The 59,398-nt window shown below is 36.4% G+C and overlaps 4 protein-coding genes across 6 annotated transcripts; all 4 read right to left on the reverse strand.

Moving 5' to 3' along the window:
- Window positions 1-2,874: 2,874 nt before the first annotated feature.
- LOC139133322 (histamine N-methyltransferase-like) lies at window positions 2,875-12,783 on the reverse strand. Its single transcript, XM_070699860.1, has 4 exons — window positions 12,658-12,783; window positions 10,351-10,552; window positions 7,352-7,687; window positions 2,875-4,605 (listed from the first exon to the last, which is right to left on the reverse strand). Exons 2-4 carry the CDS (start codon window positions 10,544-10,546, stop codon window positions 4,256-4,258), a joined length of 882 nt encoding a protein of 293 aa, XP_070555961.1. The 5' UTR covers window positions 10,547-10,552; window positions 12,658-12,783; the 3' UTR covers window positions 2,875-4,255.
- A 3,300-nt stretch (window positions 12,784-16,083) lies between these two features.
- LOC139133323 (histamine N-methyltransferase-like) lies at window positions 16,084-25,342 on the reverse strand. Its single transcript, XM_070699861.1, has 4 exons — window positions 25,218-25,342; window positions 20,763-20,964; window positions 19,515-19,850; window positions 16,084-18,253 (listed from the first exon to the last, which is right to left on the reverse strand). Exons 2-4 carry the CDS (start codon window positions 20,956-20,958, stop codon window positions 17,904-17,906), a joined length of 882 nt encoding a protein of 293 aa, XP_070555962.1. The 5' UTR covers window positions 20,959-20,964; window positions 25,218-25,342; the 3' UTR covers window positions 16,084-17,903.
- A 1,626-nt stretch (window positions 25,343-26,968) lies between these two features.
- On the reverse strand, window positions 26,969-39,050 carry LOC139133325 (histamine N-methyltransferase-like). Its single transcript, XM_070699866.1, has 5 exons — window positions 38,880-39,050; window positions 33,177-33,378; window positions 31,953-32,288; window positions 29,522-31,214; window positions 26,969-28,019 (listed from the first exon to the last, which is right to left on the reverse strand). The coding sequence occupies exons 2-4, from the start codon at window positions 33,370-33,372 to the stop codon at window positions 30,865-30,867; spliced, it is 882 nt and encodes a 293-aa protein (XP_070555967.1). The 5' UTR covers window positions 33,373-33,378; window positions 38,880-39,050; the 3' UTR covers window positions 26,969-28,019; window positions 29,522-30,864.
- Window positions 39,051-44,092: 5,042 nt separating this feature from the next.
- Window positions 44,093-54,328, reverse strand: LOC139133324 (histamine N-methyltransferase-like). Of its 3 annotated transcripts, none has more exons than XM_070699864.1 (4): window positions 54,222-54,328; window positions 47,786-47,987; window positions 47,025-47,360; window positions 44,093-46,326 (listed from the first exon to the last, which is right to left on the reverse strand). In XM_070699864.1, exons 2-4 carry the CDS (start codon window positions 47,979-47,981, stop codon window positions 45,977-45,979), a joined length of 882 nt encoding a protein of 293 aa, XP_070555965.1. In that variant the 5' UTR covers window positions 47,982-47,987; window positions 54,222-54,328; the 3' UTR covers window positions 44,093-45,976. The 3 variants fall into 3 exon arrangements, with proteins under 3 accessions (XP_070555965.1, XP_070555964.1, XP_070555966.1); XM_070699863.1 differs by lacking the exon at window positions 54,222-54,328 and adding an exon at window positions 52,124-52,374; XM_070699865.1 differs by lacking the exon at window positions 54,222-54,328 and adding an exon at window positions 52,124-52,257 and having other exon boundaries at window positions 47,025-47,099.
- Window positions 54,329-59,398: the final 5,070 nt, after the last annotated feature.

The following is a 59,398-nucleotide window of genomic DNA, read 5'->3' on the forward strand; positions in this document are numbered from 1 at the left end:
AAGACGCTGCAGATCACCCTCCACATCCCATCGAGCGATACACTGCGCTAATGTCATCGTAAATCCTTTGCGGTATTTTAGAATGATGCGCCTTTGAAACAGAAACTCGAACTTTGATCTTGTTCAATAATTTTATGGTCTATTACTTGCTGGGGCTCATTTTGAAGTTCTTGGAGTGAGAAATGTTTTCACCATCTTAGTAGTTGTATGGAAATCGAAAGAGGGTGGCACACATTTTGAATTTATGGATAAATGAAAGGTCATTTGTTTCAAAAGTACCATACTTTGCATGGGGATCCTGGATTTTTATGTTGTTAACAGAATCATGGTTGAAAATTTCACTCAAGAAAATTTGAGGAAAAGGCGTGCATTCTGCTTTGACCTCATAATGTCACACACACGGTAGCTGTGAATATACGAAACATTTCATGGGTAGGGTATCGCTTCAGCAGGGGTCACGCCCGCCACTGACGTAGATGAATATGACTCAAGATTACTCGAGCCAATCTCAATTCATCCGGACACTCTTAATTTTTCCTTCACAGCTTTGCACAGGATTTTGTGACAATATGGTAGCTTGCCTTTGATGAAGCAAATACCTGGCTCAATTATGGTGTTCAACACAGTCACCTTTGGTTCGATACATGTCGAAGGCCTCAGTATACATTTAATGCCGATATTTCTAATGCTACAGAGACCTTCTCCGTGCCAAATCACAGGCCGCTATAAGGTAAGAGGTTTCTCAGACGTCGTTTCTTTCAACCTCACCCAGATCTTAACCAGTCGTATTCATATCCAAAAAAAAGATACTTTCTACATCGATGCACGTCGTAAGCCGGTCCTTTCTTGATACAGCAACTTGCCGAGCAATCATGACATACCTTGTAATATCGTACTTTGAATTCGGATTCGAATTTTTTAGTCACATGGGATAAGTGAAGTATTTATTCATTTGACATGTGTGAACACCGTTAATGATTATGTAGGAACAAATCGATACTACGATGTAAATATCTAATTTGGCAGTGTGCCACTCGGTAACAGGTCTGGTCATTGCTGTTCTTGACACACAGAATGTGCTCACGTGTTTTACAACAGGTTCACTAATAGTAGTATGCTTCACAGAACAATGAGATGTCTGCCATATCATTATGTAGCACGTTTCATCAACTTTCGCACAGTACTCTCTGAGTTAAATCACTAATTACAAACATTTATTTCATACGCAAATGAGCTGTTTGTTAACTTAACACTACTCAATGCTTCATGGGACAATTAGATATCTATAAGATCAACATATGTAGTAAGTTTAATCAAATTTAATGCTATACTTTTTCAATAATATCACAAATTACAAAGTTCATTAAATATGAAAATGAAACCTCAATTGACTTTGCACTGCTCAATGTTTCATAGCACAATTAGATATTTATCAAATCAATATCTGTAGCAGGTTTCACTAAATTTGGTACCGTAATTTTAGAGTTATATACATAATTACAAAGTTCATTAAATAGATAAATAGACCCTTAATTACCTTCAAACTACAAAATGCTTTACAACACAGTCAGATATCTGTGGTATCAGTATCTGCAGCTGATTTCATCAAATTTGGTGCATTTATTTTGGAGTTATATGACTAATTGGTAAACTTCATAAAATATGCAAATGAGCAATATGTTAATTGACACTGCCCAATGCTTCTAAGTACAATTAGATATATATCAGATCAATATTTGTTTCATGTATCATCAAATTTGGTGCATGAATTTCAAATAATATCACTAATTACAAAGGTTTATTTAATATGCAAATGAGCTGATAATTGATATGACACTCATAGTATCATCATAATGTTTTGAGATTGTCGTCTGTGAAATGTTTCATGAAATTTTGTGCAGTATTTGATATATCGACACTGTTATTACTGTCTCCATAGGGAAACCATTATATGAAAAAAATGATATTGCATAACTTCATTAATATGCAAGTCACACTAACCAAAATCTAATTGGTTCATGCAAGTAGCATATGGTACCTGTATGCAAAATCTGACTTGCATCTATTTAGCGTTTTTGAGTTCTCGTGTAAACAAACAGACAGACACATACACACACACACACATCGCTATAACTTTAGTTCATCTGTGTGAACACGTGAGCTAAAAATGATTATTACACCTCACTCATTCAGCGTGCATTTCCATTGGTTAAACACAACTCACGTGACATGTAAAAAGAATGTGATGATGCCCTCTGCATTTGATATTACATGGATGACGTCATTTTACTCACTGCGCGCCCATTCTGTGCATAACAAATTGTCGTTCGCTAAGCGCTTGTGCTTGCAGTCGGCAACTATGGCTGCAAAACGTCGTGCAGCTGTCACCGGCACAGATAGACGATATTTTGATGTAAGTTAACTGTAACCGAACGAAAATGGCAACAAGGAATGCAATTTCTGTGTTCAGCGACGATGCAAGCAACAAATTTGGATACGCCACCGAGGAGGGCGCACTTTCAGCGGCCTAGCGGCAACCCTAGACTGTGCACTGACAACATTTTACGCTGAGGTCCGGACTCAGAAAGGCGAACTATACTCGAAGAAGTCTTTAAGTTTTTTGTGTCTTTGCATGTTCGCTTGTTCGGTGTAATAAAAATAATAACACATGAGAGCTGGGGCAATATCATGATTTTTTTCCCTGCCCTCGGGCTGGTGGTCATGATCGAAATACTGATGATGCCCTCGCCTACGGCTCGGGCATCATCAATATTTCGATCATGACCACCAACTCTTGGGCACGCAATAAATCGTGATATTGCCCTCGCTCTCATGTGTTATTATTTAACTATTCACAATGTGGATTATGTCTTTGTGTGCGTTAACCAATTTATTCACGATGGCTTTTGAATACATTTATATTGAACATTGTATCTCGCGTTTTATGGTAAAGTGCGCTTAAATTATTACTAGATTCACTATCTGGAATCCATTGCGACCAATATAATACCCCTTTAAAATATGTTCACGCCTGATAACAAGTTTGAACTTTTTTACATAGTTAATGATCTTGTTCACACTGGTTGTATGAAAGGGACGCAGCTGATACAATTGAAGAGATGCTTTTTCTTGTCTCAAGCTAGTTTTATTTGGTGTATTATTAATTTTCCAGCCACATGATTTGAGAAGGCAATTTTTCATTGGGTAAAGTATCGGACTCTGCATTTAAGGAACACAAAATGCGGAATAACAACTCCAACAGTCGCAAATTTCTTCGAAAAAATGACCGGTGCACGTGATTTCAGAATTTCTCTTTAAAAGTGACCAATACAAATCCTAAGACTCTGTATTTTGCTCGATCATGTTTCTCTATAATTGATTTTTCTTTGTTTGCTATATCTTTGATCAACTCCTCTACTGCACACTTACCCTTTCCGAGGGCAAGGGACTCTTTTACAATTTGAAACTTTACAATCTAGTTTCTTTCTCTGAAGGTTTTCAACAAAGAATCAGTGGCATTCAAGAAAAAGGGGAAAGCTATAGAGAAATTCCAGTCGTTTTTAAAAGTGCATAAAGATGCAAAAAGGTGATATAAGATATACATGAAGCAGTAAGTTTATGCAACTGTAGTAGGGTGCATAACAATGATTAATTGTGGTGAGCCATTATACATATTTGCAGGCTTGCATAATGGTGTTTACAGGTGTAGCTTTATGCTGCATAAAGGTGGTTAATGAAGAACTTTAATCGCCTTATGTTACCTTTATGCAATGCATAAATCTTGGTTTTCGTCTTGTGGTGATTAGGTAATATCAGAACCCTGTAGACAACTTGATTGAACTATCAACACAGGGCGGTACAATCTACAACTGTCCGACTTAGGGATTTTAACTCTAGTTTCTACTTCGAAACTCTCTCTGTACATTTCAATGGATTTCTTGTTCTTTGAAAAGTGATACAGTGTTACGAGGAAGTTCAAGCGAGCCTTTAGCCAGTAAGGGACTCCTTTCTCACATGACTGTGTTTGTGTACCCAATACCCTGAAGATTGTTTTAAGGCGTTTTATACAGTCCAAACTATTAGCTATGAGCTACAATTTTTCGTACCATTTTGTAACTGCTTGTTATTTTCCACTACATTTAGACATTAGTTTTAATGACATTATTTATAAAGAAAATAGCCTTCTTCACGGCTTTTTGTCTTGTAACATTGTAGTATGTGAAATATCAAAAAGTGCTGCATCAATAATGTGCTTCTATACTTTTATAATCGTAATAATTTCGTCATCTGCGGGTAAATACAACTCGCTGTCCTCCTCATAGCAAAGTTCTTTGAAGAACTTCATGAAATCAACAACTACTTCCGGGGGAGCAGTCTTTCTGAAGTCAAGTAGTTGCATTATAAAGTTCAGCATCATATTTCCGTCTTCAGAGTTTTCTTTGAAACACTCGTCAGCTTTGACACTTATCTTTCTATGCTGAGTTTGCATCTTAACATCCGGGATACGGTGTTGTAACCTTTCGAGCAGAGTCAGTGACTCAACCTGTGATGACATGGAGTCTGGCATGATATTACCAAAGTGAAGCGCTAGCTCCATCCAGGCACCTGCCAAGAGGTACAAACAATAATATTACCAAGAAAAAGAGAATCAAACAAAAACACAGGCTTTAAATTCCACTTCGTTTACTGTGAACCTTCTATCGTCGCACTGCACTAAACACCAGATATGAACTGAAAATGCTCACGTGTTTCAGTATATATTGCACTTGTCTGTGAATATAAAACTTTTGCCACATGGTTGCAACTTCATTGAAAGTGTTATGATCAACATCAGATTAATTGTCAAGGTAATTAAAGTATATTTAATTATATAATTAGCTGAAATAGAAACACTAAATTTCTTTGATTGTTGTCATTGTATCACAAATTTATATAGCAAGTGTAATTGACTTCAGTCAAGTCCTTTTAGCTTTATATGTCCAACTGTGAAAGCTCAATAGATATACAAAGAATAAATTAGCTGACATGTACATGCAAATATACTTATACAACATAATTGTCTCATCAATATAGATAGAAAGTTTATATACTTTTTTAGAGTCCTTCCAATCTTATATCCCTAATCCGGAAAGTTAGTTAAATATGCAAATAAATAAGTTGCCGATGTTAAAATGCTAAGCAACTTTCATTAATATGTTATCATGTTTCTTCAATGTACATATAAGGTTTCATCAACTTTGATGAAGTCAATCATGATATATCCCAAATGCAAATGCAAATTAGTAATTGGAGTTTCTACAAAGTCAAAACTGACTGTTGGTAATATTATGTTATAGTATCTGCAATATACATAGCAAGATTCGTCAAAGTCCAAGTCAATCCAGATATACATCCCTAATTAGATAGATCGTTAAATACGCTAATTTTGGTCATTATAGTTTCTTCAATATACAGAGCAAGTTCGATCAATTTGATCAAGTCAATCTAGATGTATATCCCTAATTAGAGAAGTTCATTAATGATGCAAATTAGGAATTGGCTGCACTAAAAATGCTTCATAATATCCTAAATGCAAATAGCAAGTTTCATCAAATTTGGTCAAGTCAACAAATATAAAACCCTAATTAGGAAAGTTCATTCAATATGCAAATTATAAATTGGCTGAAGTAAAGATAATCAATAACTTTCAATGTCGACAGCATCTTGCAATCTGCATGAAACGTACGAATATAGATTTCATTACTTTGTACTTAAAGTAATCTGTTTATTTATTTATAACGCTCTGCTTTAGCATTGAGCACTGTTATTTCCCACGAGGACATCTGTATACTTCGATATATATATATATATATATATATATTATATATATATATATATATATATATATATATATATATATATATATACATACACACACACACACACATATATATATATATATATAATATATATATATTATATATATATATATATATATAATTTGCTGGAGTAAAAACACTTAATGACTTTCAGTTATGTTGAATCATGGTATCTTCCATATACATAACGAAATTCGTCAATTTAAGCAACTTTGTCAAGATAAATAACCCTAATTAGGAAAGTTCATGACATATGCAAACTAGGAATTGGCTTAAATAAAAGTACGTAATCGCTTTCAGTAATTTAGAATCATTATATCCTCAAAATACTAACCAAGTTTCGTCATTGAGTCGATTAAGATATATATCCCTACTTAGGAACGTTTATCAAACATGCAAATTAGCACTTAACTTTCATGTCAAACCTTTATATTTTTTTCATGGTAGATAAATCCTTGTGTAATCTACATTTGTTGCAAATCTCATCCAATTCTGTGCAGCTGTTCTCTTGTATGTCTGTTTTTATGATATCATTAATTATGCAAATGTACAACAAATATGCAAGCCACGCCCACTGAAACTTACAGAGTTCTTGCCATTAGCATATCAAATTTTGTACATGTAACCACCCTTAACTAATCAAGTACAATTATGTCAGTTATTTAGGGTCCATATATGCACAAATATTGTAAGTTATAACTTGGGAAAAATCATTCCCAGTTTTATCATAGACTCGCATGAATAATGGATCAACATTTTCGGCGAAATTCCAAAATCAAAGTTCTTGTACATACATGCACATGTAAACACCCCATGCTAATCAATTACATTTATGTCTGCAATCAAACGTCTATAGATGAACAGATATTGCTAGTTTTATATTGGAAAATATGCGTTCATAGTTTTCTTGTAGACTACAATGTATAGCGAATCAACATATTGATCAAATCCAAAAAATCAATTTTTTGTACGTACAGGCAATTTTTACCTGTCAGTTAAAGCAAAGTACATTTACCTCACACATATGAATGCAGAGAAATAGCTTATTTTTATCGGACAAAAGTTAATAGTTTGCCCAATAGACTCCATGTATTATAAATTGATATTTTTGACGAAGCACTATATCGGCCACATTTTGCCTTCCTTTTTTTTTGGGGGGGGGGGACTTCAAAATTATAGCAATTCAGAAGGGGAAACATGAAGACATTACGAGTTTGTTAGGGGTATTCGAAAAAATCTGAGAATTTTTTTTGAATCTCCTGCGGCCCCCCCCCCCCTCTAGAGGTGTTTGTAAATGCAACCTAATGTGTATACTTCTTGACTTTGGCCAGTTAACTCAAAATACTTGGTTATTACTCGTGTACATGGGTCGTGAACTGCTAAATATGTAGTTATATACCAAACGCTAGTGCAGTTTACGTCATCTTTTTTACTTTTTAACTCTTTGAGCTTAGTACAAGTATCTGTAATGAAATTGATGCACTGAATCGTACCGATGACATGAAGAACACACAGCATTCCTCCCGTGTTAAGTCTTCCATATAGCTCTACTGTGGTGCCTTCAATATCTGCAAAGTGATACGCACAGTGTTGAAGATGGATAATATCAAAACCACCCGGCTCTTTTCCGCTTTTCGTCTTCCCTAGATACTCTTCAATGGTGATAGGATGGAAATCAAACTTAACATTCTTCCAAAGACCGTCTTCCTGTTTCGATTGCACCAAAGTTTGAAACTTTTGTACTTGACTGTCAGCTGGTTCGACGACTACGTATAAAATACTGCTGTATTTGCTGTCCAGTGTGTCAATTATTTGAATATCCGAGGTCCCTGTCAAAGTATAAAGAGAACTTTAATTCTAAGTTATGTTGAAGCAGCTTTGAGAGCCTAAAAATTTTGCTTAAGCAAGGGAGAAGTTAATAATGCTAATCCAACACCTTCCATGCTGCCGTCACATCAGTAGCGAGAGACGTGTTTATGGTTATTTTTAGCTCATGTGTTCACACACATGAGTTATATCTTAGCGATGTCTGTGAGTGTGTGTGTGTCTTTCTGTCTGTCTCTTTATACGATATCTCAAGAACGCCTAATCGGATTCATTTAAGATTTTGTAGCTAATGAGTACCACATAATAATGGCAAGAAGTGTTTAGAGTTTGGTCAATGTGGCATGGTCATTTGCATAATTTATAATTTTCGAAAAAAGACAGACATACAATGGGAACGACTGCACTGAATTTGATGACAATTGCTACAAATGTAGGGATTTATCCGCTATGAAAGACATAAAGGTGTGACATGAAAGTTAATTGCTAATATGTAGATTTGATGAACTTTCCGAATAGAGAGTATACATCTGCATCTACTCAATCAAAATGGACGAACTTGGTATGTATACTGAGGATACTACGAATAACATTACAGAAAGTCATTACGCATTTTTACTGCAGACAATTCCTAATTTACACATTAATGAACTTTTCTAAATAGGATTACATATCTTTATGGCCAAATTGGACACAATTCGTTCTGTACATGGAAGATACTGTGATACGACATTATTGAAATCATTTGGCATTTTTACTTCAGCCATTTCCTAATGTGCATATTTAGTGTACTTTTCTAATTAGGGATATATATTCCTCACATTCCTGACCACTGGGAGTGTGGGATCGACGGTGTGGGAAACATCGATCCCACACTCTCAGAAATCGTGCAACACTCTGTAGTATATATTACACGAGTTCTGATCAGATGATAAACAGCCTTTCGTTCCACGCGCAAAATATTATCCAATGGCACGATGAGTAACACAAGGACTCGAACTACAAAGTAAGCAGGTCAACGTTCGCGGGAAGACGACTGTGAGCGTTGTCGATTTTGGATAATGTTGTACATCGTTGGTGCCAGTCTCACAGAAAACGGCCTAATTTTCAAACTAACTGGTGAACATACGCCACTTGGAACATATAGTCATTTTTGGTAGAACACCTCAACCATAGCAGAAGTTGAAGCATCGGCAGTAGAACATAGTTCGCGTTAGTGACACGGAATACTAGATGGCCATGCAGTACGAAAGTCGCTGATACAGTTAAAAATTCAATGTCTCCAGTGTGAATTTAACGCATTTTGTTGTCATGTGAGAAAAAGAATCTCACACACCTGCGGCTCGTGTGAGACAAAATATCCCCAACTTGTGAGTGAGAAATCCCAGGTCCTTCGGGTGTGAGATTCTATAAATCTGGATTTGCTTCATTACAGATGGCAAAACTTGATATGAACATTGAAGATACTACGATATAACATTATTGAAATCGTTTAGTGTTTTTATTTTAACTAATTACTAATTTGTGCATTTAACGAACTTTCCTGATTAGGAATGTATACAAGGATTGACTTGACCATAGTTTACAAAACCTGCCAGGTATATTGTAATATTACCAAAGAAAGTTTTGATTTTGTAAAATATCTTATACTAATTGCATATTAACGAACTTTTGTATTTCGGGATATGCCTTGATTGATTTCTTCGAAATAGATGAAACCTTATATATACATTGAAGAAGTGTTACAAAATGTTAATGAAAGTTGGTTAGAATTGTACATCAGCAAATTACTAATATTCATATTTAACTTACTTTCCCAATTAGGGATATAAGACTGGAGGACTTTAAAATGTATATGAAACTTGCAGTGTTTATTGATGAGACAATTATGTTGTATAAGGTGCCATGACAGTAGTCAAAGAAATTTAGTATTTTTTTCAACTAATTCCATATTTATATAAATAACGACCTTTGGAATTAATCTATTGTGAATATTGTTTATGATGTTGAAACTAACACTTTAAATACAGTTTTAAACATGTGGCAAAAGTTTAAATTAAGAGAAAATTGAAATATATACTAAAACACGTGAGCATTTTCAGGTAATATGTGGTTGTTAGTCCGTGTGTTTATGGTTGCTTTTTAATTTCGTTGTACTTTACTTTGCTAACCAGCAGTATCTTTTTCAAGTTAAATGCTTATCAACCTTCACCATATAAGAACAAATAGCGAATATTGTTTGCAAAAAATGAGTCAGAATGAAATGGAATAAAAAGAGCACCGCGCCATGCTGGCTGCAAACATCATCAATATTGCTTTGTGTGCTTGTATTTGCGACTGATTTTGCGACATTTTCGACAGTTCAAGCGACGGTAGGAACAAAGGAAGAAACAAACGTTTGATTGATTATGTACATAACCGCTCTTACGGCAGCATCAATAATCGACGTTACGGTGTTCATTTTAAGAAGAAAAACGAATGCTTTGTGATTAATACGAATTCTAAGACTTCTGAGAGAGAGAGACAGAGAGAGAGAGAGAGAGAGAGAGAGAGAGAGAGAGAGAGAGAGAAAGAGAGGTGAGAGTGTGTCTGCTGTGTGTGTGGGCATTTGCCTGTGCGTGTTATTAAATAGACAAACATTGTGTTGTTACAATTCAATTACCCTTACCATCAGCCGTTCCCACGGCGAGTACTCGAAGCGTATAATCTGTCTTTCCACAGAACACAAAGTTGTCAAACGTATCCATTAGTGTCTTCTGGTGTTGAGGGAGGAAACGTTCATCAAATCCACAACGTTGAAGAACTGCAAACCCTTCAAAATACTCTTTGGGAAAGCAAACTAAGGGCTTCAAGTCGTGAGTCATTGTGAGCTTAAAAGGAAAGAAAAGAGGCAAGACATAAGCACTACACTTACGATTAATAGGAGGTCAAGCTCTGTACATATTATATTATTTTTGTCATCGCGACATGAAAGCTTTTAATTGTTTTGACTTGTAAATGATTATACTAATTATTTTACTTTATTTCTTTGTTCAAGAAGTTTTGATGAGAACATGTGATAATGTTTGTTGGCTACAAGGACCATATGTGATATTTAACCTTCTTAATTTGCTTTACGCAATTGTTAGGCATGTTCTTTGACAAGAAATATACGCATCAGCAATGCCACACAAAGTTTTCTGGAGTTCTTTCTGTGTACGCAACCATCAGACTGATTCTTCGCAGCCCATTGTTTCTAAGTTGCGACATATCATATCATATCATATTATATCATATCATATCATATCATATCACATCACATCACATCATATCATATCATCATATCATATCATATCATATATCACATCACATCATATCATATCAGATCACATCACATCATATCGTATCATATCACATCACATCACATCATATGATATGATATGCCTTATCATATCATATCATATCAAACAATATAACATCAAATTACATCACATCACAGTACCCCATATCATATCATATTACATTAGCATATCACATCACATGACATCACATTATATCCCATTACATCATATGATATGATACGGTTTCATATCATATCATATCATATCTGAAGTTCAGTATGGTAGCAATATTTTACCCCAAGGATGAAGGTTGTGTGCATTTGTGGCACAAAAAAACTTCAATTTTAGTATTAATTAGAAAAATTAATCTTAGTCAAAAACTTGATACTTTTTCTGAAATTCAATGTTTCACTTGAAACAAGAGTGTATGTAGAAAAAATGACGATTTTATTTTGAAATGAATATCCTCATTCCAAAGTGGCATGAGTTGAAAGACCGGCACTTAAGAAAGTGATTAAAAACATGATTAGCAAAATTAAAATGCCTCTTATACATAATGTAAGAACTTCATTGCCAAACAAAACAGACGTTTTTGTATGTTATATAGCTTTTAAATGACATAATGTGAAAAATTCAGCAACTTTGACCCTGCCAGAGTGGAGGTAAATTCTTTGGAAATCCTGAAATAGGGAAAAAAGAGAAGCCAGGAAATCGGATGTTTTAAATATAAATTAATGTATCACCTGCTTGACAAGTAAAAGGTGAACCCGACGAAAATTTAACAAGTTAACAAAATAATTAAAATTGAATTATTCTTTGCGATAAAAAGTGATTTTTAGTTAAATACACTGTGTTGTGTGCAGCTACCCCTTAGGGAGCTTGTCCAAAATTTATTTAGCTCTTAAGATAACATGTGTACATTGTGCTACTTTTCCTCGCTGTATTGTTTTGTATGTGATTTACCGTCCTTTTTCCGTAATCCTTTGTCCAAACTTGACAGCAGATGTCAAGATGTTCGTGTGCTAATAACGCTTTGTAGCAACTGTTTGTTTAACGACGACGGCGGAAGTTAACCAAAGACGTGACCTCCGTGTCATTGATAATGAAGTGCCAATTTCTTGACCTTTTGCCCTGACCCAGAAAATCCAGAATAGGCGACTCCGTGCCAACGTTTAATGGCCTAATTTCCATTCCACAAGACAGAGATGTATAAACTCATGTGCTTCTCTTCTACATACAAGGGAAAATATCTCATTGCACACATGGCGATTTTTTGCAAAACTATATTTTGACATACGCTTTGACATTCTGAAGATACAAACCTGTGAAAATAAACGACCTACAAGAGTATAAATAAATATACAACCCAAATACGACAGCCGCCATAGAAATAAATGTCTCGGACAAGATTGGCATGTAATTTGAACTTTGTCCAACCATCATTCTTAATCCAGAAATCAAGCAATACAAACGGCACTTGAAAACTGACAGAAAAGCGATGGAATGAATTCTTGGTTAAGAAAATCGGATGACGTCTGTCGCGTTCCGACTGACAGGGCCTTCTCAGTTTTGCTTCGTTTAGCAAATAACTAAGGAAACACAATTTACATGTGTCACTATTATCACTCTGTTATTCAATTCATACTCGATCTTACCTTCTAGATGACGTGTGGAATGAACAGGAATTGCACCTTTGGCGGATTTTGTGTTTAGGTATGCGCAAGAACGGAACGAGCACAATTTACTGCAATAAAGTGGAACTATGGACGTCCGGTCACGACATGCGACCTTCGACCTCAAGACTGTGACCTGCAACTTTAAAACGGTCGCCCTCAAACTTCAACTGCTTAATAACCGTCCATGCTGATGTTGAGCAACTAACCTGCGAGTATTTATTTGTTAATTATGTTATTTATTTATTAAAGTAATGAATTATTTATTTATTGATTTAACTTGTTTGTTATTTTGATAATTAATATAAGTATTATATAGAAATAATAACGCGAACAATAATAGGTTCAATTTCCATGAAAAGTTCACCATTAGGGTATTTTGGTCGAAAAGACCAATATGATATCGATTTCACTGCCCCGTGTTTCCATGGTAGCCATTTTAGGGGTTGAAAATTTCCATTTTTCTAATAGCCCATCAAAAGAAACTTTGATTGATATGAAATTATCTAGTGGGGGAGTTCGGGTCAGAGAACACAAAAAACAGACTTATTTTAATGTCTCAAGTTGCCATGATAACGATTTTGGCATTGAAAATGTAACTTTTTCCCTAATTCCTATTAAAAATGTACTCGGACATAAATCCAGGTATTTTGGGAATAACCTCATTATTATGCTCCTTTTTTAATCCAATTTTACCGCGAAAAAATCAAAATTAAACCTTTTTGGGGGGATGCCCGTCCCCCACTGCACTGAGCGATCGCGAGCAAACTGAGAACGCGTTAAGCATGTTCGCTAAGCACACAGAACGAAATTTCAAACCACGCAGCGCAGTGTACGTGTGAGAAATTGTAGGTCGGCAGCATAATTTCACCCGAATTCACAGGCTTTTGATTCACCACTACTAATGTTGTGAATTACCGAATGTTTAGAAGTATTTCCCAACATTGACGTAATGGTGTTTTGAGGTAAAAGGTCAAATAGCGTCCAATAACACCAAAAGTTATTGTACTCCGCGTCAAAGTTATTGGACTCTGCGTCCTCTGATACCGAAATTTACTGTACGAAGAAACTCCATAGATTGCAGACGCAGGTGTATAATAATAAAGATAATGTATATTGGGGCCATTCTGGTCAAAATTATGTTTTCCGTTAATTTTAGTGTGTTAGAATTAATTTTATATAGACCAGAAATAATTTTTCAAGCATTTTTAATTTTGTTTCATGCAGTCATCCCAAATAAGTGTTATATAGTATATTACTAACTTATTATGCATTCATCGAATTAAGTTTATGCCTTCAAATTAATTTAATGTGCTAAAATTAATTCTACTAGTATCTCAAATTAATTTTATGAACCCAATTCCCCTTAGCACCCAATGTACCATTATTTATTACAAGTAGTAACAGTAGCGCACAGGTTTTTTTATTTAAAACATGATTCACTGGTACTTATTTATTTTATGGATTAACAATTAATGATTTCGTTACCTCATTCCAGGAAGAATAATGAAGACAAATTATTTCTGATTGTTTAACTATAGTAAAATTATGACCATGTAGTGGTACATTATTTTAGTGTGACCTGGCGTGACCCAAAAACTCTATGATTAGCTAGATCCCTTTCCATGGTAGCAACGGCTAAATTTGAACATGGTGCCTGTATACCTTTAAACACTTTTTTAAATCCAGCAGGCCAAGACAAGGGGGAAATATTACAAGATAAATGGTTTCACGTTTAATACTGGCCTACTTGACATAGAAGAGGGCTCTCACTTGTGCGAACGTCGTAGGAAACACTTATTGCAACAGTTTACCCTAAATATAAAAGAATCGGCTGTCAATTAAACTGCGGTTGCTAACCAACCGGAGGCAAACAGTGAGACTAAACGTGCCCAGAGACTAATCGTTTTGGCGTGTGCCAACTCACAGTTATAGAAAACCGCAAAGACTAGTCGTTTTGACGTGTGCCGGCTAATCGGCTAACAAAAAGCAGGAAACCGCAAAACCGCAAAAAGTGATAAAGAAATGTAAATAGCTATGGAATAGTTTCTATAAAAATCTCTACATATGTATATCAACCTGGGGAATAAGCTTTTGACCTGTTGCACAATGCTCAATGCAATTGCCAGTATTATATTGTAAAAGGCGATAGTCATATCAAACTATTGACATGCGACAAAAATAATTAATCTTTCCACCTTTGAGCTTGGTGAAAAACGCATTTATTGATTCGCCAAAGGCCTGTGGCTTCGCTTATTTTCGCACAAGTGCTACATAGACATAGGAAAAAGTTCGACTCACCCTCTGGATTGTTGAGAATATAACTGACTATTTCATTGAATCCGCCATGATGAGAGTTCTCGAATCCAAAACTGTAGCTGTGCTCGAATACAAATGTCTTCTCATTAAATTACGTCATGTATACAAGAGTTAGCATTCCAAAGTCTGTCACCCCGTTTTTTTTTCAAAGTTTGGAAAGGGCGGCATTTCCATCTGAATGATTGAACGACGTGAAACACAAATTCCATCGCATAAGCTTATGTTCCGGCAACATGTACAGTAGAAATATGCTGCAGTTACGTAAGCTTATAAGCTTATACTCCACAAAATGGCCACAGGCGGCGTGAACTATCTGAAAGGGTTCCCTAAACGTCCTACTTGGTACCTTAGACACTCACATGTGATATCCTGAAAAGTATTCTCTGCAGTAATTCCAGTTTCTATCAACATTCAACTGTTCAACGACACGATAGCACGAGCATTACTGACACGCGCACATAGACTCAATTGCGCATGCTCTCTGAAGGGCGTGCGCGTGAATTGCGCGTGTTACAACAGTGAAGAACGCGAATCTTAGGGTCTCTGCCAGACTACACAGGCAAGGCGAAACATGCGAGATGCAAAAAAAATGTTTAATCTGCAATGCCAATATGAAGCTTACGAGGTTCGGTGCTCGCAGAGAGAGAGAGAGAGAGAGAGAGAGAGAGAGAGAGAGAGAGAGAGATAGAGAGAGAGATTGTTAATTTATGTTCGAAATCTCTTTCATAGTCGTAAATTTTGAAGGAAGAAAACTAAAAACAAATTAAATTGAACTGATTGAACGTGTATCCATCAAGTTCGCACAAAAGTAAAAAACTGCTTAGTGTCACTTTTCCGACAAGCATTACCCCTTGGGTTATGATATCCCCCCTCTCTCCTAACAGTATGATGCATAATTCGGCGCTGCACGTACGACAATTGGAAGTCATCCATCGACAAAATTAAAATAAACAACACCTCTTTTTCAGAATTCCAACACAGTGTCAATGAACTGTTATTAGATCTCTATATAATACTTATAGCCCCTCAACTTATAATAATAATAATAATAATAATAATATAATATAATAATAATAGTTTATTGTGGTCAAAGGCCTGCGTTCATATACAAATTTCGGAAAAAAACATCCTATACACAATAATTTGAAGTCATACATCAATGTAGCGGTACACTCTTCAACATGTACTGTTTTTCCCTTGGAAAAGGCTTAAAAATAAATTTACAGAGATCGAGTAAAGTTTTCGGCTGTTTTGTCTGAACAAGTCCTGTAAATTTAAGAATATTCCCTTCTCTCTGAAAATAACTATTTCATAATACGAACATATTAAAGGAAAATGGAACCAATTCTAAACTTCCCCAAAATTACACAGTGTACAAAGCCTATCTCTTAAGTCAATATTCTGTCTTCTCCTCTCTTCAATAGCTGCTGGCATAGTTCCATAACGAAACGTGCAAAAGCTTGAATGTATTGAATATTGCAGTCCAGTGAAAAGTTTTTTTCTTACAGCAATTGCAAAGATTCAAACCTTAGTCATGTGACTATGTTATGAGAATCGCACCATGTTCGTCAAGTGCGTTCTGACTGACAGCCTGGGGCCTTCTTATCTTTGCTTCTTTTAGCAAATAACTCAGGAAGCACAATTTATAAGTGCCACTATATAATCACTGTATTTTTCAATGAATATCGATCTTATTCTCTTGGTGAAGTTGTCGGATGTGCAGTTATTGCGCGGGTAGCGGGTATTGTGTTAAGTTATGCACAGGAACGAGCACAATTTATGGCAAGACGCCTGGAACTGGAAATCCGGTCACGACATGAGACCTGCAACTTTAAGGCTGTGACGTGCGACATAGTGCCCTCGATCTGTAGATGCACAATAGCAGTTAGGGCTGATGTTGCAAAACTAACCTGCGAGTATTTATTTATTTATTTATTTATTTATTTAGTTAGTTAGTTAGTTAGTTAGTTAGTTAGTTAGTTAGTTAGTTAGTTAGTTAGTTAGTTAGTTTAGCTTAGTTCTCCTTGTATTTTAGATACCATCCTTACCAGAGACCATCAGTGCTTAGTCAGTCGCCAGCGTACAAAAGAAGTTTAAGGTTTACAGCAAAACGCATGTCATTTACATAAATAAAAAGAATGAGAGTCAATATCCGTGACATGTATGACATGCCTGAATAGAACCTGTCGCTGAAAGAAGATGTCTTAACATTAACGTTGGTATAAAAAAAGTGGTTACCTAAAAATAACTTACTTTAGACGTTATATAGACTGGGAGCTAAAATAAGTGCACTGTTAGTAAATTCACTCTACCTTTCAAACTTTCGTTACAAAAATGGTAAATTTTGACGACTTTGTCAACAATCTGGCAAGTCATGTTTACTAGAGGTGAATATATTTCAAATTTTACTTCATTAGTGAGTAGTCTAGTCTAAGGCTTCTAAGGTACTTACAGTGACTATTTAATATCAGAACCTTCTAGACAATTTGATTTAACTATAAATACAGGGCGGTACAATGGGTGTCTGATTTTGGGATTTTCACTCGTTTCGACTTCGAAACCTGTTTTGTACACTTCAATGTATCTCCGTTCTTTGAAAAGTGATACTGTGTTCTTCAGAACTTCAATCAAGCCTTTAGCCAGAGGGTGGGGTCATTTTTTCACACGACCGTGTCTTTCTGGACTCAATTCGCTTGAGATTGCTGCAGATGCCTTTGTGTGACGTCAAAACTAAGCTAAGTGGTCTAATCTATGCAGTTGTTTTGTAACTTCTTGTTGATTTCCCCTAGATTTAATTATTAGTTTGATAAATATATTTTGAAAGAAAATCTATGTCTTCACCGCCTTTATGTGTCGTAACAATGTAGTATATGTGAAATGTCAAAAACTGCTGAATCAGTACTTTGCTTCTACTCTTTTATAACCGTAATTATTTCATCATCTGCTGGTAAATACAACTCGCTGTTCTCCTCGTAGCAAAGTTCTTTGAAGAACTTCATGAAATCACCAAATACCTCAGGAGGAGCAGTCTTTCTGAAGTCGTGTAGTTGCACAACAAAATCCAGCATCATATTTCCGTCTTTGGAGTTTTCTTTGAAACACTCGTCAACTTTGAAACTCGCCTTTCTGTGCTGAGTTTGCATCTTTACATCCGGGATACCACGTTGTATCATTTCGCGCATAGTCGCTGACCCTATCTTTGGTGACATGGAGTCGGGAACGCTATTACCGATGTGAAGCAAAATCTGCTCCCAGGCACCTGCAGATAGATACAAACAATGAAATTACACAGGAGTGAAAAAGCACAGACTTTGAATGCCATTTTGTCTACTGCACACATTTTATAGCCAAATTTTAATAAAAATAATCAATTACTAATTGTTTTCTGCTCTCATGTGATTACAATAACAAGTGATAGTGAAACATACATAAACTGCAGCTTTTGGAAATTCGTAGTGCAACAGCCATAGACGATTATTCTAAATTATATCATGCCCGTATATTGCTGGCACAAATAGAGCGATCGGTCAAGACATGAAAATAACCGTGCTACATTCGCAATATAGCACGGTTGGAACAGCCACGAGCTCTCTACTAGAAAAGATTTCCGCCAGATTGTAAATTCCATGTAAGAAGCCACCAAACCAACACTTATTCCAGCCAGTTCTACGCTGTTCACTCCATAAATACACTCGATATCGAGCTCATATGTGGTGAACTCCTCAAAATCTCGCGGTATACCGTCGCTGGGTGTGGTTCATTGCTTAAGTATTTCAATGTATCAGACACTACGAGAAATAATTTAAGCGATCTTTTATACGTGACATCATTTTTCGTTGTCTGTCTACTCAGTGGATAAGAAAAGTTACTAACATAATGTTATTTTTACATACTGAAAGATATAGGAAACACAATATGAAATCCATAATTTGCATACGCTATATATATAGTCTCAGTTACCTTACTGCTTTAAAGAAGAAGAAGAAGCCAACCTTTCCAAAGTTAAATTTTGCAATACCTTTAGAAAAGCTCGGTAAGAAAGACCGGTGAACGCAATGCAATCAAAAAAGGTGTTTTTTCTAAGATGCAGTATTAGAAGTGCTATATGACAGCCATTCTGTAACCCCTATAATTTAATTCATATAAAGTATCTGTACGGTGATCTGATAGGTAGATAGGTGGAAATAATCATGTTATACTTCTGATTTTGCACAGTTGAAACACTAGCTAGCTCTCAATTATAGACAAAATCTCTTGATAACGCTTCACACCTAAAATTCAATATGCTGTTATGATATGATGGCGATAAACCACATCAGCAATAGGTATACTACTGGACTTTGACCAGTTAACTCAAAATTAATGGCTATTACTCGTACACATGCATGAATGTTGTGAAATGGTAAAAACACTGAGATATACCGAACCCTGGTGTAGTTTACTGCTAAATTGCGTCATAGTTTTTACGTTTTGATTATTTGAGCTTTACGCAAAGTACAAGTATCCGGACTGAATCATACCGACAACTAGAAGAATAAATAGCATCCCTCCTGTGTTAAGTCGTCCATAGAGCTCTACGGTGGTGTTCTCAGGATCTGTGAAGAAATACGCACAGTGTTGAAGATGGATAATATCAAAACCAGCCGGTTCTTTTCCAATCTTCGTCTTCCTTAAATGTTCTTCTATGGTGATGGGATAGAAGTCAAACTTTATATTCTTCCAAAGACCGGCTTCCTGTTTCGATTCCACCAAAGTTTGAAATTTTTGTACTTGACTCTCATCTGGTTCGACGACTGCGTATAAAATACGGCTGTATTTGCTGTTCAGTGTGTCAATTATTGGAATATCCGTGGTCCCTGTCAAAGTGTTAATAGAACTGCAAGTCAAAGATACGTTGTACGCAGCTCTTAGAGCTTCCAAAATTGTGCTTAAGCTAGTGAGAAGTAAACAATGCTTGCCCGCACCTTCCACGCGGCCGGGATATCAGCGGCGACTGACCTGTGAATGCTTAATTTTGTTTATGTCTCTGTTCTTCTGTTTTCAATTTTGTTGTGCATTTCTTTCGAACCTATAGTAGTTTTCATGTTGAATGCCTATCAATCTTAACCATATATGAACAAACAACGAATATGCAGTGAAATACGAAGAGCGCCATGGTGTTCGAAACATCAGCAATATGCATTGTGTGCACGTAGTTGCTTTATATTTCACATCTTCGCTTGCCAAGGTCTCCTGTGCGGCCGGCTGGCTGCTCCCCGATAACAGCAACTGTAGTCAAAGAAACTACCCATGAGTGCGGACGATGTTGATTTCGCGATATTTTCGACAATTCAATCGAGAGTAAAAGAACAGGAAGAAGCAAACGTTTGATTGATAATGCATATAGACGCTCCAACGGCTGGATCAGAGAGAGAGAGAGAGAGAGAGAGAGAGAGAGAGAGAGAGAGAGAGAGAGAGAGAGAGAGAGAGACAGAGAGAGAGACAGACAGAGACAGAGAAAGAGACACAGACAGTCAGACAGAGGCAAAGAGATATAGAGACAAGCAGAGGCAGAGAGACAGAGACAGACAGAGAGACAGACAGAGAGGCAGAGAGACAGAGACAGAGAGAAACAGACAGATAGAGGGAGAGGCAGACAGACAGGCAAGAAGATAGACAGAGACACTCAGAGGGAGGAGACAGAGATACCAGAGAGAGAAAATATGTGTATTTCCCTGTGTGTGTTATTAAGGTGGACACGCAAGGTGTTAAAATGAAATTCCCCTTACCGTCGGATGTTCCCACTGCGAGTACTCGAAGCGTAATATCTGCCTCTCCACAGAACTTAAAACTCTCAAATATATCCTTCACATCCTTCTCATGTTGAGAGAGGGAATATTTATCATATCCATAACGGCCTATCACTTCGTAACTTTCAAAGTACTCCTTGGGGAAGAGTACTAAAGCCTTCAAGTCTTGAGACATTGTGAGCTTTAAAAAAGAAAAGATGCAAGGCATGAACACTTCAAATAAGATTATTAGAGGGTTATATTCTAATATATTTTATTAGTTTTCCAATCGCAACTTGAAACGCATTTAAGTGTTTAACGTGTATGTTGTCATACTAATTATTTTCCTTATATTTCTTTGTTCTATACGTTTTAACGAGGGTGTGTGATATCATTCGTTGGATTTGAAGAGGAAACTGTATCGAAGTACGTTTTGTACAACATGTCAACTTTAAACTACCCGTATGCATTGTCACTGTTGCGTCATCATGGCAGACCAGAGAAGATATATAATTGGCAATGCTCACGTGTTTCAGTACATATTGCAGTTGTTATTTACAACTTCATTGAAAGTGTCATGATCAACACCTTGAACAATATTCACCAAAGATGAATTACAAATATCATTAAGTATACAAATATGCAATTGGCTGAAAAAATACTAAATTTCTTTTACTGCTGTCATTGTATTTGCACTTTATATAGCAAATGTAATTGCCTTGGTACTTTAAGCACTATATGCCAAACTGTATATAGAAATTATAAAGTAACTGACATGAAAATGCAAAATATCGCTCACTTATACAAGATAATTTTCTCATCAATACACATATCAAGTTTCATATAATTTTAGAGTTCTTCCAGCCTAAGATCCCTAATTCGGAAAGTTAGTTAAATATGCAAATGGTAACTTGCTGATGTAAAAATGCTAAACATTTTCATTAATATTCTATCATATTTCTTCAATGTACATTGCAGGTTTCAAAGATTTTGATGAGGTCAATCAAGATATATTCCTAATAAGAAAAAATCGTTAAATACTCAAACTAGTAATGAGACTGACTTTTAGTGATATTATATCATAGTATCTACAATATGCATAGCACATTTCGTCATTTGGCATAGTCAATCCAGATATGCATCCCTAATTAGTAAAGTTTGTTTAACATTCAAATTAGTAATGAGCTAAAATAAAAGTGCCAAATGACTTCAAAAATGTTATATCGAACTTTCTTCAATTTACGTAGCACGTTTTCTCAACTTTGATTAAGCCAATGCAGATATATATCTCAAATTAGGAAAGTTCATTGAATATGTAAATGTTCTAAAAAATTTAAACCGACTTTTGGTCATTATAGTTTCTTCTCTTTATAGAGCAAGTTTCAACAATTTTGATCAAGTCAATCTAGATATATATGTAATTAGGAAACTTCGTTAATGTGCAAAGTAGTCATTAGCTGAAGTAAACATGCCTAAGGCCTTTCAATATTGTTTTAATCTAGTATTATCAATGTACATAACATCTTTCGCCAACTTTGATCAAGTAATTCCAAGTATATATCCCTAATTAGGAAAGTTCATTAAATATACAAATTAGTAATTGGCTTAAGTAAAAATACTTAATGTTCATATAATATCATATCATATCATATATCATATCATATCATATCATACAAATCGTATCATATCAAATATGATATGATATGATATGATATGATATGGAATGATACGACATGATATTATTCATATGACATATGATATGATGTTATTATTCTATGATGTCGGATAGTATAATGTGCTTTGATGTGCTGTGATGTGTTATGATATGGTATCATATGATATGATATTTCGCATCTTAGAGACGCGTTGCTAAGAATCCGTCTTATGCTTGCTAACACACATGGAATTCCAGCAGAGTGTCGTGCGGCAGTTCTATTGCGCAATTCCTTGTCACAGAACGTGTCTGACAGACAGGTACAGCAGCAGCTGTGAAATCAATATGTAACATTTGGCACTTGTATTCAACGACAGATATCACATACCAAAAGTTACAGAACAAAGAAATAAAAGGAAAATAATGAGAATGACAACATAATAATCTACTCTTTATATCAGTGCTAGGATTGATATCAAGGGAAAATTATTTTGAAGAGCGGTTTATTCAACATTTCAACTTCAAAGTGCTACCACAGCGCTAAGATTTTATTGCGAGCCCTATATCGTATTGTCTATCTGTAGCAATTTACAATACTCTGCTGAATATCTATCTGGGAAAACCTCTTTACAAGACAATACGACGACTTTGGACTATTTGATACCCCGTGTTCGCTGGCATCAGCATTACCTACAGGCCTTTCCTACGTTACATGTAAGGACCTGAAGATATTTTGATGGAATTCATCTCCGGAATATAAGATTTGAAGGGAGACAGTTATGGGAACGCAAGCGACTGACAAAGAAACTTGTCCAAATTTCATTCGGCTGTATAATCACATGTGTACATTGTGCTACGTTTCTTCAGTGTATTGCTTTATAAGGGAGCCTTCAGTAATTACAGAGAGGGCGGGGGGATTAGGGAGAAGGGTCACTTTTTATAAATCTATCTCAGATGATTTTACAGCCAAACCTTTGAATGCCCATTTGATATTTCCTGAATATGAAATTGCCGACAAAGTACATCAATTCTTTTAAATATATACACATTATCGACAAGTCACACAAGCGAAAAGATGCAGTAGTGTCCTACATTAAACAACTTGAACAGTTCAAACTGATGAAAGACAAGAAACAAAGTGTACATTATTTATCAAATGTCTATAAACGTACAGATATTGTCAGTTTTATGTTGTATGTGGGCAAAAAAATATTCATACTGGACGAGTGTGTATAATGAATCAACATTTCAGTGAAATTCCAAACTCCAATTTATTGCAAACACATTCATTTGCAACTACCCTAACCTAATCAAGTATATTAATATGAATAATCAAGCATACATAATTACATAGATTTGCCTATTACTATATGAGAAAAAATATTCATAGTTTCGTCATAGACTAGCATGTATAATGAATCAACATTTCAGTGAAATTCCAAACTCCACTTTCTTTCATACACATTCATCTGTAACAATCATAGTCTAATCAAGAATATTAATATCAATAATAAGGCGTACATAAATACGCGAATTTACCTACTTTTGTATAAGAAAGAAATTATTCATCGTTTCTTCATAGACTACCATGTATAGTAAATCAACATTATCAATGAAAAATAAAAAATCAAATTTCTTGTAAACACATGCACGTTTTACTTCCCACTTCATGCAAAGTACATTTTTATAATTATATTGTCATATTATCAGATATATAACCGATATAGCTTGTTGTGTTGGGGAAAATTATCAATAGTTTGCCTGATAGACTCCCGTGTATTATGATTTGATATTTTGGGTGAAGCACTATATAAGCCACATCCTGCCACCTTATAGTTGCACAAAATATGGTGACCCTCGCAAATGCATAACGCTTCAAAAATGCTTGCGTGATAAATTGCAACCCTGCCATCCAAAATGCCTGCCCTCTCCTCCCCTCTTTCTGTCTGTAACTTTAAAACATAACAATTAAACTAATTGTTATGTATATAAGATGATACTGTTTTTAGTTTATTCATCGGGAGAATACTGCAATAATTCGGGGAGGTCAAGTTTTAGAATGCCGGACAAGGGGGAGGGTCACATATTAGACACAATGATAAGCCAAGGGGAAGGTCATTATTACAGCGCAGGTTTGCACGGAATTTCGCCGGCCCTCCCGCCTGCAATTACTGAAGGCTCCCTAAGTAATGAACTCCCTTTTTCGCTATGCTGTGTCCAAACATGACAGGAGATGATTGTCAATATGCTAGTGTGCCAGTTACCCTTCCTAGCACTTGTTTTTTAACGAGGACGACGGAAGCTAAAAACGTGCCTATTTCTTGACCTCTTGTCCTCAACCGGAACCTTCAGGGTAAGCGACGCTATGCCAATGTTGGAATGGCTTATATCCATACCAAAAGATGTAATTCAATAAGTAAGTATTTCACTTAGATACAAAGGAAAAATGTCTCAGTGCATATTGTGCGGTTGTAACATTCTGAAGCCAACCTCTGAAAATAAACGATTTTCAAAAATTCAGATAACATGTAGGCCTATAGCCTAAACATGACAGAGGCTATAGTAATCAAGGTCTCGGAGAAGATCGGTATGTAATCAGAACTTGGTCGACGCACTCTTGATCCAGAAATAGAGCACAGAAAACGGCACGTGAAAACTGACGAAACTGTAATGGATTCAAATCATGCCAGTCGCGTTCCCACTGACAGGGCCTTCTTAGCTTTCCTTCTTTTGGCAAATAACTCAGGAAGCACAATTTATATGTGTCACTACATAATAATTCATTTTATACTCGACCTTACCTTCTAGATGACATGTGGAATGAGCAGGAATTGCGACTGTGGCGGGTATTGTGTCGAGTTATGCATAAGAACTGAACAAGCACAATTTACGGCAGAAAAATGGAACTATAGACTTCCGGCCACAATATGCCCCTGCGACCTTAAAACTATGACCTGCGACCTCAAAACTGTCGCCCTCAAACTGCAACTGATAAGGGGATAACCGTCAGTGCTGATGTTGAGCAACAGACCTGCGAGTATTTATTTGTTATTTTTCAGTAATCATTATTTTACTAGCTCACGTGTTCACACATGGGCTAATGTCATAGCGATGTCTGTCTGTCTGTCCGTGAGTATGTATGTGTGTTAGTGTGTGTCTGTCTGTCTGTCTGTCTGTTTACACGATAACTCAAAAACGCCTGAACAGATTCAAGTCAAATCTGGTACATGGGTACCATATGCTATTTGCAAGAACTGATTAGATTTTGTTATGCGATATCGTTTTTTTCCGTACAATGGTTTCCCTGTGGAGACGGTAATGACAGTGTAGACTATATCAAGACATAGCCTACTGCACAAAATTTCATGAAACTTTTTAGAGATGATGAGTGTCATGTCAATTATCTGCTCATTTGCATATTTAATGAACTTTTGTTATGAGGGACATAATTCTGGAATTCCTGCACCAAACTTGATGATACGTGAAACAAATATTGACCTGATATATATCTAATTATACTGAGAAGCATTGGGCAGTGTCAAGTAAATAAACAGCTCATTTGCTTATTTTATGAAATTTACAATTATTAATATGACTCCGCAATAACTGCACCAAATTCGATGAATTCTGACTGATATCTAACTGTTGTGTAAAACACTTAGTAGTGTCAAGGTAATAAAGAGTTCATTTGCATATTTAATGAACTTTGTAATTAGGTATATAACTCTGAAATTACGGCACCCAAGTCAGTGAAATCTGGTACAGCTATTGATCTGATAAATATCTAATTGTACTGACAAGCATTTGGCAGTGTCAATTTAACAAATAGCTAATTTGTATGTTTTATGAAGTTTTGTAATTAGTCATATAACTCCGAAATAATTGCACCAAATTTGATGAAATCTGCTGCAGATACTGATCCAACGGCTATCTAATTGTGGTGTAAAGCATTTAGTTGTGTGGAGTTCATTTAGGGTTCATTTGCATATTAAAGTAACTTTGTTATATTACTCGAAAATTACATTTGATGAAGCTTGCTACAGATATTGATCTGATAAATATTTAATTGTACTGAGAAGCATTGGGCGTGTCAAGTTAATAATTTGCTCATTTACATATTATTGTTCTTGTGTTTTGGTTAGTGATTATCCTGGCGTCTGCAAATTTTGCGTAACATCTACTTGCTCGTTGTTTTGTTACTTTAAAATGAGACAGGTCAAAGGTACAAGTTTTACACAACTTCACAACAGTTAAAACGTATGCAGTCATTCATGTCCTACTGTATTATTTCATGCGTCCAGTAGTGTCTGAAAAATGGCAATACATGTCGAGTCAACATCAGTCAATTTCAATGTTTGATAACCAAGTTTGTAATTTTGTCAGACTCAAAATCTGTACACGTCATTCCTTCAATTCAGAGGTCACAATCACACTAGAATGTCAAGTTGTTTTGTTGAGTAAATGCTAAAATTTTCTAGTCTGTTTACTGGATATCCAACATTCTGTGAAGCGTACTACTATTATACCTGATGTAAAACACGTGAGCATATTCAGTTCATATCTGGTTATTTATTTATATCATATATACAATAATTTGCAGTCATACATCAATGTAGCGATGCACTATTCAACATGTACTGTCTTCCGTTTAGAAAAAGCCTTGAAAATAAATTTACAGAGTTGTCGCTTGTTTTGTCTGCGAGTCTTGTGAATTAAGAATATTCGCTTCTTTCTGAAAATACGCAGGTAAATATTCGTCTAAGTTCTCTATAACACGGATATACTAAATAAAATGGAACCAATTCTCAGCTTGCTTCAGATTACATTGTGTACAAAGTCTGTATCTTAAGTCAATATCGTATGTATCAAAATACAAAATACTGACTCAAATTTAATGAAACTTCTTGTAGATGTATACATACCAGAGCTGTTTGACATTTTTCAAAGGCATCTGGCATGTACCAAACGTTTAAATTTACAGACAGATGCAGTATTAATTGAAACACACGAGCATTTTCAGTTCATGTCTAGTTAATTGTGGGGATTTAGCCGAGTGGTTTTGACTGTGAATCTCACAGTTCAGTGAAAGCGGGAGAGATTTTTGCTTCTGCGTAGACAAAAGGTAACACTGAGACTACAAGCCAACCCAGCAAAATGACAATCCCTCTTGGATACGACTACAATATGTTTTAAACTGCTATGCAATGTCTCCTCTTGATAAGACGTCATTGTTTACAAGAATAAAAAGGATAACATTACTTGTAAAATTGGACATAGACGTTGGATAGAATTATAAACTCTAAAAAACCAGTCACTTTATATCTCAAATGACCTATGACTTCTTTGCGCTTAATATTGAATGTTATTTTTTCCGGGATTATGATAGTGTCTGTACTTTAACGCATGGACAAGACTGTTCAATACAGCGACTGTATTCCATTTTATTGAGCATACCTGTATTGCTCTAAGAGAGTGCAAGTGAAATCTGCAAATTTATTGTATAACACAGTGTACAGATTATACTTGGTTACTAGTCTGTAAATTGATTTAGTGACTGCAATGTACTTAAGTAGGACCGTGATTCGTAGTGGTGGTCGCATTCACTCAAGGCATGCACAAATCCACTAGACAGAGAGTTCACCACTCACAAGTGCGAAGACGACGCAGTATCTAATAAATGTGCAACCTCTGTCGAACCATTTCATATAAAAAGTTACAATAACGCGTTAAACATAATCGCGCTTAACTGATTGATCGTACACAAGTACTCACTAAAACCAATTAAGCGCATTGGGTAAATAGAGTTGTAAGAAAATATTAGTGTTTATGTACTTATCGGCTAGCTAGATTGCCTGGTGAGGTTGTAAGGTGGTCGGAGAAACACTCCGAGGGACCGTGGCTTGGCAAATCTGTTTACCGCAGCGTCCATCTCATTAATGTTACCTTTGAATTTATTCTATTCTGTCAGAGTTTACAAGCGGGCAGTTTTTCCACAGTTCTGCAGCCTTTAACTTTCCATGGCGAGTTTTTGTAACGGGGAAACTAGGTGATACTCCCTCCTATCACACAAATCGCCGGGAAGGTTTCGGGCAACAGGACAGCAGCCACTGTGTACGTACAGATATTTGGTCGACAAATTGATTCGTTCATAGAAAGTTCTTGCTTCTACATCAACTGTCTGTAATTTGAGGAAATGCTTTAGCATTTCAGCTATGTAACGGGCTTTACTATACCTGCTACCAGATGCGTTTGTCAGATGATTATCTAGCAAAACGAGCTTTGAATACGGTCACTTCGCTGTAACCCTACACGTTTGTAGAATCTAATCCCTTAACAAAACATTTATAGGGAGAACACGATCTCATGACATCAAGACGAATATATATATCAATATATATATATATATATATATATATATATATATATATATATATATATACCATTTTAGACCACAAACAATGAAAAAAACATGAAAAACAAGTGTGGCATGTGTACTTATGGAAAACAATGAAAGTAACCCCTCCAAAAAGTTCAAAAAGGTCACTGATATTTATTTTCTATTTTGATTTCACAGTGTAAGACATTTCCCCTCCAGCTTTTCCTGAAACAACTTAACCTGTGGCGAAAAAATATTGAATCTCCTATGCTTGACATCACCAGTGCTGTCCAGTATGAGGTACAAAATGGGATTAATGAATATATCTATAGTATCTGCAGAAAACTATAATATAGACTCCAAAAACATGAAGTCTATATTTTCATTTCACGAAGGTTGCGTTAAACATAGTGAAACTTCAATTTATCACATCGATATCAGTGAAACTCACACTAAAGTAATACATTTATCAATTCACGTCATTTTATCTCATTCACCGATTTAAATCGATTCCCATTGGTTAAAAAGGACGTGACTCCGTCCGCAATACCTCATAATGACTATTCACAGCGTGGATTATGTCTTCATATGCGTAAATTTAATCACGATGGCTCGTGAAAACATCACAATGAACATTTTTTAGAGTATGTGAGAGCATTAATAGTTACCGATTTTGAATTGGTTCCGATTGGTTAAAACGGACGTGACATCATCTCAGGCTCAATTTACACAGTACTTTTCTACTTCACTACTTGGAATACTTTGCGACCAAGAAAGTACCCCTTTAAAATATGTTCACAACTGATAACAATTTTGACTTTCTACATGCAGTTAATGATATTTTAACAGTGTATCATGAAAGGGACGAAGCTGACACAATTGCAGAGATGTATTTTTCTTGTCTCAAGTTAATTTTATTTACTATGTGAAAATTATTTAATTTAGTAATTTTCTATCCACATGATTTGAGAAGGCATTTTTATTTATTAGAACGTATTTGTTTGAGCTCTGCATTTTAGGAATACAAAATGTGGAATAACAACTGCAACAGTCGCCATTTAACCTAAACCTGGCGAATTTTCTTCAAAAAGTGCCAGGTGCACATGATTTTCACATTTTTTTCTTTAAGTAACCAATTGAAATCCTTACATTCTCTGTATATTATTCACAAATATGTTTTCGTATAATTAATTCTTCTTTGTTTGCTATATCTTTGATCAACACCTCTACTGCACACTTACCCTTTCCTCGGGCAAAGATTTCTTTATAATTTAATACTTTACAATCTGTCACTGAAAGATAAACCTGTAACATCAACATCGGTTAAAATAACTTTACTTGATATCTTATATAGACAAGGAGTTCAAATTTTAAGTTGCATCGCTGGTCAATTCACATTACTTTTTAAAATCTCTTTATGAAAAATTGTGAACTTGACTACCTTGTCACCCGTTCTTTGTGATGATGTTAGTCATTACCCTCTGTGACAGATTTTGTGTAAATGAGCCTACAACATATATATTTTTTGAATTTTACTTAGCATATCAACAGAAAGCGTATAGTACACATACGATAGTCATTAGTGAGCTCTCAAGACTTTTACGATACTTACGGTGATAAGGTAATATCGGAACTCTCTAGACAGCTTGATTTAACAATGAATAGACGGATATATATTGACAAGTCCAACTTTGGGATTTTCACTCTAGTGTCGAATTCGAAACTTTCTCTTTGTACACTTCAATGGATTTTCCTTATTTGAAAAGTGATACTAGTTCAGAAGAACTTCAATCTAGCTTTAGCCAGATAGGGACTCACTTTCTCAAATAACCGTGTTTGTGTAGACCCATTTGCCTGGAGGTTGTTTCAGAGGGTTTTGTACCGTCCAAGTTAAGCTAAGTGCTTAAAATTTCAATTGTTATGTAACTTCTCCGTAATATCCTCTAGATTTACTTTCTGGCTTTAAGCAACATTTTTAATCAGAAAATCGCTGTTTTCAACGCTTTTTGTCTTGTAACTTAATATTGTAGTGTATGTGAAATGTCCAAAGCTGTTGAATCATTAATATGCTTCTATTCTTTTATAACCGTAATAATGCTGTCGTCTGCTGGGAAATACATCTCGCTGTTCTCCTCGTAGCAAAGTTCTTTGAAGAATTTCATGAAATCACCAACTACCTCCGGAGGAGCTGTCTTTCTGAAGTCAAGTAGTTGCATTACAAAATCCAGCATCATATTTCCGTCTTTGGAGTTTTCTTTGAAACACTCATCAACTTTGACACGTATTTTTCTGTGCTGAGTTTTTATCTTCACATCTGGGATACGGCGTTGTAACATTTCGCGCAGAATCGGTGACCCAACCTGTGATGACATAGAGTCGGATATGACATTACCAAAGCGGAGTATTATCTCCTCCCAGGCACCTGCGGAGAGGTACAAACAATGAAAGAGAGAAAGAATTTACTATATCATACCGGTATTTTGATGGCGCTCATACTGCTATCTGATTGCTCGAGAAATGAAAAAAAAGTGCTTTGTTTGCAATATATCACGGTGGGAACAGACACAATCTATCAGCTTCGCAAAATCCCCTTTTCAGTTTTCATGCCAGAATTTTAATTTAATATTATGATATAACAGCAATAAACCACCCCAGCAACGGATAGACCACGAAATTTACACAATGCGGTCCATTGAAAATGTGCACTCGCTATCGCTCAAACACATACATCGTGAACTGGTCAAAATAACGCGGTATACCATCGCTGGATGTGTTTTATTGCTTAAACACATATTATGTACAGTGTATTGAAACACGTGAGCTGATACGTTGAGACGTTTAAATAATCGTCCAACATTGATGCTTTTATTCAGAACTCGAGCTTGCTCTCAGTTATAGAAAACATTCCTTGATAACGCTTCACGTCAAAGATTCAATGTACTTTTATGATATGATAGCGATAAACCACTTTAGCTATGGGTATACTACTCGACTTTGACCAGTTAACCAAAAATGTTTGGCTATTGATCGTGCATATATACTGTGAACAGGTAAAAATTTAGTGGTATACCCAACACTATCGCAGTTTACTGCTAAATTACTGTAGCGTTGTTTTTTACGATTTGATTCTTAGCGCTATGGTTGACGGACTGAATCTTACCGATAACTACAAGAGCACACAGCATCCCTCCTTTATTAAGTCGTCCATATAGCTCTACTGTAGTGCCTTCAATATCTGCAAAATGATACGCACAGTGTTGAAGATGGATAATATCAAAGCCATTTCGCTGTTTTTCACTTTTTGTCTTCCTTAGATACTCTTCAATGGTGATAGGATTGAAGTCAAACTTTAAATTCTTCCAAAGACCGGCTTCCTGTTTCGATTCCACTACGGTTTTAAACATTTCTACTTGACTCTCAGCTGTTTCGACGACCACGTACAAAATACTGCTGTATTTGCTGTTCAGTGTGTCAATTATTTGAATATCCGTGGTCCCTGTTAAAGTGTAGAGAAAACTGCGAATCAAAGAAACGTTGTAGCAGCTCTGAGAGCCTCGCAAATTTCGCCTAAGCCAGAGGGAAGTACATAAATAATGCTTGTCCGTACCTTCCATGGCGCCGTCACATCACTTGCGAGTGACGTGTTTATGCTTATTTTTGCTAGTTTGTGTGTTTGTGATTGTGTTTCAATTTCATTGTACTTTTCTTATTAATCAAGAATATATTTTGAATGCCTATCAACCTTCACCATATAGGCCTAAGAACAGACAGCGAATATTGTTTGCAGCAAATGTTTCAGCATGCAATGGAATATAAAGAGCGTTATCGTGGTTGTAAACATCAATGTTGATTTGTGTGCATGTATTAACGACTGATTTCGCGATATTTTCGACAGTTCAAGCGACGGTAGGAACGAAGGAAGAAACAAACGTTTGATTGATAACGTGTATTAGTCTCTCTTACAACAAGATCGGTAATCAGATATTATGCCCTTATATTATTCTACGTTCAGCTCGGAAAATACAACAGACGTAATGACCGTGTCACAACAAGTCTTCGATTTGTGGTGACACACGTTACGTCACTTTACATATCACATGCAAAACAAAACAAAAATTGCCCTAAAACGGTAATTTTGCCATTTTTTTGTAATTTCAACAAATTAGGAGGGTAACACCTTTGCAAACATGTAATCAAAGCTGCGGTTCTTGAGTTTCTTATGTTAGCAATCGTTGAAATTTGTTACATTTTCTAAGCTCTTTTGCATGCTTGCAAGAAAACTCTTTTACATACATACATACATACATACATACAGACAGACAGACAGACAGACAGACAGACAGACAGATAGACAGACAATGTGTTGCAATTCAATCACCCTTACCATCAGCACTTCCTACAGCAAGTACTCGAAGCGTAGAATCTTCGTTTCTATAGCACACAAAACTCTCAAATGTATCCTTTAGAGTCTTCTGGTGTTGAGGGAGAAAACGGTCGTCAAATCCATAACGTCTTATAACTGCATACCGTTCAAAGTATTCTTTGGGGAAGAGAACTAAAGGCTTCAAGTCGTGAGTCATTGTGAGCTTAAAGGGAAAGAAAAGAGGCGAGACATGAACAAAACGCTACAGATATAAATAGGCTATGGTCTGATATAGTTGAACATTGTAAATTAGTTTTGTCATCGCGACTTGAATGCTTTTAACCATTTTGACTCGTATGTAATCACACTAATTATTTCCTTCACTCTTTCTTCTATTTTTAATGAGGGTATCTGATAACTAAGGGTCAAGTGTGAAATTGAACTTCACATTATGCTGTAAGCGTTTGTTAGACACGTTCTGTGACTGAGAATTACACAAAACCAATGCCATTCTTGTGAGTTCTTTGTGTGTCAGCAACCATCAGACTGATTCTTCGCAGCCCATTGCAACTAAGTTGCGACATATCATATCATATCATATCATATCATATCATATCATATCATATCATATCATATCATATCATATCATATCTTCTATCAATCTTCATATATCCTATCATGTCATAACATGTCATATCATATCACATCACATTAGTTTTTATTACATGCCTCGTATATCGAACGTCGCGCGCTCCATAGGATTCAATGGTAACTCGCCGATGACCTCGCGGGCCGCATAGTCATCACTGGACTGAAAGTGAATCGGAACTATTATCAACTTGAAAACTTTCGGATGTAAAAGTCTTGAAATTTCATATTTTGCACAGAGAATCCGGTTTTTCGAAAATTTCACATAAAAATGTTGATAAACCGCATAACGTTAGATCAGATCTATTTTCATAATGGGATGGTAGACTGAAAACGAGATGGGAGAGTGTTGAAATAAGTTGGAAAAGGAAAAGGCATTGGGTAATGATGTTATCGTTGCTGAGCATTTGATTTATGCGAATCTTTGTGTTTTGTTGAGCAGGTGTCTGACTAGCTTTTTAGGGGTCCAAGCCTACCGGCTGGGCCCCTATTGGTTTTACTGGAGTTCAATATTCTTCTTCTCGTTCTTCTGCTCTTTTTTGTCGATCTAGAACTCAAACACCGCTTACCGCAAACTTCTAAAGTCTCATAGGTACCTATGAGATCTCGTGCACCTGGGTATACAAATTTCGATTGGTCACGTGACCTGGCGGCCATATTGGATTTTTAAAAAACCTAAAAATGGCTTCTCCTGATGATCCAAGGTGTCTGGTGAATTCGAATTTTTTCATATAGCAAGCAAGACCTTCGGTCATGAGAATTTGCAAATAAAATCGCGTGCGGTCACGTGACTTTGGCGGCCGTATTGGATTTTCAAAAAAAAATACCAATTTAATCTTCAAAAATTATTCTTCTCCAGAACCAACTCATCGTTTGAGCTGAAAATTTCCTCATGTCATCCTTAGCGTGATCTCTTTCAAGTTTGCGAAAGAAATTTGGATCGGTCACGTGATTTGGCCGCCATATTGGATTTTCGAAAATATCAATTTCATCTTCAAAAATCTTCTTCTCCAGAACTAAAACACGGATTGAGCTGAAATTTTACTCATGTCATTCCTAGAGTGATCTCTTTCAAGTTTGCAAGAGCCATTTGGATCAATCACGTGATTTGGCCGCCATATTGGATTTTCGAAAAATACCAATTTAATCTTCAAAACAATCTTCTCCTTAAGAACTAAAACACCGATTGAGCTGAAATTTTACTCATGTCATCCTTAGAGTGATCTCTTTCAAGTTTGTAAGAGACATTTGGATCGTTCACGTGATTTGGCCGCCATATTGGATTTTCGAAAAATACCAATGTAATCTTCAAAAATCTTCTTCCCCAGAACCAATACACCTATTGAGCTAAAATGTTACACATATCATCCATAGAGTGATCTCTTTCAAGTTTGCAAACGACATTTAGATCGGTCACATGATTTTGCCGCCATATTGGATTTCCGAAAAAGGCCAATTTAATCTTTAAAAATCTTCTCCTCCAGAACCAAAACACCAATTGAGCTGAGATTTTACATGTGTTATCCTTAGAGTGCTCTCTTCCAAGTTTGCAAAAGAAATATGGATCGGTCACATGATTTCACCGCCATATTGGATTTTCGAAAATATCAATTTCATCTTCAAAAATCTTCTTCTCCAGAACTAAAACACGGATTGAGCTGAAATTTTACTCATGTCATTCCTAGAGTGATCTCTTTCAAGTTTGCAAGAGCCATTTGGATCGATCACGTGATTTGGCCGCCATATTGGATTTTCGAAAAATACCAATGTAATCTTCAAAAATCTTCTTCCCCAGAACCAATACACCTATTGAGCTAAAATGTTACACATATCATCCATAGAGTGATCTCTTTCAAGTTTGCAAACGACATTTGGATCGGTCACATGATTTTGCCGCCATATTGGATTTTCGAAAAATACCAATTTAATCTTTAAAAATCTTCTTCCCCAGAACCAAAACACCAATTGAGCTAAAATTTTACACATATCATCCATAGAGTGATCTCTTTCAAGTTTGCAAACGACATTTGGATCGGTCACATGATTTCGCCGCCATATTGGATTTTCGAAAAAGGCCAATTTAATCTTTAAAAATCTTCTCCTCCAGAACCAAAACACCAATTGAGCTGAGATTTTACATGTGTTATCCTTAGAGTGCTCTCTTCCAAGTTTGCAAAAGACATATGGATCGGTCACATGATTTCGCCGCCATATTGGATTTTCGAAAAGTACCAATTTAATCTTTAAAAATCTTCTCCTCCAGAACTAAAACACCGATTGAGCTGAAATTTTACTCATGTCATCCTTAGAGTGATCTCTTCCAAGTTTGCAAACAGCATTCGATCGGTCAAGCAGTTTGGCCGCCATATTTGATTTTGCATTAAAAATATGATTAACATTGAAACGTACAGTAACTACGAGATGATCTAATAAATCCTCCTTTAGGTAAAAGATACAAAAGACTTTTCCAAGCTCAAATTTTCCACATAATATCATGAATGCAAGGACTTGAAACCACGATAATTGCTTTGGCCCCGCCAACGCTGCTTGTAGCTTTAATTATTTATGGTTTTATTCATAGATTCTAATGCACTGGACTATGTGTCCTATTGTGAAAGACAAATCTATTGGCCTGATATCAGTAGATTACTAGACCAATTGTAATTTTCACAGCCATTTCGAAATTGTTGAAGTTATGTATTTTATCTCGGACGGCAAACTCGTTAAAAACGAGCGGTCTGCAGTTGTATTGAAGGAATTGTGGATTTTTACAAACGACAGGATGGACGGGTGTATATCTGTTTTATGGATACTACAAAGGACTTCGACGGGGTAAATCATTGGACTTTATTTAGAAAATTGATTAGGAATATTATATTCCAGTGTTCGTTATTCGCAAGTTACAGTTTTGGTACAGTTGAGCAAAACCTTTTAGTGTTTTCAATGGCGTACTTCAAGGTAGCGTTCTCTCACCATTTGTTTTTGCTCTTTAGGGACTGGTCCGTTTCTTCGGCCGGAGGGGGAATTTGGACTATTTTTTTCCGACGTCAAAAAGTGGCTGACCCCTCTATTCACACTTTAGAAAACAGGGTGACCCTCTCCCTGTGCGCGAAAAGGTAAAACAGAAGATGGAATATAAACTCAATAATTCAGTGTGTGTGCATATATATATATATATATATATATATATATATATATATATATATATATATATATATATATATATATATATATATATATATATATATATATATATATATATATAATATATATATATATATATTTTATTTATGTATGTATGTATGTATGTATGTATGTATGTATGTATGTATGTATGTATGTATGTATGTATGTATGTATGTACGTATGTATGTATGTATGTATGTATAATTAATTAATTAATTAATTGATTTTAAATTTTGGGGTTAATTTTAAAATGTAAATTTTAAACCTACAGTCATTCTGTGTTGTAAAGAAATTGTTGTGTTGCAGTTGTAAGATAGGAATTTAGAAGTGTAAATTATAAAAATTGAATAAAGTATTTTGAGTGAGCTGTATTCCCCACTTTCTATGCATAACCAGAAAGGAGAATGTGATTGTGAAATATAAGTGCATGCTGCTTTCTAATACTGCATTTTCATATGGAAAACAGAATAGTATCAGGAACTTGTCATGCTTTTCATATGAACTGCAGATTTCACAATGATTAGTACAATTTGCAAAACAGACTTTCAATTTACATATATATATTAAGATATTTTCGACATATATCTCTTATATATCAAAATATTGCGCCCGAAGGACGCACTGAAAAATATTAAACATCCAGATCTCTTATATATATATATATATATATATATATATATATATATATATATATATATATATATATATATATATATATATATTCGTACGTCTGATAAATAAAAATTCATGCGGCAGAAGGGCATGCTTGAAAATACATCTGATATCCGAAAAATGCAACTGAATGATGAAATTTGTGGCTGGCAAAGTGCATTTTAGGCAAGTATGAGCCCATGTCAAAATTTAAAATCACGCTGACAACCCCCCCCCCCCCCATTGGGCATTTCAAAAATATGCTGACCCCTCTATGCCCTATCACCAAAGTCAAAAACAGGGTGATGCTGCTTGGCAAACTGTAATATTAGACATTTATTTTATGAAGATAATTTAGCCTGTACCTTCCCAGGGAAAAACCACATTTTAGACGCACTGATGTATTCTCTGGACTGCAGGTTAAGGAGACTTGTCCAAAATTTATCCAGCTCTTATGATCACACATGTGCATTGTGCTACTTTTCCCCGCCGTATAGATTTTTAAGCCATTTACCGCCTTTCTTCGCCATCCTGTGTAGAAATTTAACAGCAGATGCCAAGGTGTTCGTGTGTTACCAGCCCTTTGCAGCATCTGTTTGTAAATCTAGGATGACGGAAGTTAACAAAAACGTGACCCCAGTGTTAGTAAAGATGACGTACCTATTTTTTGACCTTTTGCCCTGACTCAGAAACTCCAACAAAAAACTCAAGCGTAAGCGATGCCATGCCAATGTTGAATTGCCTCATTTCTATGTCATAAGATAGAGCCGTATGAAATCATTCAATTAGTAATGCTTGCACCCATATACGAAGGGAAACTCTCTCATCGCATTTTGTGCGGTTGTTTTGCAAAACTATATGTCGACCTACGCCTCGACATTTTAAAGCCAACCTCTGATAGTTAACGATCTTTCAAGAGTACAGACACAATGTACAACCTACTAGTGAATACGACAGCTGCTATAGTAACCAAGGTCTCGAAGACGATTGGCATGAAATTTAAACTTTGTCCACCTATTCTTAATCCAGAAATTGAGCGAAGAAAACGGCACGTAAAAACAGACAGCAATGGCATGGATTCAAATCTGAGCCATGTGACTATGTTAAGAGAATCGGGCCACGTTCGTCAAATGCGTTACGACTGAAAGGGCGTTGCTTCTTTTAGCAAATAACTCAGGAAGCACAATTTATATGTGCCAATATATAATCACTGTATTATTCAATGAATATCGATCTTACCTTCTAGATGACGTGTCGAATGTACAGTTATTGCACCCAAGGCGGGTATTGTGTTTAGTTATGCGCAAGAACGGAATGAGCACTATTTATTGCAAGGCGCTTGTACCTATGGAAATGCGGTCACGACATGCGACCTGCAACTATAAAGCTTAAGCTGCGACGTGAGACTGCGACCTGCGACATAGCGCCCTCGATCTACAGATATGAGTTAGGGCTGATGATAAGTAACTGACCTGCGAGTATTTAATAATGTACCATCCTTACCAGAGACAACCAGTGCTGAGTCACTACAAAAGAAGTTTTAGGTTTACAGCAGAACGCATTTCCAATATGGACCCTTGAGGCACCCGATAGTTAATTTGATTAACAGATGACATATGACCAATCACGTTAACCACCTGCTGTCTGCCAGTCAAATAAAATCTAAAAAATGAATAGCAGTGTGACTTATTCTTCAATGATCCACTGTGTCAAACGCTTTCTGAAGGTGATATGCACTATCCCCGTTTGTTTTCCCTGATCAATTTCGTGTTTAATATAATCAGTGATATTAATCAAGCATGTATCAGTAACAACTGGTTGATTACTCTGGCCTAATCCTTATTTATATTGATAAAGTAAGTTATTTTAAAGATGTTATTCTTTTAGCTGGTCAAATATAATTCTCTAACATTTTAGAAACAATACTTGTAATTGAAACGGTCTGGTAATTATATGAACCATCAAAGGTTTTGTCATTCGTTTGTAAGCTGGAACAACTCTGGCATTCTTTAAATCATTTCGAACAACTTGCTTATGGATTGATAATTTGATGACATAAGATAGACGTAATCTAGTCATTGCCGTTTCCGATAAATTTCCGATAATTTCTCTTGGAATATTATCTAATGTTGTTGATTTAGTGCTGTCAAAAGGGAAAAGATGCTTATAACGACAGAATCAACATTGACGGAAAGTTTGAAACCTTTTTCTACAATTTTGTCAGTATAATCTGTTTTATCTCGGTCTATACAAAAACTGATATGAATTGAACTGTTTGAGCATTTCATATAAAACAGTAAAAATAAGATCAACGAAATATTTCGTTGATCTTATTTTGACTGTTTTATGTGAATCAACTTGAACTTTACAGACTTTCCTGGTACAGTAACAGCAGGTAACATAGTGATCGCTTTTTCCGATTGGTAAAACGCTAGATTGGAATATTTTGTCATGATCTTAGGTCAATTTAAGGTCAATGATAATAGAACAATGATGAGTGACCATTGTAGGTTCAATTTCAATTGTTTAAAATATGCTGCATCTTTAGTAAATTCAAAGTAATTTTCAAAATTCCTTATAAAAAGGTGGACTTGACGACCTTGTCAGCAGTCCTTTCTGATGATGAAGACACTACCCTCTGTGGCCGATATCATTTAGATAAGTCTACAATTATCTTCAAAGTCAAGTTTGCTATTGGTGAATAAATGCTTAAAATTTTGTTACGCTTATCAAACCTTATGTAAACCGTATTGGAATAATGAACTTACTAATTTGTGAAATGATAAGGAGAAAGATTTTGTTCGGTTCAGAGGACGGAGTGACAGAAAACGTGCGTTTCATTCAATATTCAAACACGCCAGGTTAATTTTTGATAAGAAATTACGTCACTCTGAAAGGGTGTACAAAAATAATGTTATTAATGATATTGAATTCAGTTGCATAGAAAATCCACGTCGGTTTTGGGACAATTTGAAAAGACTGGGGCTATTAATAACAAATCGATACCATAGAAGTTTACGATGACACTGGTAGTATTATTTGTAGTAATAACGATGTGCTTAACACTTGGCAGCTTGAATTTTCTGCATTGTATCGTAATTCAGAGAATATATAAACTTTGACACTGCTTTCTATGATAAGATGATTTGTCATAAAAACTTCTTGGAAAGCAAATCTTGAAGATCCGTTTTATCAGAGTAATGTATTCTTAAATCGGAATTTCACAATTGAAGAGGATAGAAAAGTTGTCCGGGAAGCAAAATCAGGGAAAGCTGTTGGCTTAGATAAAATTCCATTAGAGGTTTTAAGCAATTTCAGTGCTCCACCACCTATTTCAGCTGTGTTTTGATTCGAATCAAATCAATAATGTTTGGAAAAAATCAATTGTGTCTCCTATTTAAAAATCAGGTACAAAAGATAAACAGATCCCCTTGAATTACAGAGGTATAAGTCTTCAATCAACTATATCCAAACTGTATAGCTAATTGTTGAATGGTAGGATTTTACAGTATTTCGATGAGCGTAATATTCTACTAGATGAACAAAATGGCTTTCGTTAAAATGGGTCATGTCAGGATCATATATTTGTTTTATCTTCAATTCTTTGAAATAGGCTTGTCCATGGTTTTGTCAACTTTTGCTACATTTATTGATTTCCAGAAAGCCTTTGATTATGTGGATAGGGATGCTTTATTATACAAACTGTTACTAAATTGCATTGATGGCAAAATGTATAAAGGTATAAATGTCATGTATAGTAATACAGAGGCATGTGTAAAGGTCAATGATTTGTATACTGAATGGCTTGACACAATATTGGGAGTTCGTCAAGGCGATAACTTATTACCATCCTTATTTTCCCCTTTATAAATGATTTAGCTGTAGAGTTAAAATCGCTCCAGAAAGGTATCATGGTCGATAATTACAATGTATCTATTCTCTTGTATGCAGACGATTTTGTTAAAATTTCTGACAACGAAACTGATGTGCAGTTCATGTTAAATTATGTAAATGACTAGTGTTCAAAATGGAGACTTGTCATAAATAACTTCAAATCAAAGGTGATTCACTTTCGAAAACCAGGTTATTACAGAAGTGATGTTCAATTTCATATAGGTGAAAATATTGTGAATTATACTGATAACTACAAATACCTAGGCATTGTACTCAATGAACTTTTAGAGTTCTCTGTTACATCATCTTATCTGGTTGAGTCAGCCAATAGAGCACTTGGGTTTATTATTTCAAAGATCAAAACTCTTAAAAGTATGGGTTTTAACACATATACAAAGCTTTGCAATCCATGTGTAGCCCCAAAACTAGACTATGGTCCAGCTATTTGGGCTTACGGTAAACATCCAAAGTGTGACTCGGTTCAAAACCATGCTTTACCGTTCTTTTTAGGGTTCGTATATTTATACCTATTGATGCCATATCTGATGACACAGCGTGGAATTCATGTCATGTGCGAAGATACACTTGGATACTCAGATATTGGAATCATCTTGTTAGCCTTGATGGAAACTGACTAACAAAGAAAATATTTCTCTTGGACTATACTCTTAAGCAGTCCCATTGGTCTTTTGATGTATGTAATATTTTTGGTGACCTGAATTTTGATACAGATGGACTACTTTATGTAAACTTAAGTCCAGCCTCAAGTCGTTTGCGACTTGAACATTCAACTGCCCGGTGTGAATGTGTAAACCTAAAACCAAAACTAAGAAGATATGTGCTCTTTAAAACTGATTATAATGTAGAATGCTATTTATCGATGTGTCTGTCTCGTAAACAGCGATCTTTATTGGCTAAATTTAGAGCCGGTGGTTTGCCTTTACGAATAGAAACTGGAATTTATCTGGAAGAAGCTGTTGACAATAGAGTATGTATTTTCTGTAATCAAAATGCTATAGAAAATGAGACGCACTTTCTTTTTCATTGTAATCTTTATGATCATTTGAGGGAAATGTATTTAAATTCAAATACTGATTATTAAATTTTGACATCAGATACCGAGACATGTAAATTTTTGATGTATAGAAGTGTTAGGGGAATATCAAAGTTCTTTGAACATGCATTTACAAGGAGAAAGAGCATTATATGAGAATGTTTGAATACGCATTGATTTCTGCTTACAATTCCTTCGTGACCTATAATTTGTTCTGTTTTGGGAGGTGTTAACCTTATGCTGAATTGTATTTTTTTGAACCATGGATATCTCATGTCACTACAATGAACTTAAATAACTAACTAACTATCAATGGAAATCTTTTAGACGACACGCCACGTTAGTCCTTAGTGAGCTATCTAGACTTTTATGGTCTTTCCAGTAATAAGGTAATATCAGAAACTTCCAGACATTCAACCTGATTGAACTATAAATACAGGTCGGTACAATTAATAAGTTCGATTTTGGGATTTTCACTCTAGTGTCGGCGTCGAAACTCTCTCTGTCCATTTCAATGGATTTTCGTTCTTTGAAAAGTGATGCTGTTATCAGAGGGAGTTCAATCAAGGATTTAGCCAGATAGGGACTTATTTTCTCACACGGCACACGGCCATGTGTGGCCGACTCAATTCCCTGGAGATTGTTTTAGAGTTGTTTTGTACCGTCCAAGTCGCACTAGTTACATGTACACGGCAGATATAACCATCCGAGTTCAGAATATAGTGCGTGCCGTGTTGCGCTTAATTGACACGTTAAAGGTTGCTAGTTTGGTGTAATTGTTTGACATTTAGCGAGTACTATACTTTTAAACAAATGCTAAGTAGATCAAAATAGATGAAACTCTGAAATTATGGTCCACTATCTCCGCTACCCTTCGCAAACCCAAATTCTCATTTGCATAAATGAATCGTGCCTCAAATCGTTCATTAATTGTGGAGTCGGGGATTATATTAACCGTGTGAAGCACCATCTCCTCCCGGACACCTGCAGACACGTACAAACAATGGAATCACCGAGAAAAGAGAAGAAAGCACAGACTTTGAATTCTAATTTGCCTGCTGTACAACCTTCTATCGTCGCATTGTAATAAACAAAATTAATTACAAATTGTTGGCAACTCTCACGTGATTACAGTGATAAGTGATAGGCGATATGTGTGTAACAGCCTTGTAAATTCTCCGTTAGACCATGATAACACTGATTATATTTAAGTATTTCAATGTAACGGACACTACGAGAAATATTTCAAGCGATTTTTTGTACTTGACATTATTTTCAGCTGTGAGTTTACTTAGTGGAAAGAAAAGATATTCCCATAAGTTCTTCCTACATATCCAAAGATAGGAAACAAAAAATGCCACAATTTACATTGCCTATATTCTTGCATCGTTTCAATTACGTGGCTGCTTCAAAGAAGGGGAACCCGAAGTTTCAAAAAATTAAATTTCATATCGCCTGTAGTTGAAAGACCACTGGAGCCGAAAGCAATGCCATTATCAAAAACATTTATTTGATAATAAATTAGAAGTACAAAATGACAGCGGTTTAATTCTTATTATCTGTTAGTTTTTTAATTGAGCACATACGACGATCTTCTATGTAAAGATGTGGAAACTACCCTGCTACACAGCAAAAATATTTGCCCCTATGACAGGCCCTGTACAGACCCTGAAACAACCCTGTGGTACAGTTCTGTGTCAGAAAAGACGTCCGATTGTACGTTGTGACTGGGGCTGATGTACAGGTCTCTATCCAGGGCTGTGGGGATAGTGTTGTGGACACGGACCTGTGAAGGGTTTGAAATTTCTGCCTGTCTCAGCACTGTATTTAAAGGACTGCACACAATTATGCCTGTATTCATTTCTGTCATCAAAATTAGGCCGTTTTTTTTCTGAAAATTTACACTTGTTCGGAAATCTGACAAATTTTATGACCCCGTAACATGCCCTGTAAAATCAACACTCACATACAACTGTATGTACACCAACATTATCCTCTGTAATCGATTACGAGTTACCAATACTATTAACAGTGTTTCAAGAAAGAGACCGACCTGATACAATAATGAAGATTTTCATTATTACTTTTTTCGACTTAGTTTTATTTACTGTATAAAGGTTATTTGGTAATTTGCCATCAAGATATTTTGAGAAGGCAATTTTTCATTTAAACTCTGCGTTTTAGCAATACAACATGTGGATGTAGGACTCCAAAAGTCGCCAATTAACCTTATCCTGTCGAATTTCCTTCAAAAGTGGCAGGTGCATGTGATTTCAATATGTCTTTTTTTCTTTAAGTGACCTATAGAAATCCTTAAAATCTCTGTTGTTTCAAAATCATGTTTTTGTGTAATTGATGTTCCTTTGTTAAATAGGTTTCTCTGAACAACACCTCTACATCACATTTACCCGTTCCACGCGCAAAGAGCTCTTTACAATTTCGTACTTTAAAATCAAGTCTATTTCATGAATGAGTGTTCCAGTTTTCTTTCTTGTTTAAATACCATATTTTGAATTGAATCCGTGACATGTACGACATGCCTGAATAGAACCTGTCGCTGAAAGATGATGCTTTAACAATTAACTTTGGCAAAAAAGGCGTTTACCTAAAATAACTTTACTTTAGATGTAATATAATCTGGGAGTTACAATGAGCTGCATTGCTAGTAAATTCACACTACTTTCCAAACTTTCTTTATGAAAAAGTAAAACTCGACAACCTTGTCACCCATCCTGTGTGATGATGAAGTCATTATCCTCTGTAATCGATTACGTCTAGATGAGTATACAACAATCCGGAAGGTCATGTTTACTATTGGTGAATATATTTTTAAATCTTACTTCATTAGTGAGCAAATGTTTCTTCATTAATTAGCATTCTAGTCTATGACTGTTTAGGCACTTACAGTGACTAGTTAATATCAGAATCTTCTAGACAACTTGAGTTAAGTATAAATACAGAGTGGTAAAATTAATAAGTCTCACATTCGAATTTTCACTCTTGTCAATTTCGAAATTCTCTCTGTACACTTCAATGTATTTTCATTCTTTGAAAAGTGATACTGTGGTCTTCACAACGTCAATAAAGCCTTTAGCCAGAGGGTATGGGGGTCATTTCTTCATACGACCGTGTCTGGCTGGACTCAATTCGCTTCAGATTACTTTAGAGGCCTTTTTGTAACGTTTTGTAAACGTCCAAGCTGAGCTAAGTGCCGTAAACTTTGCATTGTTTTGTAACTTCTTGTTCATTTCCCCAAGATTTAGTAAATAGTTTTAATAAATGTACTTTCAAATAAAATCTTTGTCTTCACCGCTTTTTTGTGTCATAAGATACTAACATTATAGTATATGTGAAATGTCCAGAACTGTCGAATCAGTACCCTCCTTCACTATTGTTTTATAACTGTAATGATTTCGTCATCTGCTGGGAAATACAACTCGCCGTTCTCCTCGTAGCAAAGTTCTTTGAAGAACTTCATGAAATCACCAACTATCTCCGGAGGAGCAGTCTTTCTGAAGTCAAGTACTTGCAAAACAAAATCCAGCATCATATTTCCGTCTTCGGAGTTTTCTTTGAAACCTTCGTCAAATTTAAAACTTATCTTTCTGTACTGAGTTTGCATCTTCACATCTGGGATACGGCGTTGTAACATTTTGCGCATAGTCGCTGACCCAAGCTTTGATGACATGGATTCGGGGACGATATTACCCATGCGGAGCAACATCTGCTCCCAGGCACCTGCAGATACGAACAAACAATGAAATTACACAGAAAGAGAGAAAAAAGAGCACATACTTTGAATTCAATTTTGTCTGCTGTAAACATTCTATCGTCGCACTGTAATAAACAAAATCAATTACAAATTGTTGGCTGCTATCACGTGATTATAATGACAAGTGATAGGCTATATATAGCCCTTAGTGGAAGTTCGGTAAGAAAGACCGGCCGAAGAAATGCCACAAAAGGTTGTTCTTTTCTGTGATGAAACGTTAGAAGTGCTATATGACAGAGGTACTGTAACCCTATAATTTAACACATATCAACTACCCGTGTATTGATTGAAAAAATACGGCGATCTGATAGGCAGAGAAGTGGAAATGTCCGTGTTACAATGGTGATTTTCCGCAGTTTGAGCTGGGGCTAGCTCTCAATTATTATAGAAAAATCTCTTGATAACGCTTAACACCAAAAATTCAATATGCTGTTATGATATGGTAGCGAGGCACTACCTCAGCAATGGGTACACTACTTGACTTCGACCAATTAGCTCAATATACTTGGCTATTACTCGTGCACATGCACGTATGTTGTAAAATGGTAAAAATATAGTGGTATACCCAACGCAGACGTAGTTTACTGCTAAATTACGTAATAGTTTTTACGTTTTGATTCTTTGAGCTTTACAAAAAGTTAAAAGTATCTGGACTGAATCATACCGGTAACTAGAAGAATAAATAGCATCCCTCCTGTGTTAAGTCGTCCATATAGCTCTACTGTGGTGCCTTCAATATCTGCAAAGTGATACGCACAGTGCTGAAGATGGATAATATCAAAACGAGCCGGCTCTTTTCCAATTTTCGTCTTCCCTAGATACTCTTCAACAGTGATAGAATGGAAGTCAAACTTTACATTCTTCCAAAGACCAGCTTCCTGTTTCGATTGCACCAAAGTTTGAAATTTTTGTACTTGACTTTCAGCTGGTTCGACGACTACGTACAAAATACTGCTGTATTTGCTGTTCAGTGTGTCAATTATTTGAATATCCGAGGTCCCTGTCAAAGTATAAAGAGAACTTCAATTCACAGATACGTTGAAGCACCTCTTAGAGCTTCATAAACTTGATTAAACCGGGGAGAAGTAAATAATGCTTGCCCGCAGCTTCCATGCCGCCGGGACATCAGCGGCGACAGACCTGTGTATACTTATTTTTGTTTGTGTGGTTGACTCAAAGTGAGTATACAAGCGGGTACGATTCCCAAGACTTCAGAGAGAGAGAGAGAGAGAGAGAGAGACAGACAGACAGAGAGACAGAGACAGAGAGATACAGAGAGACAAAGGCAGAAGCAGACGGACGGGGAGATAGACAGAGACATTCAGAGGGAGGAGACAGAGATGCACACAGAGAGAAAGTGTGTGTATTCCCGTGCGTTTGTCATTGGGGTGGACACGCAAGGCGTCAAATTGCAATCACACTTACCGTCGGAGGTTCCCACTGCGAGTACTCGGAGCGTAGAATCTGCCTTTCCACAGAACACAAAACTCTCAAATGTATCCTTGAGATTCTTGTCATGTTGAGAGAGGAAATATTCATCATATCCATAACGACTTATCACTTCATACCTTTCAAAGTACTCTTTGGGGAAGAGTACTAAGGCCTTCAAGTCTTGAGTCATTGTGAGCTTAGAAGGGAAGGGAAGAAAAGATGGAAGGTATGAATACTACACATAAGAGTATTGGTGGGTTAAACTCCAATATATTTTTATTTTTTTTCCATCGCAACTTGAAAAGCATTTAATTGTTTTAACTTGTATGTGGTCATACTAATTATTTTCCTTGTATTTCTTTGTTCTATACGTTTTAACGAGGGTATGTGATATCATTCGTTGGATTTGAAGAGAAAATTATATTGAAGTACGTTTTGTATGACACTTCAACTTTAAGTGCTCACATGTCACTGTTGCATCATCATGGCAGACCAAAAAAACAATGAGCCACGCGAGAGATGGTGTAAGAGTAGTATATGCATTTAATTAGCCATCTGTAGGGGGTTTAAGTTGAGTACCACAACGCTAGGATCGAAGAGCAGTAAACAAAAAGCAAACAAAATACCAAACCAACAAACCAACATGAAAGAAAAAGGTACAGCATCCTAACTCCTCTCTTTCTTATCACAGTAAATAGCAATAGACGATTCAGCATGGATAAATTACAACTGCTGATCTGTTGTTCATTATTGTTCAGATTTCATCAGGTGTAGACACGATTATCGAACTTTGTTTGGAAAGTCTGCTTGCCACCTGGGAGCTAAACACACTCAATTCAGATGTGTAATGCAACTTCATCCATTTCATGACAAGGTTGCAGAAGTGGTAATCTCGTGGGACAACCATTTTCAGAAATGTGATTGTCCAAATTGGCTGTGAGGCAGTGTTTGGTTGTCCTTGAACTACGGATTAACTCTCATTTTCAGGTCTGTATATGATATGATATGATATGATATGATATGATATGATATGATATGATATTGTGTTATGATACGGTGTCATGTAATATACGTCGCAAACTTAGAGACATTCGGCGGTAAGAATCAGTCTGATGCTTGCTGACACACATGGAATTCCAGAAGAATGTCGTAAGGCATTGCTATTGTAGAAATAACGGGTGACGCGCTGATCATTAACGTTTATTCGTGGGCAAGGGCGAGAGGAAAGCCAAAAATTAACGGGCGAGGCTTGCCGAGCCCGTTAATTTGGTTTTCCTCGAGCCCGCGCCCACAAATAAACGTTAATGGTCAAAGCGGAGTCTGTTATTTCCGATATATTATCATCGAACCCAAGAAACCCGTCAAAATTTCTGAAAATTTCAGAGCGAACGACACTGGCCCCAGAAACTGAGAAATACGCGACGCACTGCCACGCCCGCTGTAAAAAAATTGGCAAATCTGGAGATGCTTTCAGAAAAAAGTATTTCAACTTGACCTTCAAGTGCTCCATTTTCTTTTGTCATTGATCATGATTAACGTTTGAGCTGTAAGTTACGATACTTTGAGTTGTTAATCTTATTATTCATATTCACGGTCATGTAAACAAACCATTATTTTATTTATTATTTATTTAGTTCAGGAATCTATACATCCCATATCAAAAATACATATCTTACTATGGTATAAAAATAATTACTGTGGTCAGCCATGTGGTTCTGTCTGTCTGTCTGTCTGTCTGTCTGTCTGTCTGTCTACTCAACATTTCAACTTCAAATTGTTCTCATGCACCGTCACTGCCTAGAAAATGAACCACCTGAGAGATGATGTAAGATAATGGTATTAATTTGTCATGGTTTTAGAAGTGTTAATCACATATTTTATGTATTGGCTACATAGCGTATAGCGGTTGGGGATAAAACTGACTACCACAGTGCCAAGATTTCAATTTGAGTCACATATCGCATTGTGTTTCTCTGTAGGTGCGGACAATCTTGTCAATACTCTGCTGAATATCTATCTGAGAAAAGCTTTATTGAAAACAATATGACGACCTTGGTCAAAACTACAACATTTGGAGGGAAATAGTTATGAGTACGCAAGCGACCGACTCTACCGCTATTTTGCACCATCTCTAAACATCGAGTGATCACGTAACTTTATAATGAACCTCAGATGGCGGATAATCCCTCCTATATTATAATAGCGTTTTGCTAATAAATGAGAACCATTTCGATCTATCCAACATAACCTGATGTTGACACATGTAGATTTATTTTTCAACAAAACAAAAAAAAAGAGGATAAAAGCGACTCGAGGGTTTATTTTAAAATTGTCCACGGCGATTTTACCTTACCCCTCACCAGGGTTTTGAGTGACTTACCCCTGACCTGGGTTTTGAGTGACCTTACCCCTGACCAGGGTTTTGAAGATTGTCTACGGCGATTTTACTTTACAAATGTATGAAAACCATTTTTGATGAGTAATGGTTTCTTCTACTATTAAGGAAGACATTTAAGCCAGAAATAGACAATGCCAAAATGTGACGAATAGCAATTATAATTTGACTATGTATCTTCCAATGTCAAAACAACCTTTCAGACGTCGTGCTGATATATTCTTTGGACTGAAAGTGAACAAGACTTGTCCAAAATTCAGTCAAGTCCTATGATCACATGGTACACTGTGCAACTTTTCCTCGCCGTCTCGTTTTGTATAGTTTTTCGCCACCCAGTGTCCAAACTTGATAGCAGATGTCAAGGGGTTCGTTTGCTGTTATCCCCTTGTAGCATCTGTTTGTTAAACGTAAACGGCGGAAGTGTCATCGATGAAGTGTCTATTTCTTGACCTTTTGCCCTGACCCAGAAACTCTCACAAAGAAACTCCGGGGTAAGCGACGCCGTGCAAATGTTTTATTGCCTCATTTCCAGTCACAGGGCAGAGACTTATGAAATCATGTCATATGCTTCAATACAAAGAAAATATCTCAGTGCACTGTGCGTTTTTTCTTGAAAAAGTATAGGTTGACCTACGCTTGGCCAATTTGAAGCCAACCTCTGATAAAAACCATCTTTCAAGAGTACAGATACAATGTAAAACCTAAAGACGATAGTCATAATAGCAATTAAGGTCTCAGAGAAGATTGGCATGTAATTTGGACTCTGTCCACCCATTCTTGATCCAGAAATCGAGCAAAAAATGGGCACGTGAAATTGACAAAAATGGGATGGGTTCAAATCTGAGTCATTTGACTCTGATACAGGGGTACCTAAGAAAGTGTAGCTTTTGAATGAAAACGATAACTTTGACACCGTGCAGGATAGCTAGGGTAGGGAAACGATAGTTGGCGGAATGGAATCCGTAAGTTTGGTCATCTAAAACGATAGCTTTGAACATATTTTGATGTTAATGGCGTAAAACAAGATGGCTGACAGCAAAAGCAGTGGTAGCGGCGGTAAGTATTTTACCCGTTTTCTCAACAAAATCACCAAATTCTGTTGTGTAAGATGCCGCGTTCAGTGAGGTTCAGGTTCGATTACACTTCTGTAAAGTTTCTGCGCCCATTTTACAAAACTTGCAGAGAAATCACCGTTCCCGTTTTCGAACTGAACAGGCTATCAGGACGTCCTATTCTAATACATGTACAGGGATTAGAATGTATATGATAGTGTAAAGACGTAGTCGTTAGTGTTGGCAATGTCTGTTTCCAGAGTTAAGACTTACCAAGATTTCAAAGTTAGCTTCAGATAAGATGAATAGTTATCTTCTGTACCTTCCATGTATTCACGAGCAGTTTTTATACACTATTACATACACAATCCATGCCTACATGTATTAGAATGTGACGTCCTAATAGCCTGTACAGTTCGAAAACGGGAACGGAGATTTCTCTGCAAGTTTTGTAAAATGGAGGCAGAAACTTACAGAAGCGTAATCGAACCTGAACCTCACTGAACGCAGCATCTTACACAAGTTACACAACACAACTTGCTGATTTTGTCAATCGAAAACGGTAAAATATTTACCGCTGCTACCACTGCTTTTGCTGTCAGCCATCTTGTTTTATGCCCTCAGCACCAAAATATGTTCAAAGCTATCGTTTTAGTGACCAAACTTACGCATTACATTCCACCAACTATCGTTTCCCTACCCAAGCTATCCTGCACGGTGTCAAAGCTATCGTTTTCATTCAAAAGGTACACTTTCTTAGGTACCCCTGTGATAAGAGAATCGAATCATGTCCGTCGAGTGCGTTCTGTTAGAAATAACTCAGTAAGCACAACTTATATGAGTCACTATATAATCACAGCATTATTCAATTAATATGGACCTTACCTTGTAGATGACGTGTCGAATATACAGGAATTGCGCTGTGGCGGGTAATGTGTTTAGTTATGCGCATGAACGGAGTGAGCAATGTTTACGCCAGGGGGTCGGGAACGATGGAAATCCTGTCATGACAAGTGACCTACGACCTAGACGCTCCACAGTGGCTGTGCTTTGTTTTTTACGCCGCAATGGGCCTGCATTCGAAGGCTACGCTTTGAGGACGCGCTGCCATACACAGCGACTGTCGGTTCTTCAAAGCATATGAATATTCATAAAGTAGTGCCATCAAAAGAAACACCTATCTTACTGGGCGGAGAGAATATTATACTAGTAGTTAGTAGACCTATATACGCGGTATGTTTTTATTTGTCATTTTTAATTTTATTTGGCTATGGTACTTGTTATTTGTTTCTGATTGACGGATGCGTGGAGTTCTATAACATAAACTTATGTTACTAAGGATGAACTTCGGTAAAGCGGTTACCCAAAATAACCCCTCTTGATATCTTACATAGACAAGGAGTTGAAATTGTAAGTTGCATCGCTAGTAAATCAACACCACTTTTCAAAACCTCTTTATGGAAAAGGTGGACTTGACGACCTTGTCACCCGTTCTTTGTGATGATGATGTCATTCATTTTTCTACGTGACAGATTTTATCTAAATGAGTCTACAACAATTTTCGAGGTCATGTTTATTGTAGGTGAATATACTTTTTGAATTTTACACAGCATATCAATAGAAAGCTTATGGAACATATAAAAGAGTCATTAGTGAGCTTTCAAGACTTTTTCAGTACGTACAGTGATTAGGTAATATCAGAACCCTCTAGACAACTTGATTAAACTATGAATACAGGGCGGTACAATTGACTAGTCCGGCTTTGAGATTTTCACTCTAGTGTGTGTGTGTGTCTCCTCTCTCTCTCTCTCTCTCTCTCTCTCTCTCTCTCTCTCTCTCTCTCTCTCTCTCTCTCTCTCTCTCTCTCTCTCTCTCTCTCTCTCTCTCTCTCTCTCTCTCTCTCTCTCTCTCTCTGTACACTTCAATGGATTTCTTGTTCTTTTAAAAGTGATACCGTGTTAGGAAGAAATTAAAGCCAGCCTTTAGCCAGAAAGGAACTCCTCCTTTTTTCACATGACCGTGTTTATGTGGAACCAATACCCCCGGCGGTGGCAGTCCCCGGGTTGGTGGGTACCCATGCTTGTTACCCAATTTGAAAAGTACCCCCTTTCCTAGAATATTTCTGAGAAAAACACCCCTATTTGTGGCAAATCTGGGAGAAATTAGCTGTAAAAAACATACCCTTATTTTCGAAATCTAGGAGGTTAGTATGTTGACTTCCAGGGTGACCCTGGAGGTTGACTTTGTAGACATGTAAATACATCACAAATGTTTGTCCTCACCTGATTTAGTCACATTAATACACAATCATCTTCCTTATCCGTTTGGATCTGGAGTTCTCTGCTGGCTCCTGTGAGACAATACACCTCCTATCAAGTGTCCCTCGTGTTTCTAGGATTCTTTGCTCATTCTTCACATTGTCAGTCTTTTTTCTGGATTTTGCATTTATGTTTTTCACAAATTCTTTTAGATTAAGTTCATCTAGCTTAGACCAGATTTAGTGTCCTAGGGAGATTATGAAAGGACTACCCATAATTTCGGAGGTTACTCTGAAAAAGTACCCCTTTTTTCGATTTCACGGACCTAGAATCTCCGAGATGACTGAAGAAAAACACCCCCTTTTCCGTGAATTAGGTAACGCGCATGGGTACCCACCAACCCGGGGACTGCCACCACCGGGCCAATACCCGAAGATTGTTTTAGATGCGTTTTATACAGTCAAAACTATCAGCTAAGTGTTGCTATTTTTTGTACGGAAAATATATACTTTATAAGGGTTTTGGACTTCTATAATTGAGAACAAAACAAAAATCTGAAAGTCTCTATAAGGTATGTAGCCACCTTAAGAGAATCGGATGATGTCCGTCGCGTGCCGACTGACAGGGCCTTCTTAGATTACTTCTTTTAGCAAATAACTCAGGAAGCAAAATTTATATGTGTCACTATACCGTCACTGTATTATTCAATTCATACTCGATCTTACCTTCTAGATGAAGAGTGGAAAGTACAGGAATTGCGCCTGTTGCGGGTGTTGTGTTTAGTTATGTCGAAGAACGGAACGAGTACCATTTGCGTCTATAAAATTGAAATGTGGACGTCCGGTCACGACCTGCGACCTGCGACCTCAAAACTGTGACCTGCGACTTCAAAACTATCGCCCTCAAACTGCAACTGCTTAAACCGTCATTGCTGATGTTGAGCAACTGACCTGCGGGTATTTATTTGTTATTTTAAGTATTTCATTATTTATTTATTCATTATTTATTTATTTATTTATTCATTTATTCATTTATTCATTTATACAATAATAATACGACAGAACCCCATGACCGTTGAGTGCAAGCGCGCCGTACTAGCGGTATTTGCACGAGTGCTGCGTGTATTCGGCGGCACCGCAGCACTCGTGCAAATACCGCCAGTACGGCGCGCGTGCAGTCACCGGCCATGGGGTTCTGTTATTATTACATATGTTCTGTCTTTTATTTGCATCATTTATCGAGAGGATCAACGATAGTCGTGCGTATTACTTATGTGTCAAAGCTTCAGGGCGACCCTGCGGAGTATATATAACATTGACATCACTGTAATGAGGAATCGAACAGCTTTCACTTTTCATTGGTCAACGCCGCCACACCCTCTATTTTGATTGGCTAAACTATTGTTTACTTGTTTATCAAGGATTAGGAACGTCGGAGGGCTGGAACTCTGCTCGCGATCGCTAACACGTACACATACGTAGCAACATGCCATAGATAGCCAAACGAAGAGAACTTTGAAGAGAACTTTGAGCTCGAATTCTTCTAAATGATCGATACAAATAACAGTTTGAAGATTTTTACGGGAAATTTAAGAGTAAGATACGGCAAACGTAACTTGTCGAACGATCAAATTTCAGTGTTTACCGTGGCACACAAGCGCTCACTGTTTATCAATAGCATGTAAGGACACACAAGCACAGAATAAACTGCATGCAAAAGTGACATTCTTTTGTAAACAGGGAATGTCCGGTGAGAAAACTACTGGCAAAAACGTCTCTGAAAATGTTAACTGTTTAATTGGCTCTGCTGCGCCCGCAGTTACGTGTGTTTCGATGTATGACTGTGATGGCCGCCGTGGTACGGCGGCCACCGTGCATTCATGGAGCTAGAAACGGACGTCGCCTGTTGTCAATGTTTTTGCTTCGTTGACAAACAAACTGCTCTTCCGGATACTAAAAATCATCCTTACACTATAATAAGTACATGCAATTTTCTTTGTCGTAGTTTTTAATCGGTAATGTCATGCATTTAGCTATAACGAGCATCGAACAAAAGTGAAATGAAATCTTGTAGCCGACATTTTTTGTGTTTACAAACAAAAATAGTTCCGGGTCAAAATTGGTAAATACTCATTAACATATTGTTTTTGGTATTGCACTGCAGTGCAAATACCGGTAGTACGCGCGCGCTTCGATGCCAGTAAACTGTGGTACATATGTAATAATAATAGTTTATTGCGTTCAAAAGCCTAAGTCTACATACAAGTTTCGGAAAAAACATCATACAGGGCCTATACAATAATTTGAAGTCATACATCAATGTGGCTATACACTATTCAACATATACTGTCTTCCTCTTGGAAAAAGCTTTGAAAATAAATTTACAGAGATTAAGTAAAGTTTTCGACTGTTTTGTTGCACAAGTCTTGTGAATCTAAGAATATTCGCTTCTGTCTGAAAATACACTAGTAAGTTTACCTGTCTGGGTTCTCTATAAAACGGATATACTAAAAGAAAACGGAACCAATTCCCAACTTCCCTAAGATTACATAGTGTACAAAGTCTGTCTGTTAAGTCAATATCGTTTTTTTTCCTCCTCTTCAGTATCTTATGGCATATTTCCACAACGAAACGTGCAAAAGCTTGAATGTATTAAATATTACAGTATAACAGTCCAGGGAAAAGTATTTTTCTTGTTCTAGTAAAGTTTTGAAATAAGCGTATAGCCAGTGAAGGGTATTTTTCTTGTTCTAGTAAAGTTTTGAAATAAGCACTGGTACGAACTTTTCATTTTTGAGTTATTCTAAATTGCCATCGTTGTTTACACACATCTGACACTCATGACACGAATTCCAACAAAAACTTATTTTATTACCAATCTCCTGGAATATCCAGGCATACCCAAAGCCATAGCATAATAAAAACATTTTTCAGGGACGTTGCCCAGGTGTGCCTGCCCATACTATTCAATCTACAAAACATTAAGTATGCTTGTATTGGTATTCTGTCATCTGGCATTTCAAGTACTTTGAGCCGGTATTTTACACAGCGTTTTATTGTTAAAACCAAAATAGGCAAACGTCCACTTTCACAAAGGACTGCCTCACTAGTTGTGTTACGTGGAACACACATTTATCTTATACACCATCTTCTCTGTTTGTTTTCACGACAGTCATAAACCTGATATCCCCAAACCTTAGCACCGTAACACAAAATTGGTTTAATAATAGCATCGAAAAGTTTAAAAATGACATTTCTTAGGAAAATTCCCAATTCTATGAGACGCTGTCATGATAACATTAATGGCATTACTGGCTTGGTCTGCTAAATTTGCGACTGCCTTAGACCAAAATTTTTTGAAAATAACAGTAAATCTAGGTACTAACATCTCCCTTGCAAACCAAGAGACATTAGCTTTTACAACAATATATGTGCTTTCATATTACAATAAAAATAAAGATAGTATGTATGTATGTATGTATGTATGTATGTATGTATGTATGTATGTATGTATGTATGTATGTATGTATGTATGTATGTATGTATGTATGTATGTATGTATGTATGTATGTATGTATGTATGTATGTATGTATGTATGTATGTATGTATGTATGTATGTATGTATGTATGTATGTATGTATGTAAAAAACAATGACAACCAAATGTGGCATGTGTAACTGTTGGAAAACAATGGAAGTAACCGCTTACCAAAAGTTCAAACCGATCATTCACTATTATCTTGTATTCTGATTCCACAGTTCTAGGCATCTTCATCGTTTCCTGAAACAGCTAGACCTGAACGAAAAAACATTGAATCACCTTTGGATGACATCATCAGTGCTGTCCAGTGTGAACTATACTGTAGGATTTTATTTTTTAAATGATTTTGGCCATCATCCAAAAGGCGAACCCGATTACAGGATGAGGTAACCATAACCCACTGACCAATGGAAAAATGAGCAGTAAAGTGCCTTGCTCAAGGGTAAACCGCCGTGTTTAGAGTCTCGAACTTGCCATCCTCTGACAGTGGGTTGCTTACCGGATCTCAAACCCAGCATCCTCTAATAGTGAGATGGTACCCTATCAACTGCACCACAGTACCTCACGATAGAAAGATGTATGAGTATTCTCAGCATTTGGAAAGTTTAAAATGCCTTTTTTGCCATGAGGTTTACTGGAATTGTCACTGTATGTACCTAATGCCGTGTACACTGTATTACATTATGTTCATAGAGACCATACGTGACATACTAAACACGCTTCAACCAAGCACACTTGCCACAAAGAGATATGAGAGGTTACCAAGGCCTCAATACAAACTTACAGTTGGCACATCGATAACTAAGACAAATCATAGCTATTGTATTTGCATCCATGCAATCATTGATGGCTGGAGTTGTCGAGTCATATGGATTGAAGTTGGAATGACCAACAACAAACAAAGAGATGTAACCAAGTACTGTAACAAATGTTGATGACCCCAAACATTAAGTATGTACCACGAGTCATCAGATTTAATCCAGGTACAGAAAACTGTGACATTGCTAGTATACAAATATTTCTGTGGGAACAGCACAGTGATAACTTGGCACATGTTGCTGCCATGTTTGGATCATCATGTCACAACCGAAGACTCGAATGGTGGTGGCGTTATCTTGCTGATAATATGAAAATATCTGAAAGATCTGAAAATAGCAGATGTAAGACAGAAAACTAGTCAAGAAACCAGTCTAGATTTCATATATTTCAACCCAGAGACATGTGGATTTAGTAACCAAATTTTGAACTTTTAAAGTATACAACAGTGCATCTTAAGATATGTATACAGCATCTACAGAAGACTTATATGTAGACTGTAAGACATTAACCGGTTGAAATTGGTTCTGTTGGTTAAGAACGATCGTGACTTTTTCCGTGTAACACTTCATAATGCCTAAACATAACGTGGGTTATGTCTCGTATGCGTTAACCAAATCACAATGGCTTTTAAATAAATCTTAATGAACTTTTTTATTAACTACTCGGAGCAATTATGCTGACCTCAAGTGTATGCAACATCAATGTATGAATTTATCACATTATTATGATCTTCCATATATATATATATATATATAAAATCAGTGATTAAAAGATATATATAAATGTATATATATATTATAATCAGTGATTAGTGTGTGTATGTATATATATATATATGTATATATATATATATATATATATATATATATATATATATATATCAGAGTTCGCGTTTACGCAAAAATCGTGCGTATTTACGCATTGAAATTGACTCTCTACGCATTTTTTTCATCGTTATGCGTTTTCTATACGCAAAGGATAACACCGAAAGCACTCCCAACGACTGAGCTTAGCGACAACCAGACGAAATTGTTGCAACACATTTCTGTCAATCACTCATTTTGTGTGGAAAGTTTCGAATTCTCTGGGCGTTGTCTGAAAAATCGGCATCGTAGTCCACACGTTATCACGTTAGGCACGTTATCATGTCAGCTGTGCCTATGAATTACGTTGCTAATTTTCAGGCGAGCGATAGTTTCTGAAAGTGAGTGATTGACAGAAATGTTGCGACAAATTATATAAATGCCAACCGTGCACGATCATCGCGTCTCGCTGTTCCCAAATTTTGATCAAGCACACATGCAGCATGGCGTCGAAGCAGACAAATCTGTTTAATTTCTTTCAACTTTGCTCTACGAGTCCGTGAAAAAAAGATTCATCGGTAGAGCTCGTCGGAATCCCGATAAATTTTGAACACTGCAGAAGTGTCTGGTCGTTCAGGCACCAAGTCGTTTCGGCCCAAGTCGTTTCGGCCTCTCAATTTCCGGTCCCAAGTCACTTCGGCACCGCAACCCAAGACGTTTCGGCATCTGTGTTTCGATTT

The sequence above is a fragment of the Ptychodera flava genome, chromosome 5 (assembly GCF_041260155.1).
Source record: "Ptychodera flava strain L36383 chromosome 5, AS_Pfla_20210202, whole genome shotgun sequence".
NCBI classification, from domain to species: Eukaryota; Metazoa; Hemichordata; class Enteropneusta; family Ptychoderidae; genus Ptychodera; species Ptychodera flava.

What these genes read in the sequence shown, in the direction of transcription:
- LOC139133322 (XM_070699860.1), bottom strand. Translation starts at nt 10,546, where the DNA reads ATGACTCACGACTTGAAGCCCTTAGTTTGCTTTCCCAAAGAGTATTTT. An exon ending in CGCCGTGGGAACGGCTGATG is followed by an intron (nt 7,688 to 10,350) that starts GTAAGGGTAATT and finishes ATACTTTGACAG; the next exon opens with GGACCTCGGATATTCAAATA. An exon ending in GTGTGTTCTTCATGTCATCG is followed by an intron (nt 4,606 to 7,351) that starts GTACGATTCAGT and finishes ACCTCTTGGCAG; the next exon opens with GTGCCTGGATGGAGCTAGCG.
- LOC139133324 (XM_070699864.1), bottom strand. Translation starts at nt 47,981, where the DNA reads ATGACTCAAGACTTGAAGGCCTTAGTACTCTTCCCCAAAGAGTACTTT. An exon ending in CGCAGTGGGAACCTCCGACG is followed by an intron (nt 47,361 to 47,785) that starts GTAAGTGTGATT and finishes ATACTTTGACAG; the next exon opens with GGACCTCGGATATTCAAATA. An exon ending in ATTTATTCTTCTAGTTACCG is followed by an intron (nt 46,327 to 47,024) that starts GTATGATTCAGT and finishes TCGTATCTGCAG; the next exon opens with GTGCCTGGGAGCAGATGTTG.
- LOC139133323 (XM_070699861.1), bottom strand. Translation starts at nt 20,958, where the DNA reads ATGTCTCAAGACTTGAAGGCTTTAGTACTCTTCCCCAAGGAGTACTTT. An exon ending in CGCAGTGGGAACATCCGACG is followed by an intron (nt 19,851 to 20,762) that starts GTAAGGGGAATT and finishes ACACTTTGACAG; the next exon opens with GGACCACGGATATTCCAATA. An exon ending in ATTTATTCTTCTAGTTGTCG is followed by an intron (nt 18,254 to 19,514) that starts GTATGATTCAGT and finishes ATCTATCTGCAG; the next exon opens with GTGCCTGGGAGCAGATTTTG.
- LOC139133325 (XM_070699866.1), bottom strand. Translation starts at nt 33,372, where the DNA reads ATGACTCACGACTTGAAGCCTTTAGTTCTCTTCCCCAAAGAATACTTT. An exon ending in TGCTGTAGGAAGTGCTGATG is followed by an intron (nt 32,289 to 33,176) that starts GTAAGGGTGATT and finishes ACACTTTAACAG; the next exon opens with GGACCACGGATATTCAAATA. An exon ending in GTGTGCTCTTGTAGTTATCG is followed by an intron (nt 31,215 to 31,952) that starts GTAAGATTCAGT and finishes ACCTCTCCGCAG; the next exon opens with GTGCCTGGGAGGAGATAATA.